Source organism: Durio zibethinus, chromosome 17 (genome assembly GCF_047325235.1).
Source record: "Durio zibethinus cultivar Kanyao isolate XHJ-2024 chromosome 17, ASM4732523v1, whole genome shotgun sequence".
NCBI lineage: Eukaryota > Viridiplantae > Streptophyta > Magnoliopsida > Malvales > Malvaceae > Durio > Durio zibethinus.
The window spans coordinates 10284791-10356879 of NC_143178.1; the positions used below are offsets into that span (position 1 = coordinate 10284791).

At 29.1% G+C, this 72089-nt stretch overlaps 3 protein-coding genes and 1 non-coding gene across 4 annotated transcripts; 1 reads left to right on the plus strand and 3 right to left on the minus strand.

The window, feature by feature from the left end:
• Window positions 1-54: 54 nt before the first annotated feature.
• LOC149514020 (uncharacterized) lies at window positions 55-3624 on the minus strand. Its single transcript, XM_089745739.1, has 5 exons — window positions 3161-3624; window positions 2961-3057; window positions 1844-1943; window positions 1124-1210; window positions 55-1063 (listed from the first exon to the last, which is right to left on the minus strand). Exons 1-5 carry the CDS (start codon window positions 3353-3355, stop codon window positions 880-882), a joined length of 663 nt encoding a protein of 220 aa, XP_089601865.1. The 5' UTR covers window positions 3356-3624; the 3' UTR covers window positions 55-879.
• Window positions 3625-7471: 3847 nt separating this feature from the next.
• Window positions 7472-8051, minus strand: LOC111288561 (uncharacterized). Its single transcript, XM_022879497.2, has 2 exons — window positions 7817-8051; window positions 7472-7739 (listed from the first exon to the last, which is right to left on the minus strand). The coding sequence occupies exons 1-2, from the start codon at window positions 7922-7924 to the stop codon at window positions 7656-7658; spliced, it is 192 nt and encodes a 63-aa protein (XP_022735232.2). The 5' UTR covers window positions 7925-8051; the 3' UTR covers window positions 7472-7655.
• A 33023-nt stretch (window positions 8052-41074) lies between these two features.
• LOC111281710 (uncharacterized) lies at window positions 41075-47823 on the minus strand. The gene is made up of 9 exons (XM_022869362.2): window positions 47550-47823; window positions 46428-46601; window positions 45114-45510; window positions 44700-44971; window positions 44538-44606; window positions 44400-44456; window positions 42866-42918; window positions 42704-42779; window positions 41075-42410 (listed from the first exon to the last, which is right to left on the minus strand). The coding sequence occupies exons 1-9, from the start codon at window positions 47588-47590 to the stop codon at window positions 41480-41482; spliced, it is 2070 nt and encodes a 689-aa protein (XP_022725097.2). The 5' UTR covers window positions 47591-47823; the 3' UTR covers window positions 41075-41479.
• Window positions 47824-52629: 4806 nt separating this feature from the next.
• TRNAD-GUC (transfer RNA aspartic acid (anticodon GUC)) lies at window positions 52630-52701 on the plus strand. Its single transcript has one exon. It is a non-coding gene; the product is annotated as a tRNA-Asp (tRNA).
• The last annotated feature ends 19388 nt before the right edge of the window (window positions 52702-72089 follow it).

Below are 72089 nucleotides of genomic sequence, written 5' to 3' on the forward strand. Positions count from 1 at the left end.
AAGCTTCACAAAATTCTAGAAATTGCAAGGCATACCCAACATCCTCAACAGGTAAGTCAATGTCAGCTATATATTTTAATAATATGCCTTGAGGCAGTACGACCTCAGCATCAGAAGCTTTGCTTCTGACTTTTACATTTTCTTCTTACAATTTGGAGACTTACTAATTGGCTTGTTTACAGAAGCTGCATTATTCAGCACTTTATTTTCTCCACAGTCACACTTTTTAGGGACCTTCCTGTCAATTAGCTTGACAGCATCATTACTGTTGCAAATCACTTCTCCTTTGGAGATCTTAGATTTTTTAGGAATAATCTTTTGGGCTGAGAAATCAGTATCATTGCCTTCAGATGCAATTTCCTCTCTATTCTTGTTCCTTGATCTTTGCATTTTGGTATTTCTGGTTGCAATCCTTTTATCATTGGCTTGTATTGAACCATTTGGGCCTTTGAGACTGTTTTCCTTACGGCCATTGCCACTATTTTTTTACTTCAGATTCCTGCTACAAAAGTTTAATGAACATTCATTTTATAAAGATCATAACCAATAAAGAAACCCATATCTATAGAGTTGTCATGGAAATGTAGGTAAAGGAAAAAGGTGAAACTTTTTATATCTTATTATCATCATTTAAGAATCAACCAAAAAGGACCTTTCTCCCAGCCAAACCTCGTAAACTGCCAGAATAAGTTGAACTGTCTTATTTTCTGGAAATCATAACAAGGATCAAAACAGAATTTCCATTCCTCATCATTGATCATTATCTCAGAAAACAAATAGTCTCTAAACATACCCAAGGATTTTAATGGCAGGTCTTTGAAGTTTGAAGCAATAAAACAGATGACAAATCCCAATCAAACCTTATCCGCAGCTTTGGCGCTATTTGGGAGAGACAGCTGCAACAATAGTCTCTTGAGAACCTGAACTTTCAGAGTCCTTAAGATGCAACATATCCGATACTGAGGCAAACCCATTTGCATTTGCTGCATGTACAAGAATGACAGTAGGCTGGTGACCTGGCTTCTTCTTAAAATTTTCAAAATTTCCCATTTCGAATGATGAGCTGAAAAAACAGATATTTACAATTGGCTATTTATCAATTTGCCAGAAGCATTAGACTTACATGCAGAAACTACAGTTGCAAATTCCTCTACATCTTGGACAAGTCCAATCATTTAACAATGCCACCTCCTCAGCCTCCGCCTCATATCTGATTGACAAAAAAAAAAAAAAAATCAGCTAATCATATTTGGAAGATAAGAAAAAGAAAACAAAAGGAAAATAAAGTGAACAGTCCCTAAAGGAACATTCTAGTTTAACGGGGTGTTTGGTTCACGAAATCAAGGATTTCAGTTAGGAAAGTGATTCCGCCCAAATCACTTTACTTAACAAACTCCAAATAATGAAAGATTCCAGTGTTCGTTTTAGCATAGGGAACATAAGATTTTTATATTTGGTTCGCAAAATCTAGGATTATCGAATAAACTCTTTTTACTATATTACCCTTTATGACAAATAAATAACATGTGAAATTCATAACATAATTAAATAATTTATTTATTTAATATTTTCATAATATATATATTTAAGGTGTAAGCAGTTTATTTAAATTAATTAATATATTTTCATAATATATAGATCAAGTATATACTTAACCATTTGTTTAATGTATGAATAATAATATAGACTTTGTTTGTTTATAAAAACCGTAGTCTATTGCCTAAAAAGACTACATTTGTTTATAACAACCATAGTCTATTGCATAAAAGACCAAGTGCATTTCTAACAATCATAGGGTTATATCAATTATCCAACTTATCTGATGATCTATTATGACCCTTACCTATCTATTTTATAAGTAACTAAAGATAATAGATGATGTTTAAGAAAGTAAACGTTCTCTATTACCATAACAGATGAAACAGTATCTATTCTGTAAGTAACTGAAGATAATAGGCGACGTTTAAGAAAGCCAACATCATCTATTATGATATTATCATAATAAATATCGTAATAGACGATGTTTAATTTCTTCAACGTCATCTATTTGTAACTAAACACCATATTTATTATAGGAAAGTAGTCTATGGAACAATCTTTTTACTAGGGCTAGAAACGAACCGAACGTAAACGAACAAACATATATCTATCATTTGTTTGTTTATTTTTAAAGGTATTCAGGCTCAGTTCATGTTCGGTAAGAAATTGTTTTGTTCGTTGGAGATCAATTCGTTGAAATAGTAGAATGCTCATGTTCAGTTCAGTTCAATTAAATTTAACGAGCTTGTTTGTAAAAATAAACAAATATGTTTACGAACATATATAAACGAACATATTCATAAATAATAAACAAACCATAACCAAATAAATTTAAACAAAAAAACCATAAACGAACCCAAAAGAACATAAACAAATCATAAAATAGGATTAGGGTAAAGAATTTAAATGTAATTTTGTTAGTATTATTATAAACAAACAGCTAACAAACAACAAATAAACAAGCTTTAAACAAAATTTAAACAAGTTTGTTTATGAACATAAATGAACCAAATAAATCTCTGTTCATATTCAATTCATTTAATAAATGAACATAACAGAACATAAATGAACAGAAGCTTCACGAACAATTCGTCGAAAGCTCTGTTCGTTTACATCCTTACTTCTTACCAATTTAAAATAAATATTTATTATAAAAATTTATTTCATTTCAAATAATTAGATATTATTGACATAATATACATATGTTGACAAATTTTATTATTATATCTTTGTTAAATCAAATCAAATTAATTGTAAACAACTCAATTAAAAAATAAATTAAAATAATTGAATTAATTTTTATGTTGTGTGTGATATGTCAATCATTGGGAGTTCAAATGACTATGTGCGAGTCAAATGGGGCCTTGATTTATGATGCAATTTCTAGGATATTGAAGGGAAAGTGAAGAAAAGACCTGCTCAAAGGCATTTGTAACAAAAATGAAAGGTCCATTGCTCCTCATTAATCTTTCTCTTGCATGATGCGGCAAAATCCACCGTTTTTTGTCTACACTGCCACTATTTTACTCCAAAATTTTCAACAAAATGTACACGTAATTTCTCAAGAAAAAGCAACAAACTTAACGAGAAATCCATGAAGTTAAAAAAAAAAAAAAATTACCTGGTGACAAGTCTTCCCATTAAGAGAATCGTAGATTCGGCCTTGGACGACTCGAACTGCAGGCGATTTGTAGCGACGACACTTTGGATTGAGTTGTGTGTGAGTTGAGCAAGCTGAGTCGGTGAACCGACTTGTCTTGGTTTTGGCTTTAGTGAAGCTGCTCTTCTTCTTCTTACATGAAGAAGAAACAGCCATTGCTTAAAGTATTCAATCCAAATTAAAGATCTCTTTAAGTGGATTCTTAAATACTTAAAATAACTCAATTACTGTGTCGATCTTCACTTCATTTGCCTTTTTTAAAATTATTTTTATTGACACTTGTTTTTATTAATATTTATTGTTTTTAGTAATTATTAGAGAAAGAAAATAGAAATGCAATGATTCTTTTCAGCTGTGGCGGGAAGAGAGAGAAAAATATTGGAGGGCACAGGCCGAGTGGGTCTGTTTTCCGATAGCCCATGTTTTTTTTTTTTTTTCTTTTTGTCATTTATAAAAAAGTTAATATTATAGTTCTTATAAAATATTTAATGTAATATTTGAGTTTTAAAAATTTTTAGTGAGATAAATTAATTATAAAATTTTTTTATTATTATAATATTAAAAAAATTTTTGTTTATCATATATCATTATTTAAAATTAAATATATTAATTCATACGTTTATAATTTAAATATTAAATTAAATATTTTTAAAATTTAAATGTTATATTGAATATTTTATTATAATTTAAAAATCATGACAAATTTTTTATAAAAATAATAAAAAAAGTGTTAGTTTTTATACATTTTAGTAGAATTTTTTAATATTGTAAATAAAATTAATTGATTGAAATATATTTTATTTTTATTAATTTTTTATTTTTTTTATAGCTAAAGGTATATGTTACCATACAAATTTTATTTATAAAATTTAAAACTCCACTAAAATGAGATAATTTTTCCACAGAATTTACTTGATTTTACATTACTAAACACTAAATGGGCTTTCCTAAAAGAAATTGAACATTGAATTAACCGATTATTCTTTGTCTTAATATCATACTAATTTTAAACTTAGTTAATGCATGAAAATATATTTATATATCAATAAATTTATATATATTATAAGTTTTTTTAAAATTATAAGATAAACTTTTATATATATGAACAATTTAAATTTTGTATATTTAGAGTTATATAATGTCGAACCTTATATTCAAATTGCACAAAAAAATAATTAATATATATCGGAGGGATAGATCTTAAAACAAAAAATTATAAGTTAGGAGTATAAGAAATATGAAGAAAACAATTAAATTCAAAAATAATTTTGTTGCTTGAGATATATATATATATATATATATATATATATATTTAGAATGGAGATTTGAGAAAACCATTTTCAACTCATATGCTAGCAACAATATGGATAATTCTTGTAGTGAAGCATGACTACCTATTATTGTTTCTTTTGTTCAACACCTTTTATATAATATTTATAGTGTTGAAGAGCAGACAAAAAATAGTTTTTAAAATTAATTAAGAGAGATATATGCTATTAAAAATAAATATAATTAATTTAATCAAAATCTAATTAAATTAAGAATTAAAATTAATTGAGAGATATTTAATCTATTAAAAGTAAATATAATTAATTTAGTTAAAATTAAATCAATTAAAAATTAAAATTAATTAAGAGAGAAATTTAAGCTATTAAACATAAAATGCAATTAATTTGGTCAAAATCAAATCAAATTAATTTAAATTGAAGACATTAAGTAATAGATACTTAGCAATTATTTAAAGCTATCTACAACGTCAAAAAATTACACTATCACATATGATAATTATCTTTGTTTATTGAATGTTTTGGCTTTTATATATTTATATAAAATAATATAATTTAAATATGACAATTAATGTACTCATATTGTATAAAAATATTGATAATTTATATATTCATATCATATTTTATATAAAATTACATGTCACGATTCGTATCCACATGAAAATATAAAATATATATTTTATTTTATTAAACTCATATAGTGATTTTGCTAAACTTTTAAATTGTTTTACCTTTATATATTTTTTGTATCATTTTCATATCATATTTTAAAATTGTTAAGTCAATTATAATTAAAAGGAAGTCTCAAACTTTTAAGCTCAAGAGTTATTTATTCATCATGTAATAATTTATTTTTATTTAACAATTATGACAAAAATTAATAAGTATAAAATATTATTTAAAATGAGAAAATAAAAAATAGAAAAATATTAAAAAATAAGCAAAAAAGTAAAAAATTAACAAAATCAACCAAAAAAGTTATAAAAAAATATTATCCACAACAAAAAAAAAAGGCATTGCATCCACAATATAATTAAATATATTATTATATATAAATTAAATACATGCTTTATTTACTATAATACTTTTATTTTTTTTAATTTTTTGAGTGATTCATGAGAGTTTGATACATGGTTTTGTTTTTTTTTTTTTTTAATTTTGTGAAATGTTGCTAACTTATTTTTTAGTTTGTCTTTAAAGATTTTTTTTTTGTTTAATTTATAAATAAGATTTAAAAAAGAGAGTTTTGGATTTTTTTTTTTTTCAAACAGACGAGACGAGTGAGTTTTCTTTTAAGATGTGGGAATAAGATTATGTGAAAATTTTAAACTGCTTAATTATTTTTTAAGATGTGGTGATGTTCTTGAAAGGTTTTACATTAATTTTGAAAATTGAAGTATCACACATAAAGTTATTAAGGTTTTGTTTGGTTAATATTTTATTTTTCTTTTTTTTTTTAACAAAAATGGATAGAAACAAAAAAAAAAAAGAGCAAAAAGAAAATTATTACAAAAAAATAACAAATCACAAATAACAAAAATATCAATCAAACTAAACTTAAATTATTCAAAAAAAATTAAACATAAAAAGATAAAGTGAAAAATCAAACCACATAAAAATATCAAACATAAAAGAAAGATAAAGTGAAAAAGCAAACCACATCAGTTGAAAGTTGAGCATTCAACAAACAAAAAGCAGAACTGGCAGTGCAAATCACAATTCACAACTGAGCTTTTGTTCATGCTGGTTAATAATATAAATGCAAAATCCATTTACTGTTCCATGGGAGACCACTTCACCTACAAATATCCATTAAGGGGTAAAAAGATAGAATATCCATTATAAGAAAGCCTCAAGCTATTGTTAATGTCTTTCAGATTCAAGGAAAAAGAAAGCTATTTCATAGCATTTATGTTACAAAAAACTTTCAGTTCAGCAATCCTAGGGCATACTAGTTTCATTTCAATTCAACAATGGAGAATGTCCCTGCAGGGCAGCTGCATTGACAAGAAAGTTTAATGAATCTAACTGCTGATTCAAGACCAGCAATGGAGCATCGGAGCACAAGGAGAAGCAAAATCCAAGTAGTTTGCTCTACAACATAATCAATTGTTCAACCACATTATTATATCAATTTGGAACACACAAATGAAAGCAAAATTAGCAGCTCTCCCAACCTATGTTATTTGGACTCGGGATAAGCATCATATATGAGTATGCGTTCAACATGCGTATGCACAATTTTTTCTAAATTATATTTGGAGGTTCGGACCTCCATACCCAAGTCTGTTGGGTATGTCTCGGACATGGGTACTTGATGGAAGATAGAGAGTTGAAGCAACATAGCTCCCAACTCACAAGGAGAAGACGAGTCAAGGCAGGTATGGTCCTAAATGACTGCCAAAACACAAGGACCATAGCCGTAATATTAAAAAGGAAAAAAAATACTACTGAAAGTTATAACTAAGCTAATGCAGACTGTCAAAACTTCTATATATATAAATATATAGAAACTTTCAAGCTTGATTTTGCATCTTTAATATGGCCTATGGGAATATGTTTCAAAATAAGCCATTACAAGGAAAAGGTAAGCACTATAAGCATGTCTAATTATTGTTTGTTTCTCACTGGGATCGCTAATGTCAAGTGACTAAACCCAATTCTATTTATTACTCCTTGTATATTGCTTAACTATATCAATTTAGGACAAAGAAAAAGAAAATGTTCATCCTTCTCTATTCCTCTAAAATCTAAATGCAGTTTTCCTTTTATTCTTCTCTTTCCTTCTTCTGTTCTGTTCAAGCAGAATAGTGATCAATCTCTAACCTGTTCCACCATTTTTGGCATGCTCAAAAAGGATAGAGAAAAATGTTTATGGCATTCCAAAAAAATCCATTTGTTCTGCAAAATCAATTATTAAGCTTTGCATTATGGGCACTATTACCTTAAAATCTTGACAGGAAGAGCACTACTGAAATTCAAAAGATGAAAAAAAAAGCTGATAACATTATATTTCAATTTAATTCACAACTCAATACAAACAGAATCACTAATCATCCATCATGATTTCAAATATCTCCTGCTTATTATGTTCTTATTCTAAAATCTACCTTTAAAAAAAAAAAAAGAAATAAAGAAGTAGTTTGCTTAACTGTTAAAAAAAAAAAAAGTTAGAGGGAATCTTCAAGCTCATTCAGCTTCTCCTTTTTCTTCAATTCAATTTCATACTGCCTCAATCTCTCCTTCATTTTCTCCTGTTCAATAAAATTAAAGTAAAAAATCAAAAGTATACAATCTATATAAAGTATCAAATAAAATAGGAAAAAGAGACCTTGTAGCTGAGTTCGACGCGGTGCATAACGTAGAAGCCGAGGATGCCGCCAAGAATGGTGCCGCTGATGATACGTACATACCCCCATTTCACTGAGTTCATCGCCATTTTTCAATCCCTCTTTTCTTCCTCTATTTTCCAGTTTTTAAGATCGAGAACCGAGTGCTGCATGTGGATTGTGTCCTGGCCCGAGCAGGGGCAACCAAGGCCCCGGCACCTTCAGCTGGATCAGTCCAGAGAGCTCAGGCCCTGGGCTCGCAACAGGCACAAGAGCCGCCCACACAAGCTTCCCAGGCCGAGGAAATCACTTCTAAAAGGCCCCAAATAAGTACTGAAACAACCATCTAAAAAGATACGAGATTGACCCACTTGAGATAGTTTTCTGCAAATTTTGAATTTTTTAATATAATCTCATATAATTTCATTATAATTTTGAATTTTGTAATAGTTATTGGATTGATTCAAGTTACAACATTTCTACTATCTTTTTTGTTTTTAAAGTACTCAGTTATTTTTTCAAAGGGAATTTCATTGTCTTTGAGTGTTTTTTTAGTGCCTTTCAATTGTTCTTTTGAAGAGAATTTCCAAACTAAAATCCCACGAAATGTTGACATAAGTTTCAGCTCCGTGACGCATTGTACGTTGGAGCCCCCTCTTTTTTGAAAGTTTTTGAAAGTTTTATAAATTAACTGCACCGTTGTTATTTTAGACAACAACTTCCGCATTAGTTTATACCCTGTTTTAGGATGTGTAGAATAAAAAATTAAGCCTGACATTGACATTGTACGTTGCAGCCCTCTCTTTTTTCAAGGCTTTGTAGATTAATCTTACCGTTTTAGGACTTACAGGCTTTTAGGCAACTGCTTCTGCTTTAGCTTGTAGACAGTTGAATTTGTAATTTTCGGGATGGGTAGAAAAAAAATTATTATGTAGAAAACTCTGAATATTGAATTGAAATAAAAATATCAATCTTGTGAGTTTTAAACCCGACTCAATTTTGTAGGATTAATTTTTTTTTAAAAGTGAAGTTTTGAATTAAATTTTTTTATAAAGAAAGTAAACTCGATTATAGATATATATATAAAAATATTTTTTTATTATTTATTTAATTTTATATTATATATATTATATTAATAAAATTATTATTTAATATTTTAATTTAAAATATTAACTTAATAAAAATATTATAGTTATGTATAATTAAGATATAATTTATATTAAAAAATATTTTATAATATTATATTAAAGTAAAATTATTACATTAATTTCAAGTTGATTATGATTTTATATATAAATAGATTAGATATAAAAAAATAATATTTTAATATAGAATCGAAATTGAATATATATTTTATGAAGTCAACTCAAAATTGAGACGAGTAAAAACTTATCACAACCCGATGTGTTACTATCACTAAATTGAAAGGCAATTAAATATTTAACCCATACAACTAGTACAAGACCTTATTCAAATAATATAAGTTATAACTATATAAGATATTGAGTTCAAAATATTGTAAAGTTTAATAAGAACATATATATCTAAATAATGTCTAAAAGAAATAATCAAGTCAATAATTCTTTCTTTAAAAAAAAAATACTCATTGGATAATTTTTTTAAAAAAATTACTCAAAAAATAACAAAGAAAAATTCATAAAAAAAATTAAATAAATAGAAACACATAAGAATTTCGTATACACAAAATAAATAATTATTCTATTATTAAAAATTAAATGCTCACCAGAACAATTACTCAAATCATTATACGTATTGTAGCTTTACTTAGTATCAAACAGAATGTTATAAAGTGGTTTCTTTTAAAATTTTAAAAAATATTATACAATTTTTAAAACTTAAAAAAACCACTTTTATAATAAAAAAAGTTTCAAATAGAATAAAAATTAGAACTCAATGTGAAAAAGTAATTCTAAACAAATTAAACCTCTACAAATCTCCATCTTTTGCTTGAATTCAAACTTTTTAAGCTTTTTCAAGCTGTCGCAACCAACAAGTCTCCAATCTTCTACTTTTTCAACATCTTTAAAAACTCTATAAGCACAAAATTCTCCTAACCATTGGCCTTTAAAGTTACCTCGATTACACATAATGAATCAAGAATGATCCAATAGTCAGATTTCATAAACGAGTAATACACGTGTAGCTTTCAAGTCAAAGGCACTAGTCAAACCTCAATGACCCATTAAATTCACAAATATTGGAAATATTTTTCGTATCACAATCATCTACACCATGGGAACTCTTTATTACCTTCTCCGTGAATAAAAGCTGACTGTGGTAACTACCATCCTTTGTACACCATTCCCATTCTTTTAAGGCCTCACCTTTTAAAAAATACAAATCATTATGCAAATTTAATTCCTTACATCAAAACAACATTATCTCATGTGATTTTTGTTAGGAAAGTAGGGTCTAGCCCTATGTAATTGGGTTTGAAACAATCAAAGGCCATAGGCTTTAGTTTTTTTTTTTTCTACACAAAGCCTTAACTATTTAATAAAAAGATGTAAGGGCTGTTTTAAGTTGAAAAAAAAAATGGCGCTACAAACCAAGAAAAGAAAGGGGAAAAAAGAAGCTAGAAAAATAGAGAGAAAATGGAAAAAAAAAGTTGGTTGAACAAAAATCAATCTGTAGTCCGATTAAGCTGAAATTCTATTAACAGGTTTATGATTCAGAGTTTTACATTATAAACGGTAAAGATCTGGTTTGAAGCTCTTTAGAAATAAATCAAGTGTATATTTGTTGAGTTACCTATTTGGTGAGATTTTTTCAATTGTCTCTCTAGTTATTGGTTAACTCTAGTTTTAGCTAGAGAAGAACTTTATATATCCATTATTTGATAGTGGTAATTTTTTTTTTTGTGGTCTGTGGTTTTTTTCCTTTACATTGGAAGGTTTTTCATGTAAATTTTAGTGTGCTTTATTTTTTCTGCATTGTTGATTGTTGTCTATTACTGTTGGTTTATTGCGATATATTGCTTCTACGTCATTGTGTTTATTGCTTTAGGCTCAATAAGTGATATCAGAGCGAGGGTTATTTTGAGATATCGATATAAAAGCAGCCTAAAGCAAAAGTAAATTTTGTTTGAGACTATAAAGGGTGATACAAGTTCCATGATAAAATTAATAGCATTAAATTATTTAATTTGGAAGCTTATGATGGAAGATCATTTATACTGTAAAGATTTATATTTGCAGATATTAGGTGATTCGGTTAAACAGCAGCTATGAAAAATGAAAGCTAAAAAAAGTTAGGAATAAAGATGCTGGCTATAATTAAAAAATGGGTTGATATTAGCGTGTTTCATCATTTAACGCAGGAAACAGATGCCCAAACTGTTTGAGAAAAATTGGTAGCAATGTATGAGAGAAAAATAGGTATGAATAAAATTATACTTGTTAAAAGCTTGTAACTTTACAACGTAGAGATGGATGATCAATTATAGAGTACTTGATCTAATTTTCAAAATATGTTTAATCGAATGACCACTATGGAGCTTTAGATGGATGATAAAATAAAGGCATTATTTTTTTTTGTATTCATTGTCAGATAGATGAAATATTCTAGTTGTGATTTTTCTTAATTCGACTCTTGATTACAATGTGACATTAGAAATAGTAAATGATAGTGTGCTTAATGAAAAACAAGGTGAAAATATTTAGACACTACAAGAATAAAGCTCTAGTTACAGAGAATAGGGGTAAAAATATTGATAGAGGTTAAAACTTAAAAGGTCATAGTAAGTCTAAATATAGATCCAAGTCCAGAGATAAAATAAAGTATTTTCATTATGGTAAACCAGGTCACATAAAACGATACTACCAAATCTTGAAGCAAGAGCAGAAAGATGAGAAAAACAAAAGTTCAGATGATGACAATATTGCAGTAATAAATTCAGACAATAATTCAGTTACTTTGATTTGTACACATGGTGATTATAATCATATTGGCGATCTCGGTAATGAGTGGATAGTTGACATAGAAACAGTATATCATTGTGTTCTTAAGAGAGAGTTGTTTATAACTTATAAAGCAAAAAATTTTGGTTATACCTAGATGAAAAACAAAAGTGTGTCACAGATTGTTAAAATTGATGATATTGTTGTACAAACTAGTATAAGTTACATATTGACTTTGAGGGATGTCAGACACATTCTAGATATGAGAATGAACTTGCTTCCTATTAATATCATTGATAAGGAAGGATATGAAAGTCAACAAAAAAATGGGTAGTGAAAACTTCTCAAATGATTTATAATAGCTGCAAAGGAAAAACTATGCGACACAATGTACAAGACATGGATGCAATTAAATGGTAACTAAATAAATGTCGTTAAGGATGATGCTTTAGCAAACTTGTAGCAAAAAAGGTTGGCACACATGAGCAAGAAGGGGTTATAGGTTTTGACAATGCAGTCTTTCATTCTTTTTACCAAAAATGTGTCTTTTGATTTATGTGATTATTATTTGTTTGGTAAACATTGTAGAGTTTCTTTTCATAAGAGTTTTCAGAGAAAAAATAGATTAAAATTGATTTATTCTAATGTATGTAATGCCATTAAGGTTGAGTCATTAAGTGGTAGCAGGTATTTTATTACTTTTATTGATGACGCTTTACATAAGTCTTGGGTGTATATGTTGAAAAACAAAAGCCAAGTATTGTAATATTTTTAAAAATTTTATGCCATGGTGTAAAGGATGACAAGGCTACCCCTAAAGTATATTTAGACAATAATGATGAAAAATACACATCCAAAGACTTTGAAAAATACTATTCAAAGCATGAAATCAGGCATGATATGACAAAACTTAAAACACCACAACATAATAGTGTAGTTAAAAGAATGAATCGTACTATCGTGAAAAAAGTCAGATGTATGTTGAGGATGGCAAAATTACCAAAGCCATTTTTAGGTGAAGTAGTCAACATAACTTGTTATTTGTTTAATAGATCACCATTAGTTTTTTTTAGCTTTAACATTCCAGAAGAGTGTGAATAGGAAAAAATGCTTCATATTCTCACTTAAAAGTTTTTGGGTGTAAAGCATTTATGCATGTGCCGAAAGAGTAGAAATCAAAGCTTGACAGTAAAATCACACAGTATGTGTTTGTAGGATATGGTGATGAGAAATTTGATTACAAGATATGAGATCCAGTGAAAAAAAAGATAGTTAAAAGCAAAGAGTAGTCTTCTATAAAAAAAAAACTATAATAGACTTCGAGAAAAATGAGAAAACTACAAGAGTTACTGTTAAGTATGATGTTTCAACACCAACAGAGATTTCATAAGAAAAAGCCATAGATGGTAAAAATGAGAAAAAAAACATAATTTAAGGATATGAATGAGGCGGCCACAATTAATGATGAGCTAAATGCAATCAATTTTGAACAAAGGAAGTAATCTTGTCCAGCGAAAAGTGATGAACAAGAAGAGCTACCTTCGACATCAGGTGGTGTAGAGTCTCAATTAGAAGATCTACTAGAAAGCACAGGCCTTCTACCAGGTATCCAAGTTAAGATTTTATTTTAGTTACCAATGAATGAGAGCTAGAGAGCTTTCAAAATGTGAAGGTTACTGCATATAAAGAGAATTGGTTAAAAATAATAAAAGAATAGATGAAATCATTGTAGAAAAATGATACATATGATCTTGTTAAACTTTTGAAAGGAGGAGGTCATTAAAAAATAAATGGGTGTTCAAATTGAAAAAGGATGGTGACAAGCTAGTAAGGTACAAAGCTCAATTAATGGTAAAAGGGTTTTCTTAGAAATTAGGTATTGATTTTGATGAGATCCTCTCTCTAGTTGTGAAAGTGAGTTCCATTCGAGTGGTATTGAGATTAACAGCTAGTTTGAATTTTGAACTTAAAGCAACTTAATGTTAAGACTGCATTCTTGCATGGTTACTTACAGAAAGACATTTATATAAATCAACCTAAAGGTTTTGAAGTGAAAAGAGAAATAGCACTTAATTTATAAACTGAAAAAAATCTTGTATGGCACAATTATAAAAAAATAGTAGTGGATCCTTATGTGTATGTCAAAAAATTTTTTGATGGTAACTTCATTATTCTCTTATTATATGTTGATAATATGTTAATTATGGGATAAAATGCTGGTATGGTTCACAGGTTAAAAAAATAATTGTCTAAGTTCTTTGACATAAAAAATTTAGGTTTAACAAAGCAAATTCTTGGTATAGACATCATCTGGAATAGAAGAGTTAGAAAGTTATGGTTATCACAGAAAAAATATGTTGAACGGGTGCTTAGTAGATTTAACATGCAACATACTAAATTAGTTAGCAATCCATTTGCCAACCATTTTCATTTGAATAAGAAATCTTATTAGGTGATTAAGGAAGAGCAACTAGCTATGTCTAGTATTCCTTATTCTTCTACAATCGATTTTTTAATGTATCTTATAGTTTATACATAGCCTGGCATTGCTCATGCAATTAGTGTAATGAGCAGATTTGTTTCTAATCCGAGAAAGGTTCACTAGGAAACAGTGAAATAAATTTTTAGATATTTGATGGATACTTAAAAAATGTACTTATGTTATGGAGTTTCACAACCAATTCTAAAAGGGTTTACTGATGCTGACATGACAGGTGATCTTGATCGTAAAAAATCTACTTCAGGATATTTATTTACTTTTGTAAAAGGAGCTTTGTCTTGGTAGTTTAAGTTGTAGAAGTGTGTTGCTTTATCAATTATAAAGTAACCAAAGCAGGTAAAGAAATGCTTTGGATGAAATATTTTTTTTTAAATTAAGGTTGAATAAAAAAAAGTATGTGGTGTTCTATGATAACCAGAATATTTTATATTTGAGTAAGAATGTCATGTACCATGTTAGAACAAAGCACATTGATGTTACATATCACTAGTTATGTTCAATGATTGAGGAATAACAGATGTTGTTAAAGAAAGTCTATATTGATGAAAATATAGCAAATACGTTGACTAAGATACTTTCCAATGAGAAGCTTGAGCTCTGCAGTAACTTAGTCAAAATAGGTTTTTTAGCCAAGGTAAATTCTAAATAAAACTACTATGGTGATGAATCTCTTCCTTATAGGGTTGAAGGGAGAGATTGTTAGGAAAGCAGGGTCCAGCCCTATGTAATTGGGTTTGGACCAATCAAAGGCTATAAGCTTTAGTGTTTCTTTTTACATAGAGCCCTAGCTACTTAATAAAAAAAGATGATGGCTGTTTTAAGGTGAAAAAAAGGTGGTATCGCAAATCAAGAAAAGAAAAAAAACTAAAAAAATAAATAAATAAAGAGAAGGGATAGTTGGTTGAACAAAAGTCAATCTGTGATCTGATTGAGTTAAAATTTTATTAGCAGATTTATGATTTAGAGTTTTACATTCTGTACGGTGAAGATCAAGTTTAAAGCTCTCTAGAAATAAATTCAGGATGTATTTATTAAGTCACCTATTTGGTGAGATTTCTCCAATTATTTTTCTAGTTATTGATTAGCTCTTGTTTTAGCTATAGAAGAACTTTGTATATCTACTATTTGATAGTGGAGAATTTTTTTGCTGGTTCATAATTTTTTTTCCTCCACACTAAAGGATTTTCGACATAAATCTTGGTGTGTTTTATTTTTTCTTTGTTATTGATTGTTGCTTGCTGTCTATTATTATAAGTTTATTGCGATATATTGCTTCTTCATTGTTGTATTTATTGCTTCAGGCCCAACAATTTTTATCACTTCACTATTGGCAGAATATTTATACCCCAAGAGTCTATTAAGTTAGATTCTTACATATCTTTGGGACATAGACCATTGTTGGAACATTTTCAAAATAATAAATCTCATAAATTGCATGTGATAATGAAAGGTTATCTTTAAATGACATAATTGTTTACTAAGAGTTATGTTTTATAAAGAGTTGCATCTATATAAATAGTCATCTTTATGGACAGTTATGTTTGTACAAAAAAGTTTTTATTTAATTATAAATAGAACTCTTTTGGTTTTTGAAAGATACATGATAAAATTATCATGTAGAAATATTCTGCATATGAAACAAAAGCCAAAAAAAGTCTCACATGTTTTCTATAGCCAAATCAAATAATTATGTTCTTATGTCGGTGAACTAAATGTAATCAATCATTAGGCTTTAGTTTTATCACCTATAACTCTTTTGCATCCAATTAATTAAGTGGTAGGGGTGATTAAAACCTTAAGAAAAGTGGATCGTTACACGTTTTAAAGCTTTTCCTCAATTTTTCATTTTTTTCAAACCCTAGATTCTAACAATTTTAAGGTTTTATTTTGAAATTTGGTAAACGATTCTTACAAATTTAGAGATCAATATTAGAAGAGACTTAAGGTGTCAAATGATTAATGTTTTTTATGGACCAAAATGTTAATTTTCATAAAGATCTTCATTATAGGTCTGTATTTTATTTTATGCATAAGTGCTAGTAAGAAGATTGACTTAATGAGATAAACACATTAGCAATTAATTCCATTAGTATGTAAAGTCAAAATACAATATCCAAAATATTATTACATTGCATAAGTTTATGCATATACTAAAATTAGCTCCACAGTTGAGTTTAATGGATTATATTATATCTAATTGAAAAATTGATGCATAGAGAGATTGGGATGGGAAATAGCCTAAAAACATAAAAGAAAACATAAATTAATTTACAACCAAAAGAATTATCACTTGTTATCAAGTAGTGAATTAAATTGGGTTATAATAGAATGATTGATTATTTAATTGTCATGTCTTGACAATATATAGAATAGGCAAATTATCCCATGGTGTCTATGAAAACAATCAGAAATGGGTAAAGGAATTTACCATGAAAAATTAGATGTAAGTGGAGAATATATGCAAAAAATAAGATTTGATTGCAAGATTAGTTTTATTTTTAAATCATGGCAACCAAATTGAGATAATAAGTTGAGTCAACCTTTTTATATGGTTTCTATCTTTGTTGGTTGTTTATAAATCAAAGGTTGATTTTTTTAAAAAAATTATTATTGGTTCAAATTTTAACTAGTGTTTAGTTTTCATAAAACCAATTGAAACTAAATTAATGTATGTACATAGATATTATTCATGATTAATTGGTGGATAATAAACCAAATAATGGTTTACTATATACATGAACATATAAGGCAATCTAAAGTTAATATCCAAAACATGAGCAATGTAATAGAAATGACATGTCCTTTGCATACTGGATGTATTACATTAGAAATGATTTAGCAAAATAAAAATTTATTATGGAGAATCACAAAGTGATTGTAAAGGGATTGAAAATTAGATTTTAATAGGAAAAAACTCTAATTACACATAGGTATATTGATCTTATGTGTAAAGTAAAATTTTTATATATTTAAAAATGCTTTTACCAATTAAAAGTGATAAATGATAGAAGATATATACTTCAATGGCACAATGGTGGAGAATTTATAAAGTTTTGATAAAATTTTTGAATTGGTGATTTTCAATATCCATGAACTTGGACTTGGATATTAAATAGTTAATATGTGCCATGGAAAATCATGGATAGCATTTGAAATAGTTGATTTTCATTAAAAGCCACAATATAAATGAGATAGCTTTAATAGTCAAATCAAAATGATTTGTAGGTTTGATGTAGATTATTATGATTGGCGTAGGATAGTCATAAGGCAAAATTGATGCCATAAATGTTATAACCCATCTAGGTGGTGGACATGGTTTCGGTTGAGGCCATAAAAATGGCTCATAATGTCCATGATAAAGGGTGTACATATATATATGTGTGTGACACCTTAATCTCACATTGGGATATTTTATGGATCTATTATGCTATAGAAGTAAAGGCTTAATCCTAAACTTGTAAGGCACCTTTTGTGGGATAAAATCAAAAAACTTTCGGGTCAAAGCAAACGATACCTCATAGATTGGGTGCAAGTTTTCACAAATAGTATCAGAGCGACCAACAGTCATATAGGAGTTAAGTGCTATACTGTGAGAACCACCTATAGAATCCTAACATCTAGTGTGATTTTATGATTTGTGTGTGCTTTGTGTTGGACTTGATGGGGATGTTAAGCTTTAATGGGAGAAGTTTGTGACACCCTAATCCCATATTAGGATATTCTGTGGATTTGCTATGATATATAAGTAGAGACTTAATCCTAAACCTATGAGGTACTTTTTATGGGACAAAATCATGGGACCTTCAGGTCAAAGTGGATAATACCTCGCAGGTTGGGTTTGGGTCTCCACTGTGATGTTATGATCTATGATCTATGTGTGCTTTGTGTTAGGTTTGCCCAATATTTTTATATGCTTTGTATTAGGCTTGCCGAATATTTCTATGTGCTTTATGTTAGGCTTAACAAGGAAATCAAGCTTTAATGGGAGGAGTTTGTGACACTTCAATCCTATATCGGGATAATCTAAGATTTTGCTATGATATATAAGTAGAGGCTTAATCTTAAACTTATGAGGTGTCTTTTGTCAGACCTTCGAGTTATAACAAACAATACCTTACAAGTCGGGTACAGGTTTCCATAATATACATGATATTTTAATGGTCATTTGATAAGTCTATTTATGATCTTCTAAAATAACTATGTTTTAAAAATGATATGTGAAATACCCTTGTGTATATACCTAATTTATTGACGAAAGTAATGCTAAAAAAATATATAGCAAAAAATTATCTTATTTCACTAAGGGATTTGAGTCTTCTTTACAATAATTTATGTAGTGAAAAGACAATAAGATGTATGGTTCACAACTTGGTGGTAAGGACATTGATTTATTAGGATATCAAGAAATATATAAAATTAACAAACGTGAAACCATTATGACAAGAATAATGATAAAGTGATCACTATGAATAAAAAAAATTTATGATAATTGTACAAAGAATATCCATAATAGTTAAATTACTATGAGAAGAGCATTCTTTAAAGAATGGATATACATACATGGTGGGGGTATTAGCTTTATAAATCTTTAAGATAAAATAAGTTAAAATTTTACCATGTAGTATATTAAAAACTAACATAGTTATGTTAGAGATTTAGGGATGAAGTTTAAGCCTATAATATGAATCACATATGATGGAAACTCGACTCAATGCTTGGTAATGTCAAGTCTTGAGTTCAATGAGTTAAAATACATCATCTGTATATGACTGCAAGCACTATACTCTTATCTTTTCATCCTAAGTAAAGTGCTTAGTACCCATAATGATAAAGGAATGATGTTCGTTATACTCTTAATAGACCTGTAACATAAATATATTATAGTATTATAGTTATGGGAACACTCTTAATGGGAGCTCCCTATGTGAATGTAAAGTGTGGTTACTTCTTAGAAGTTCAAGGGCTTGACTCTAACAACATTCATGAAAAGAGCATGCAGACACATGGTCAAAATAATGTCTCAAGATACCAAGTGTTTATTGAGTGTAGAAGTCGCCTATATGAGATAAGTTCGATTAACCAATTGAAATAACTGGTTCAAAGCATAATCTACCATGTAATTTTGATTAACTTTAACTTGTTTTCACTAAGTTAAGGTTCAAATCAAAAGATACCTTTATTTGTACAAAAGATTTCCAGAATTATCAAAGATTTGGTTTATTTTCAAAATGGTGAGGGATTGTTGGAACATTTTCAAAGTAATAAATCACATAAATTGCATCTGATAGTGAAACGTTATATCTCTTTAAATGACTTAATTATTTACTAAGATTATGTTTTATAAAGAGTTGTATCTACACAAATAGGCGTATTTATGGATAGTTATATCTATACAAAAAGACATCTATTTAATTATAAATAAAACTTTTTTGGTTTTTAAAAGATATAAGATAAAATTATCATGTAAAAATATTCTGCATATGAAACAAAAGCCAAAAAAAGTCCCACATGTTTTCTATTACCAAATCAAATAATTATGTTCTTATGCTGATGATCACTCAGTGGATTAATTTAATGCAAAACATAACCAATCACATAAATCAACTTATCACTTAACCGATTAATCAAGTGGTTGGGGTGACTAAAACCTTAAGGAAAGTGGCATTGTTTTACCCATTGAAGCATTTCCTTAATTTCTTATGTTTTTTCAAACCCCAAGTTCTAACAACCAAACCATCTAAAGAGCTCACAATACCATCATGCATTTTGATTTCACAACACCAAAATTCATAATCTTCATAATTAACTTCTCACTTAAATTCAATTTTTTAATCACCTTTTCTTGTAGCAAATCAAAATAATCCTATTGGTAGTACGCGAGTAACACTAATATAATCTAAATATCAACTCTTACTAGAATTTCCATTCATATGTTTAGAAAATTCTGATGACAGTATCATTATAATTATCATCATCAATAATGAAAGATACTTACCTTTGTTACTGTTAACTTCATCCATTTTTGTAAGACAATCCCGTTGAATATGCCTATTTTTATAACGTATAGATCCATTGAACATCATTAGACATAAACTTTAAGAGTTGTTACTATTTTTTTTTGTTTAAGTGCGATTGATCACCTAACCGAATCCATCCCATTTAAAGAGGAGTCCTAAAATTAACTTAAACATCTTTAAATAGTAGATTATAATCCACAAAACCAAATTTTAAGTTTGAGAGTGCAATTACGCGTAAGGAATATTATAACACTCTCACAACGTTCATCCAAATGGCGATACCAATTTGATTTCAAATTATCCAAGCCTTAAAATATTCTTATAATTTACCAAATAATTTAATTATTGAAAATTAATTCTAAATTTATTCGAATAGTTTGGTAGCAATTTAAGATAATTTTTTAACTTTAGGAACATTCATGAAGACTAGTGTTCCACTTTAAAGAGGCTCTGTTGTCAAATTCATTAACATAGTTTCTTCAAAAAAAATAGTTAGTAAAATCCTCTAATAATTGGGTAAGATTTCCTTTGATGCAGATATCTCAATAGTTTAGTGAGATTTCATTATAGATTTATTTTTAGAAAATACATTAAATCTTCTAATAGTTTAGTAAGATTTAATTTAAGATTCAACTCTTTCAATAGTTTTGTACGATTAAAAAATATATTATATATTTTTAAAAAATGATTTATGAAATTCTTCAAAGGTTTGGTAGAATTTTGAAAATTTAAATTTATAAAGAATCATCTAATAATTTGGTAGGAGTCATGAATTTATTTTAGAAATATTTTTTGTTGCTCTTTTTTATGAACAAATAAATAAAATAAAATTCATAATGGCATTAAAAAATAAATAAATAAATTATTCAATTTAAAATAATAAGTTAATTAACAATTAAAGATAATAACAACAACAATAATAATAATAATAATAATAATAAAATGTAAAAATAAAATAAATCAAAACAAAAAATAAAATAAAAAAATAAGTACTTGCAATCGGGTCAGGTCTTACATACGGGTTCACGTAGGTCGTAAATGGGTCGTATGATTCCAAAATGGTGCCATTTAGCATCTGTATAAAAACTAAAACTTTAATTTTTTTTGCTTCAAAATCTTTTTTACTCTCTCTTTCTAGCCCATTTGTTCTTCTGTCTCTCTTTTCATGAATGAAGAATGCAACAGTTATTTCACCAGATTCTGAAAATATTCCCTAAAATCTTCATCTTTTGGCCGAAAAGTTTAGCTGGAAACTTCAAATATTCAATCTTAATTCCAAAATTTTCCATATTTTTTCGAAAAATAAGAAAAATTTTGAAAATTCAAACCACATTCAATCTTCAATAAAAAAAACCAAAAATCATCAAAATCAAAACTTTTAGTATTAACCTAAATCCCAAAAAAACTTTTAACCAAGAATCGATCTCATTCTTACTTATTTTCAAAAAAATAAAATCCTCTTTTTTCGTATCCTTCCCCCTTTTTTTTCTATCTTAGAATAATTTATAGGGTTTTTTAATAAAAAATGTTAGGAATTTTTTCTTGAATGCTGTGAGATGGATTGATTTTCTTGCCAACTGTTTTGCTTTGATTTAGGTCTTTAACTTGATTCCAGTCAATGCTCTCTTTTTTTGATTTGATTTCCTATTTCATGGAAGTTTAAAAATCCCAAAATCCTTTTTTGATTCTTATACGAGATTTCTAAAAAATCTTGTTTGATTTTCTTTTCTTTCCATTTTTTAAATTAATTTTTATTAATAATAAAAAAACAAATATTTGTTGGGCCAAAGCCCATATCAAAGCCTGAACAAGATAAGGCCACTATTGGGCACCAAGCCCAAACCAAAATAAAACTATATGTCAAGCCCAAAGCCTAAACATTGACTAGGATAGATCCATTTGGAGTCTAAAAAACCAATAAACACTTCCAAAGCCTGACAATCCTAACAAAATTGAAATAAAAATTTTTTATGCATGCCCCTAGATGAAATGGGATGTCTATTGCACTTTTCTATGAGATAGGAATGATGGAAAGACATAAACAACCATTGAGTTTGGTTCAACTACAAGCAATTTTAAAAGAATCCTTTAAATAGAGGCATAAGGCTTAAAAACTCCAAATAACTCCTATAACTAGAGGTTCAACAAAATAAACCCCTTTATATAGAGGTAAACAAATTTAAGATAGGAAATTGACTCCTTTATACAGAGGCAAATGACTTTAAAATAGGAAATAGGCTTTTCTATATAAAAGCTAAACAACTTTAAAATAGAAATCTTCTAACCAGAGGCTTAATGAATAGAAAATAGGTTCCTCTAACCAGAGGTTTGGAAAACTTTTTATTTAAATGTTAAAAATCTTACCTCATAGAATTTCCTTTCCATCATTGTATTAGCATTGTCCATGTTGGATCTTGCGATGTCCCTATTTTAGATAAATGGAATGGATGCAATGTATGCCATACAAATAAACTTTCAATTATGGTACAAAGATTCTTAAGACTTTTCTTTTGAATTCCAAGCTTCTCAAGTTTCTAGCAAAGGGGACAAAATCAAACCCATTTTTCATTTGTCAAAGTAAGCACTCACCCTTTTTCTTAAGGGAAAATTTTCTTTTATCAAAATCAATGTCCTTACCAGGCTTTGAAAGTTTCATCTTTTGCCTTTATATCTTTCAAACCGCTCCACAGTAATGCACAATCCATGATTATTCAATTATCAATCAATATCCCAATTTCAAGACATATAAGATACAAATCATACATTTCTTCTATTCATTGCAAAGCATTTAAATAGAAAGAAAATGCAAAGACTGAAAGTAAGATATAAGTAATGAATATCTTTATTTAGAAAAGAAACTGGATTACAAATTATGGCTATTTAGGACAATTTTGTCATCTCGATATGGTAAAGGTAAATAATGATGGCTATTTGGGACAATAATGTCCTACAATAAATAGTCAATAATCATGACAACATATCTCAGATTCTTTCCAAAGACTTAACCATACCATCCATTCAGCACTTCAGAGCTCTTTAAAATATACTAGCTTTCATGTTAGTGCAACCCCAAATGATGTTGTAGTCCCCTTATCTAAGTCTGCTTTTCAGGTTTTCAACTTAGATAAACTCCCATTTAGTTCAAACTTTCTTTATGGGTTTTCAATTTGAACTATCTTTTTTTTTAAAGCAAAATACTTCTTCATAGCATTAGAATTTATAGGATTGGAAAGATCATTTCCATCCATCTCTATTAAGATTAATACTTCACTTGAAATAGCTTTTTTTACTATATATGACCATTCCTAATTTGAAGTCCATTTTTCTATGTTAACATGCTGACTCGGGAAAATTCTTTTCAACATTAACTCTCCTTCTCAAAATTGATGAGGTTGGACCTTCTAGTCATAAGCTCTCATAATCTTTCTTTGATATAATTGACCATGAAATAGTGCTACCATTCTTTTCTTCTCAATAAAGTTCAACTACTCATAGCACTCTTGTATCCATTCAGTCTCTTTTAATCTCACTTTTTTAAAACTCTCAAAGACGGGATATCTATTTCTACTAGCAATACAACCTCCATCCCATAAACCAAGAAAAATGAAGTTGCCCAAGTAGAGGTGTACACTAACGTCCAATAGGCATGCAAAACAAATGTAATTTCTTATGCCAATCTCTTGATGTTTTGATTTGTAGCTTTTACTGCCTTATTCATCTTTGGTGGAAGGATGCCGAATTATGGTGCATAATTTTGAATTAAGCACATATATTTTTCATCCTCTTGCTGTATAAGTTTTCCGCATTATCCAAGGTGATCTTCTCTAAGAGTTCATATTTGTAAATAATTTCTCTTTTTATAAACTTGCAAATCATTGAACGTGTCACATTTACATAAGAAGATTCCTTAACCCATTTAGTGTAGTAATTAATCATCATAAAAATGTCTCTATTCCTATTTAATGCCTTTAGAGTAATAGACCAATGACATCTATGCCCTACATAGAAAATGGCTAGGGTGGTGCTAAAACATGTAAAGTAATGGGTGAAGCATGGATCTTGTCAGCATAAATATGACATTTGTGAGATTTTTGAGTATAGTCAATGCAGTCACTCTTCATTGTTAACCAGTGGTACACAGCTCTCATAATCTGTTTTGTCATCTTATATCTATTGACATGTACCTCACATACCTCATCATGCACATCTTTCATAATCTTCTTTGCCTTAGCTGTATTCACACATCATGATAACACTTGGTCTCTGCTTCTTGTGTAAATGACATCTCCATCTAGAAGAAACCCATAGCTAATCTCCTCAAGACTCTCTTATTATTTTTTGTTACTTGTTCTGAGTATTGCTGACTCCTTAAGTACTGCAGGATATTATATACCAAGGCTTTCCATCTTTTCTTCTTCTACAATAGTGCAATATACCTCCATATCTTTGACATATAACAATGGGCTGAATTTTAATACTATTATTAACTTGAATCATTACGGCTAAAGTAGCTAGGGCATCTGTAATTTGATTCTCTTTACAAGGAAAATGTTCAAATTAGACTACTTTGAACTATTTACATAACATCAAGAAGTACTTATGATATGGGATAAGCTTTGAATCTCTTGTCTCTTATTCTCTCTTCAATTGATAAATAACCAAAGTTAAATCTTCGAACACCTTTAATACCTTAATTTTTCTATCCAAAGCAGCTTGTAAACTCATGACACAAGCATATATTCTCCCACATTATTGATGCAGTTAAAGTTCAACCTTGTTATAACAGGATAATAATGCCTTTCGGGAGATATCAAAATCACCCCAATTCTATGCCCCAAGCCATTAATAGCCCAATCGAAGTATATTTTCTAGGACCTCTCATTATCATCTTCCTCCTCTGACTCAAAAATGATCATTAATTCTTCGTTCAAAAAATCAAGTTTTATTGGCTCATAACTTTCAGTAGTACGATCTATAAGAAACTCTACTATAACCTTTTTTTGGGTTGCTTTTTGGCTTATATACATAATATCATACTTTGAAAACATTACTTGCCATCTTGTAATCCTTTCTAACATGATGATTTTTTAAATATGTACTTGATTGGGTCCAATTTAGCTATAAACCAAGTGGTATGGTAGAGCATATACTACCTAAGTCTTTTAGTTTTTCAATTTAAAGCATAATATATTTTTTTAATGATGAATACTTGGACTTATATTCCATGAATTTCTTGCTCAAGTAGTAAATAGCTTTTCCCTTCCTACCAAACTCGTTTTGCTACCCTAGCACACATCCTATCAACTTTTCATATACAGTTAAATATAGAATTAATGGTCTCCCTAGAATATGTGGCACCAACATTTGGAGGATTTGACAAGTACTGTTTAACCTTATTAAAAGCCTTTTGACATTCTTTATTCCATTCATCAGGATTATTTTTTTGAAGGAGCTTAAAGATCGGATAGCATTTAGAAACAAGTTAAGAGATAAATTAAGAGATGTAGTTCAATCTACCTAGAAAACCTTGAACTTCTTTTGACGTACTTGGAGGAGATAGGTTTTAGATAGCCCGTATCTTATTTGGATCAACTTCAATTCCCTTTTTACTAACCATGAAGACTAGAATTTCTCTGACTTGGTTTTGAATGTGCATTTGGATGGATTTAGCTTGAGTTAAAATTTTTTTAACCTCTCAAATAATTTTTTGAGGTTAGCTATATAATCTTCTCTTTCATAAGATTTTGTGATCATATCATCCACATATACCTTAATCTCCTTATGCATCATATCGTGAAAGAGTATCACCATAACCCTTTGATAAGTTATCCCGGTATTTTTCAATTCAAAAGGCATAATATTATAACAAAAGGTACCATGCATAGTTACGAATGTGATTTTCTCCATGTCATCTTAAGTTATCTTTATCTAATTATAACCTGAATATGCATTTGGATGGATTTAGCTTAAATTAAAATTTTCTTAACCTCTTAAATAATTTTTTGAGGTTAGCTATATAATCTTCTCTTTCATAAGATTTTGTGATCATATCATCCACATATACCTTAATCTCCTTGTGCATCATATCATGAAAGAGTATCACCATAGCCCTTTGATAAGTTATCCTGGCATTTTTCAATTCAAAAGGTGTAACATTGTAACAAAAGGTACCATGCATAGTTACGAATGTGGTTTTCTCCATGTCATCCTAAGTCGTCTTTATCTAATTATAACCTAAAAATCCATCCATAAAAGAGAATACAAAATATCAGGTCGTATTATCTACCAATGTGTTAATATAAGATAGAGAAAAATTATGCTTCAAGCTAACCTTTTCAAATTGGGGTAATCCACACACATTCGTACTTTTTCATCTTTCATAGGAACAAGTACTATATAAGCTACCCACTTAAGATCTTTGGTCACTTGCAGAAAGTCTGCATCAAACTACTTTTTTACCTTTTCTTTGATTTTGGTAGCATTTTAGGTTTCATTTTTTTCAATTTTTGTTGAATGGGCCTACATTCAGGCTTTAAAGGTAGCCTATGTTTCATTATTTTGATGTTAAACACAGGCATATCCTGATAGGACCAAGTAAACACATCTATAAATTTTTAAATTACATCTTCTAACTTTAATCTAGTAGTCGATGTAAGTGATGTGCTAACCTTAACCTCTTTTTTGTTCTTATCATCCTTTAAATTTATCATCTCAGTGATTTTTTGATGAAGTTCAATAGATTTATTCTCATGTTCAATTAATCTCATTAGATTTAAAGGTAAAGTGTATTCTTCAAAGTCATTTTCAGTGTCAAGTTCATTAGCATTAATTAAGTTTTCAAAATTAAATCCTTAATTATTATCATGATTATATTCGCATTTATTTAGGGATTTGAAATTAAGTGAAATGAAAAGTATTGACAAAATGCTTTGATTGAAAAGAAAATGTAAATTTAATAGAAAAAATGAATGAAAATACATACTCTCATTCTTTTATTGAGATAATAACTAATAAGAGGTGCATATATAAAAACTATCCAAATGCTTTTGGACATAAATAATTGGGAATTATAATTACATTGGAAGGGTATCAAGGATAGCTGGCATCTAGATAACATTATAATTTTTTAGTTCAAAGCCTGGTAAACATGATTGGACCAACACCTCTTCCTTCTGGGCTTCTTCTCCTATCATCTAGATGGACATCTTAATGAAAGCTTCTTTCATGCTTAATTTATCTTTAGCATCTCCCTCTGACCTTGGTTACATATATCTTCCTGGCTTAAAAGTCTTATACAGATGTAGTAGATTGTTGGCATATTTTTTGCTGTTCTTTTTCTTTTCCTATTGTCTCGCATCCTTTTCATTTCCCATTCTTCAAATTCATACCATAGGCCTAATATCTCATTATTGTTTATTCTCATTAGAGGCTCTTTAATTCGTTGAAGATTTTTACCTAGCCTAGCTTCTGGATACCAACATTTGTTGACAATGTGGTTGATCACAATTCTATTAAAATCTGGTTGTTGTAGTTTAGATCATTCACCCACAGTATTGATAAGTTCAAATGATCGATAAGAACACTCTAACGATTCTTTTACAGCTTCTACATAAGGAACATTCATGGGCTGAGTTACTAATAGGTCTTTTTCTTTAGTCATAATCACAAGTCGATCCTCTACATTAAACTTGACTTTTTAGTGTAAGGAGAAAGGAATAGCACCCGTCATGTGAATCCATGGCCTACCTAGCAAACAGTTGTAAGGTGGTGAAATGTTCATAACTTGAAACTTTACATTAAAGGTGTAAGACCCAATCTATAAAGACATTTCAATGTTTTTCAACACTTCACACATAAAAGGCTTAGACAACTATATGGCTATTTTTTATATGAGACACATTAATGGGCAACCTCGCTAAAGTGGACATAGGCATGACATTAATAGCAAAGTTATTGTCAATGAACACCTTAGCTATAACATGACTCTTACATTTGATAATAATGTATAGGCCTTTGTACTTCTTTTTCCCTTCAAGGTGATCTCATCATCACTAAAGGCTATATAATATGGTAACACCAAATTTCTTACCAAATAGTTTACGTACTCCATAAACATATTACGTGCCACATAAGCCTAATTTAACACCTTTAACAAGGCATTGCCGTATAGTTCTAAGTTTAGTAGTAGTGATAACAAAGAGATCCTAACTGGCATCTTGTTAACTACTCAACCACATAATACTTGCTATGTTTTACCAGCTTTAAAAACTTGCAAGCTTTTTTCTCAGACATGGGCTATAAACCATTTTTTTCTAGAGTTATCTCTAGTTTAGGTTACTTTTTCATCACTGTCACCTTCTTTTTTTTTACATTCTCTAGCATTTCCCAGGTGTAATACCTTTCACTTTTGGTTATGTCTCATATACCAATTATGTTGGCAGCATCTAGTTTGGGTGCGATCTTTTTATACCCTTGAACTGTTACTTCACAGTTACACCTTCATGGTACAGCCTTCTAATCCTTGTAAGGGAAATGGCTTGGGACTTTGAAAGTTATTGGCTTAGGAATAATCTTGTTTATGGTTGATTTTGGCTTGTCACCATAATATCTACTTTGGCACCCATTTAGACTTATTAGTCATAAACACTTCAACATCTTTCGAGGCTTCTACTTCTTCATACAATTCAATCTAGTACAAATCCATTAGCTTTTATACTTCTTCATAGAACTATTTACAAGTTTCAATAGAATGATCCAAAACTTCGCTATGGTACTTACACCTTAATTTAGGATGCATCTCTCATGATAGGTGTGTGGGTCCATTAGTTGTACCATCCCAACCCTATATAGAGCATCATACAATTGATTGAATGGCATATTGATCTCTTTTACTCTCTATTTCATACATCCCTTATTCTAATTCAAAGCATTGACTGTATGATTAGGCAGTGAATTACCACTAACGTTGGGTGTTACTTTTCCACCAGTATCAAAATTAATTAGCTTGTCTTTAATTAGACTTTGCATCTTATATTTCACAATGGTGTAATTTTCAGTGGAATAGCTCACGATTCCATAATGGTAATCACAATGAACAACAAGATAATAACACTTAGGACAAGATGGTTAAGTGGTTTTATATGAAGAAAAGTAATCAAATGATTATTATAGAGTTATTGGTACAACTTCGTATAAGTCATAAGAATAAAAATAAAAAGTGGGCTTCTATTGATTATTTATGGTTATCTTAGACCACTTATTATGTTAGATGGGTGTATAAAAAACCTCACAATATGAAGGTTATTATGGTGGTAAGTATTGGTAGGTGGTCAGAATGATGGTTGATAAGTGGGTGGATAAATAAATTATGAAACTGGTTGGCCTGGGAAAGCTGAGGTATTGTTTTTGGTGGATAGTATGTAGGGTAAATAGGTTGTGGGTAAAGAGTGTAGTTTCTGAATTGCTACCTCTTGAAACTCACAGTTTGAGTTTCACTCTCTTTTTTCTTGAACGTTCACTTAGCTAATAAGGATTCTTTTCCTTTGAGCTTGCCATTCTTAATGGCATTTTCAATGATCTCACCAAAAATCACCATATTAGTAAAATTTTTAATATGTCTCCTATCATCTTTTTTATAATAAGGGGAATTCAAAGTGCTCACAAAGAGAACTATTGTTTCTTTTTCGATCAAAGGTGGTTAGACTTGATCTACTATATCCTGCCACCTCTTGGCATATTTATTGAATGATTTCATCATTTTTTTCATACTCTGTAAAAAAAGGTGATTAGAAACCAAATTATAATATGATGATATTGATTGATAAAAGAACGAGTCAAATTCTTCCATGATTGGATGTGAGTCCTATCTAATTGAACATATCATCTTATAGCAGACTCAGTTAAATTGTCTTAGAATACATGAATGAGTAACTTTTTATTACTGGCATAGGCTACCATCTTATACTAATATATCGTAACATGTATGATAGGACATTTGGTATCATCATATTTCTCAAACTCTAGTACCTTAAACTTTGAAGGTATCACCACATCTAGTACCAAACAAAGCTCTGTAGTATTCATAAAACCATAAAAATAGATAATTTCCATAGCTTACAGTCTTTTCTCGAGCATGTTCACCATGTGATCAGCTTTAAAATCCTCTAAAAACCCAGCCACCTTTGCTTTCAAATTTTCTTTTGAATGGTTCAAATTGGGCACTTAGACTAGTTCAACTACCTTTTCAATGAAGGCAGGATTGATGTAGTTTTGAATATTCTTTTAACTAGGCACATGTGGTATCCCCAAATAAGTATAGCTTGGAAATGTAGGCTGTTGTGACAGAAAGCTTTGAGTAGATTAGGTTTAATATAGGCCATAACACAAAGGATACAATAGATTAATCACTTCATGCGAAACATCTTCCTCTACTATTTTTCCCTTATTCAGCTTACCCAAAGCATTAAGGATCTTGTTTAGTTCTCCTTTAATTTTTTCTTAAGCTTTTTCCAATTTCTAAACATGGCTCACATTACCTTGTTCCATTCTTCTAGCTTGAGTCCAAGTCTTGTACTGGTGTTGATCTATCCTTGAACCTTGTGTATCACAACTTTAAATTAGTGAAATTATTATAGACTAACATGATTAAAAATTTAATTATGAATGATTGCAATGCATGAAAAAAATAAAAAAAAATTTTGCCCTTTCAAAGATTTTCAATAAAAGTGAACTTTCATTTATTCCATAAGATTCTATTTTACATCAATTCTATTATTCTCCATTTGTTAAAGTATTTAATTTGCTCATATTGATCCTTGGCTTCCTCAATGAAGTTTAACAATTGTTACTCATGCTCTCTGATCAGCGTGACCAATGTTTTCAATGTTTTAACCTTTTCTGCCATTTTTTTTACCTTGATCACTGCTATGCTTATCTGGGTTGCAAAATGCTTTATGTACCTTTATCTTCCCAATCCTTCTCTTTTGCCAAACCAAACATGGTAAGATAACCCCTTATACTCTTTTGTGAATACAATGATATGGTCCTCTTATGCATTCAATTTCCGCTTCAGTGTCTGGATATACTTTATTAGCATCTCATTCTCCTTTTGGGCTTTAACATAATCCTCTTCCATTTAGAAACATTCTTTTTTCAACATTTCCTTCTCACAAGTCAAATCAACAATATTTATTTCCTTGGCTTTCACCTAAATATGTAGCCTCTTTTGATATTGACGCAACTCTATCAACTCTTTAAATGAATTATCCCATTCCCTACTAACCTTTTGGGCTTTACTCTTAGCTTTCAACTTCCTATGTTATTGACTTAGTTCAACCACATCATTTACTATTGTATCATGTTCCTTAAAAATTTTACGGACTCTGACCTTTAACTTTTTTGCTTTATCTTTTCATTGCTCTTTTTTTTCTTAAAGCCTTTGAATCTTTTGCTTCATCTTATCTATCTCAGCTTCAAATTCTTTCTTTACAAATTCCAATTTTGAGAGTATCTCATCCAACTCCTAGTTCACAAGTTGGTAATAATCTTTAGGAGTAAACATAACCTTTTTGCCCCTTTTAACTCTCCACACCAAAAACCCATAAGTGACTTTATTAGTAAATGACCTAGGACTCACTTGCTTAAACTTCTTCTAGGATTTAATCATGTTGTCAATCTTTTAAAATGTTTTAGGCTCCTCATAAAAATAGTCAAATTGGTTAAGCTTGTATGTCATGAGAACAAACAATTCAACTCCATACTGTTTTCTAACCATCAATGGTGCACAGCTTGTTAACCTCTATAAGCCTAAAAGTGGAACCTCCATTTTATCTCGACATTGATATAACATAGGTTCTTAATTCATCCATAGAACTAATCATTTCATTTAACAAGTTGTGAGTTTCTGCAACAAGTACTCATATTTTTTCTTGGACTTCACTTTTGGCCTTCGTTATCCTAAACCTCCTTTGACTGGATTTTGATTGCAAAGATAGAGTTTGGAGAAATCACTCTTCTTGCATTGAAAATGGCACTTCACCCATAAACACAATAGTGGTGTGCAACCCAGAAAACATGCTTTATCATTCTATCTATAAAAATTCAACGATTTGATGGTTTCTACCAATATCACCAGTGAAAGATTACATCTTCTTTCAATCTACTCAAACAAATTCACCACTTCTATCTCAATATGGCCTAAGACTTTGGGGAAGATCACCATCCAATATATTGCTAAGGCAAACACATTTATTTCTTGGTCATCATTAGGATGTTTAACAATGAAATCTCAAAAAAATTTTCATGGAATACCTTTAAGCTATCATTTTTCTTGAACATGTAAATCTATGAGCTTTTTTTCTATCCCTAAAATATGGGCTAACTTTTTGTGATATCCTGGTTTTTTTTTCTTTACATAAACCCTATCTAGATTTGGAGATGCATACCCACCAGAATCGAATACTCTTCTATGGTTGGCATTAAATCAACTTTTTAAAAATAAAAACGATGATAGGAAGGGTCTTAAAACTATACCATTACCTTAATGAGTGAATTTTCAACCTTGGCCGACAAGAGATGTGCAATGTCTAAACTTCGGATAAATAGCTTGTTGTCTTGAAAGAACCATGTTATTCCATATGTTTAATAGGTTTTTCAAATAATTTTATTTAAGGAACAATCAAACTTCTTTAAGCAAAGTAGAGACATACCTAGATGGTAAACAATCTCTTTCCTCTTGCTGCCTTTTTTGTTACTCTACTTTCACATCAATAGGTGACTCACACTTGAAGAACATATATAAGGCACAAACTAGAAGTTTCATGGGTTCCATGAAAACTTTTGTTGAAGATATCTTTAGGGCAAAAATGATATGCAATATGTATACATGTTTATGAGTATGCAAGAAAAGAAAAAAAAAAAGAAATTGGTTAATTATCTCAATATAAATAAAAGATAAACACATATTAATGAAACAAATACAATATACGACAACATCACTTTAAATTTTGAATTAACTCTAAATGGTAGAGAGAACATGGCTCTACCTATAAATTAAGCTCATAAGGTTAACTATATGTAGTTTGGGTCACTTTAAAAAAGTTTTTAAATTGTTCCTTACATTATTATCCATCATAGACTAGTAAGATACCTTAATCCTCGTTCATTATAGGCAACAAGCAAAAAGGGTTCAATTTGAGTAAGAGTATTTCACTAGCCTATGTAGAGACACAAAATCTCATAAAGGTGTAGGTACTTTTTTTCCTTATAAAGGACAAAACCTGAGTATAGAGTTCATATTATGCACATGCAAGTGAATAACAAGTATGATAAAAAAATATAAAAAACTTATGAGGGAAACTTCTTAAATTTATTAAGTAGGCTTGAATAATAAGAAGTTATTTACTGGCTTAACTTTTTTATCCCTAGTGGAGTCACCAAACTATCATAACGTATAAATCTATGGACTTATCACAAGACATAAACTTTAGGAGTCACCACCAAAATTTTTTGGTTTAGGTGCAATTGACCACCTAATCGACTTTGTCTGATTTAAATAAGAGTCTCAAGATTAACTTAGGTATCTTTAAATAGTATGTTATAATCCATGAAACTCGATTGTAAGTTCGAGAGTACAATTACGTGTGAGAAAGATTATAACACCCTTACAATGCTCATCTAAAGGATGATACTAGTTTGATTTCAAAATATTCAAGCCTTAAAATATTCTTATCATTTTACCAAATAATTTAATTATTGAAAATTAATCATAAATTTACTCCAATAGTTTGGCAGTAATTTAAGAAAATTTTCTCACCTCAGGAGCATTCATGAAAACTCGTATCCCACTCTGAAGAGGCTCTGTCATCAGATTCATTAATATAATTTATTCAAAAAAATAATTAGTAAAATCCTCTAATAGTTTTGTAAGATTTATTTTGATGTAAATCTCCTAATAGTTTAGTGAGATTTCATTGTAGTTTATTTTTAAAAAATACATTAAATCTTTCAATAGTTTGACAATATTTAATTTAATATTCAAATCCTCCAATAGTGTGGTAGAATTCATAAAAATTTAAATCTATGAAAAATTTTTCAATAGTTTGGTAGGATTGATAAATTTATTTTAGAAACATTTTTTGGTTGCCCTTTTTTATAGATAAATAAATAAAATAAAATTCATAATGGCATTAAAAAAATAAATAGTTTAATTTATAATAATAATAATAATAATAATAAATCTAAAAATCAAAATCAAAAATCAAAAATCAAAAAAATGGAAAAAGAAAAGCAAATACCTACAATTAGTTCAGGTCCTACACGCGGGTGGTGCATTGGTTCACGTAGGTCATAGACAGGTTTTATGCTTCCAAAACGGTGCCATTTAGCACCTATATAAAAACTAAAACTTTATTTTTTTTTCTTTGCCTTAGAATCCTTTTTGCTCTCTTTCTAGCCCATTTGTTCCTCTGTCTCTTCCTCTTCACGATTTAAGAACACAGCAACTATTTCACCAGATTCTAAAAATTTTTGTCATAATCTGGGTTGTTCATTGGAATCTTTAACTGTTGGCTAAGAAGTTCAACTGGAAACTTCAAACATTCAACCCCAATACTAGATTTTTCCAAATTTTTTAAAAAAAGAGGGAAAATTTTAAAAATTCAAACCACTTTCAATCCTTGATCAAAAAAACAAAAAATCATCAAAATTAAAACTTTTAGTATTAACCTAAATCCTAGAAAAACTTCTAACCAAGAACATATCTCTTTCTTACTTATTTAAAAAAAAAAAAAAAACTCATTTTTTTTTCGTATCCTCCCTATTTTTTGTATGCTTTAGAACAATTTATAGGGTTTTTTAATAAAAAATTTTAGGGATTTGTTCTTGAATGCCATGAGATGGATTGATTTTCTTACCAACTGTTTTGCTTTGATTTAAGGTTTTAGCTTGATTTCGATCAATGCTCTCATTTTTTTATTTAATTTCCTATTTCATGCAAGTTTAAAAATCCCAAAAATCCCTCTTTGATTCTTGTATGGGATTTTCTTTTCTTTCTTTCTTTTTTTAAATTAGTTTTTATTAAAGAATAAACAAACAAATATTTGTTGGGCCAAAGCCCACATCAAAGCCTGAACAAGATAAAACCACTACTGGGCACCAAGCCTAAACAAAAATAAAACTATATGTCAAGCTCAAAGCCTAAACATTAACTAGGATAGATCCAATTGAAGCCCAAAAAACCAATAAACACTTCCAAAGCATGACAATCAATGCCAGTGGGTGGTGGCAACAGTGAGCGATTACCATTCTCTGGGTTGCTTGAAGAATTATGGTGGTTGTTCATCTTTTTAGCGAGAAAGGCAAATAAAGTATTTTAGAGAAAGGAAACAAAGTCTGAAATGAAGAAAAAAGCAAAAAAGTAAACTTTTATAGCAAACCAAAACTATGCCATTTATGGGAAGTAGAGGCAGTTGGGTTATTTGACTCGATTTGAAAATCACAACTTGCATCGCTCTAACTGATCCAACTTACAAGCTATTTCTGACTTGGCCTATAGGCTGGTGTGCCCAATTATTTGGTGTAGAACTTGAGATAAGCCCACTTTGGAAATAAAGACTAAGTCCAGTGCCAAACTTAAGCCCTTTTTGAAGAAAGTAGTAGCCCAAATTTTTAGGTACTTTTCTTTTTTATTTTTACTTATTTGTTTAGATTAGAAAATATTAAATTATTGGATTATAGAAGTATAAAAATATGATTTAATAAGATAAGTTAGCAATAATTAAAATAATTTGTAATTCAATTATAAAAATAAATCATAATTATTCGAAGATAAAAACTTTTTAAAAATTACAAATGATTAATTTTTTTATGAAATTTCTAAGAGAGAAAATTTTTTTTCTAAATTTGACCCAAATGGAGAAAAAATTTAGATAAAGTTTCAATAACAATAATTAATATTTATTTTCAATTTACAAATTAAAAAATATAAATAAATTTAATAAAATTTTGGGAATGAATTAATAATTATCCTATAATGAGATTCTTAAAAATTTCAAATGGTAAATTTTTTAAGAAATCTTTAGGTGAGAAATTTCTCTAAATTCATATCCAAATGGTGAAATAATTTAGACATAATTTCATTAAAAGTAATTTACTTCTTTTCCAAATTAAAAAGTAAAAATATGACTTGTAAATTTATGTGAAAATATATGACAATTATCCAAGGATAAAATCTCAAAAAAAAAAATCACAAATGGCTAAATTTCTATGAGATTTCTAGGTGAAAAGTTTTTCTTAATTCAACCCAAATGGTAGAAGAATTTAGATAAGACTTTAAAAAAAATGTCATTTTATTTTCATTCTAAAAATTTGAAAATAAAAAAAATAAAAAATAATATTCAATAATAAGAGTCTGAATTCTAGGAAAGATATTTCTAAATTTGGCCCGAATTGTGAAAATTTTAGAAATCTCTAGTTGAGGAAATATTTCTAATTTAGGTCCAAATAGTGAAAAAAATTAGATATATTTTTCGTAAAACAAAATTAAAAAAAAAAATGATTAAGCTTTTTTTTTTATGACGGAGCCTTTTTCAGAAAACATATGAGATTCTTGAATACTCTTAAGGTGATAAATTATTTTTTAAAGAATTTTGTTAAATAGATGGAGAAATTTTAGAAATTATTTCTAATATTTAGATGTTAAAATTTAAAAGACCATTAGAACCAAAACCTTTAGGATATTTTTAAGATTAAATGGCATTATCTTTTTGGATAGGCGTGTGGAGGTATTATAACCTTTCTTATACGTAACTGAACTCTCAAACCCTATTGTAATTAGTAGATCAGAAGTTATTTTTGAGGAACTTAGGTCAAGCTTAGGATTTCTTCAAATAATAAATTCCTTAGGTGACCAATCATACCTTTAACAAAAAAAATTGATAGTGACTTCTTAAGTTTTACCTACAATAGGTCTACAAATTTATACATTATAACATTTTTCCTAGCAAAAGGAGCATCAAGTCGTTATGACATTTTCCCTAGCAAAAGGAGCATCGAGTATTATTGCTTAAGGAAATCTTTCACCTTTTTTTGCTAGGGCATGAAACTAGTCTTCCCATCTCAATTGTGAAAGTTGTAGAATTAGTAAGTTTCAACATCTTATGGTAAATCTTGATCTAACAGAACTAAAGCTTTGATATCATTTATTAAAAAATTATCCAAGAAATGACAAATAAAAAACTATAGAGAAATTAAACAAACGAAAATAGGAATTTATGTGGTTCGAGCACTTGCCTACATCTACGAAGTAAATATAGTTCTTCTACTATTGAGCAATTCAAGACAATAAGATCTCTCTCAATGGTTACCAAACCAACCCAAAGGCCCTTTGTGCACCTTATCTTAATATCATCATAAGAACAATTGGCCCAACTCACTTCAAGTTTAGCTTCTTCTAGAGTCAAAGACTGAGTTAGAAGTTTTTTCTCGCTAAAACTTCCCAAAAAACTATACAATTTCTAAAGTTTAGAGAATAACTTTATAATATAAAAATCCCAAGTAGAATAAGATTCGAACTCGATGTGAGATAAGCAATAAGATCTTAAATTCTAAACAAATTCAAATTCTACAATTCTTCTTATTAAAAAACATACACCATAAATATTATTTTGTGAATCAACTCGAAGATGCATTTGCCACAATATTTCAAGTTATTGTCAGTCGTAAACTTTTTTCAGCTGCTTGAAAAGATCTTGTTGCGGTTGTTATTGATAAAGATCATTTGTCAAGAATAACATGTTGAATTCTGAGGGGGAATTTTGGCATATAATCTAGTACAATAGTAGTAAAAAAGATGTTGTTCAATTAACTAAAATTTAACAAATTCCACGCCTTCTTGATAAGAATTTACAAATTGTGGAGTGATTCATAGCTAACTTGTTGTACATGTTATCACTTTCCAAGATTGCCATAATGAATTCGAAAGAGTGGAATTTGTTTTTATCATTGGCATAAGCGGTTGAGAGATAAACAAAAGATAGAATTTTTATTTTTGACATATTGATGCGGTTAGATTCTCGTTTGTGTTTCGTTGGATTACCCCAAACTCTAACAACATCACACTCCCAACCCCTTGGAAGCCAACCTCAACATGTCTAGATTTAAAATTGTTATTATAACCATGCTTGTCAAATACGGATACATGACTCCCATGAGCTTTCGCAATGTTTGTTGATCAATTCCATAATATATACTGTTTTATCTACCCAAACCTTACTGAATACTAGTTTACCTATCCAGCTCCCCTAAATAGTCGGAAATTTTCCTCCACAATGATAGAGTTAAAATATCTATTGCTTTAATTCTTCTTACAAAAATATATAATGTTGTATCTAATTATATGAAAATTGGCGCTAGTTTATGAATAGGGGTTGCTTTGCTAGTATCTATGGGATCTAAATTATCAACACTCCCCAAGCACGTTAAAAATTCATTTTAGGGTTCCTCCATCGACTATAGAACAATTAGAGGAGCTCCCACGTCGATCACTTTCATTCATCTCATTAGACCATTTATAACGCTCAAAGCTGCAACTCTAACTAGATTACTTGCTAATAATTGTTGTATCTCACGTTACATTAATTTGTTGACAAATAATATCTCAACCCTTAACTATCAAAGTGTTGTAAATATTAGGCATCTTACCCGTAGGAAAGGATACGTCAAATACTGAGCCAATGATTGGAGAAATATGTTCCATATCTTCTTTTACAGGTGTGGAAACTCCAAAAACAAAAGTAGTAACATTTATTCTAATAATATAATAAAATGAAATATGTTAATTTTTTAAAATTATGTAATACAAAATAAATCTTCAACGTCAAATTGATCGATTCATTCAATAAGAAATGTGTCAACGCTTGATTTCGTTGGTACCATTTATAATTCAATTGGATTGTTTCGTTATTCAATAAAGGAGCTTTTAAGTTCAATCAACCTATATTCAAATTGTGAGGTGAATAAATAAAAATTTGGGACTTTCATAGGCAATACCATCCTTCCATATTTTCTAAGACAATTAAACATGAACTCATTTACAATGCCTTATTTCTATCTCATTTGCCCTTATTTTATTTTGTATTTTGTTTTAGCATATTGATTTTTTTCTTTTTACATCCAACTTATCCCTCTTTTCATTTATATTCTTTTTTTTTTTTTCATTTCATGAGCGAACTACACTTATTTTCACATCTAGGATTTACTTCGTCACCATATATTATTGTGAGTTTCTTATTTTTTATTATTGGATTTATATTATTTATTATTTAATTTATAATATATAATTTATATTAGTAGATATTATAATTTAATAATTTGTTAATATATTTATATATTATATTATTTGTATATAATTTTAAATATAACTTTATATCATATTAATTATATTAATATTATTGTTATATACTATTTACATATTTCTAATATTTTATATTCCATTTTGAATTTCAGTGAAAAAAAGTAAGGAATATCGAACTAAAAGTAAAGAATTATAAACTTGAAACACACTTACTGAGTTACACCATACATATGAAAGAATATTTAATAATAATGAATTTGGCGAATTAAATGGCATGGTCTAATAAAGAACATTTTGTTTAGTGGATAATTTTAAAAAAATTTCTTCTTCTAGAAATATCCTTTAAAATACGTTTTGATAATAATTCGCCCAACGTCATTGCGACAACCTAAAATTGGCAAGGAAAAAGAAATAGAGGAATAGACAATAAAGCTAAACGCCTATGATAAAGCAAATATAGCAACAAAGAGAGAAAATAGCTAATTTTCTTTTTCTTTTTTTTTTTACACTTGGAAAGTAATATTTTAAAATAAATGAGTCATCAACAATAAGTGAAAACACCAACATTTTAATCAAAACAAATTTAGAAGCAAAACAACATTAATAGATCAATTAAAAAAAGGGAAAAGTTCCCTTCCAAAAAAAAAAAAAAAAAAAGAAGTTTAAAGGACGGATCACGAGTGTATGATAGGGCACATAAACGTGAAAAATAAGAGCAAGTTGGTGGGAAGCAAACTGAAATGTGATAGTTAATTACTTACAAAGTAAACAATAGAAGGCAAAGCTTGAGACATTTACTTCAATTAAGAGCATCACTTCTCGAAAAGACATGGCACCTCCCGAGTAACTAAGGGGTACCTTCTTTTTTTTGTTTTGTTTTTTTTTTTTTTTTTTTTTTTCAACATTCCACTTAGAGATTATTTAAGAAACAATTTTCATTTCCAAGCAAGCGTGAACTGTCCATAGGACATCATCATTCCGAAGCAACCTAAGCACTCTCCAAAGTCAATAGCATTCAAGGATAGAATCACTTTTTCATAAGCAAATTCTCTCTCTCTCTCTCTCTCTCTCTCTCTCTCTTCTCTCTCTCTCTCCAAGCAGCCAAGGTTATCCGCACGTTAGATTATGAAACTTACAGACAAAATAAAACTTAAACTCTTTAGCTAACTATGCACCCTCTCATAGGGAATTTGGTCACTCTCTTCCTCCAATAGGATCACAATTACGCATTGACCTACTACTTTTATTGATTATATTGAAAGTTTACTTGCTATGATAAATCTGCCCAGTTGTTGAAGAAAATGTTGTTTGATAGATGAGTGAATTCATTTTCTAAACAATTGGAAATCTATCTAGAACCGAGATACCTTCTGGTCACCTTCAATATTTTCAAACTACAGGCACCCTAAATCTTTTTACGTTATGATGAAATCAAAAGCCAATATCATTTGAGCCAAGCCAGGAATCCAATAAAAGAAAAGGTATTCTGATAATCATCAAACAATTGACAGAACTAGAACAACGAAAAAGTAGTACAAGATGATGGTAAATTTTTTAAAAGAGCTATTATCTACAGTACAATACAGCAAACAAATTAACATATAATTTATCAAACCAACTAATTCCTAATAAGCAGCCACTTTCTCTGACTTTAACTTCAATTGAATTGTCTCGGAATATATATAATGGAAGCTTACTTGGGCATGTATGCAATGACTATCAATAATTACAATGATGTAAAGGATACATATTGATCCATTCACTCACATACAACAACATGCATCTATCTATCAAATATTCAATGGAACAAAACACATGCCAAATCCAAAAGCAAAAAAACAAACCAAGGAAGTGCATGGTTTTGTAGTCATCGGACATTAAGAGCTTGCCTGTCCTTTCTTTTTCAACTTTAGAGCCTTCTCACTAGACTGGCGCTTTGGAGCAGGCTCCACAAGCAGCAGGCGTGACATCACGTATGCTAAGAGTTCTTCATGGTGTGAAAATGTGAAATCTAAGTGTGCATACTCAAATTCCTTGTACGATACATCTACACCTCCATCCTTCATCAACTTATAGTGCTTTGTGATCATTGATGAGTTGATTATTTGGTCCTTCTGGCCAGCCACCAAATCAACAGGAATATCAATAAGTGAATAATATTCACCCAAGTCTATTGGCTCCGGAGATCCATACACCTCCATATTGGCTGATGTACTCCCATAATCATACATTCTAAATTTTCTCGTGCTTTTTATTTGTGCAAGGTGGTGAGTCACACGAAATGAGAGGCCCGGCATGTCATTCATATTAAAATGAGGTAATCCCAACACCCCAACCCAATTTGAGCTATCTCCACCAAAGCCATAACTCAATAGGGTTTGAACCAGTCCCCCGACAGCAGGGTAGTTATGTAGGTCCCTAGCCAACTTGTTAAACAGCATACGAAAGAATCTGGTTGGTATATAAAAGGCAGGCACAAATGGTGCCAGAATAGGAGCCAAAAGAAGAAATAGATAATGCGCCACTGTAAAGAGAAAATTAGTATCATCGTGGAAGCCTGCAGGTGAAAGTAAAACTAATCTCGAGAGCCTGTGAGGCTTCTCTTTGAGCCGGCGTGTTACAACATACATCAGCATACCAGCTCCACCCAGGCTATGAGAGATTGCACAAAGTTTGTATGGCTGCTCATCATTTGTTTCTTCATCAGGTTTGCTAATTTTCAATTCAGCAGTTTTAATTTCATGAATCTTCTCTATCATAGCCGGAATATCCTGTGTCCCATGCTCATTTATGGAGTATCGCCAATATCTAAGTCAAAATAGATCATTTTAGTTTTTTTTTTTTTTTCCAAGGAAAAGAGGGGGGTATAAACAATAAATATTTTGAAAACCAACAAGATGAAGTGCTACTCTCTTGAATAGAACTTCCAAATTTTTGTGGTTGGCAATTTTGACCATTTAAAGACAGATAACCAATTGTTAAAAGGAATGGATCTGCTCCAACCTAGTGATCGCATTGAAATATTTCATTCTTCAATTTCCAATTTCAATGTCTGAGAAAAATGAATCGATGCTATTGACAGAGAAATCATATACACTTACTGTCGCGAGGAGATATTTTTATCCACATGCTCCCTAGAGACTAAACCACGAAAATTCCCAAGGAAGACATCGTAACCTGTAATTAAAGCAATAAAACATTACACTGCAATTGTATAATAATGTGCTATGAATAAGGTAAATACTCTCGAGAATAAGACAAACCTTGATCAAAGGCTGCAAAAGCTGGAGAACCAACAACGCCATTAGAAACCCACCTGCACAAACAAATCAACTCATAAGAACATAACCAAGTGAAGTATTTTAGTAAATAAGGAAAAGGAATAAATTGCAATTAGTTGGGAAAATAAATAATATGGTTTCGACAATATAAGAGGAGGAAGAAGAAAAGAACAATGCTTAACACAACACAATGCAGAGAGGGATCTATGTTCATAGGCATCCCGCACAAATATTCAAGTCTTCGATAGATGTGTATATTTCCAGACAAATGCTGACCCAAATCAATCAATTCTACTTTAATTTAGGAATTGTTGACACATATGTACATGGATCTTCTTCCTCAACTCATTCCAGTCTAAAGTGACAGAATCAGACACAAGAACTCAGAAGTAATAATATTTATTAAATAGTATCCACAGTATAATGACCGAAATTATTCCTTCAATGCATAAAATAGCAGAACTATTAAATATGGACATCATTTTCTAAAAGAAACCATCACACAAAAATGTGGATGTGAGAAACAACGGCACTTAAAATAATCCCTAAGAAAATATTGGTATTAAATTCGCTTGCAAACTGAAGTTTGCATTATCTTTTCAAATTTCACATGTGAAATGCAAAAGTCATAATTCATGAAGCATCTTCATTTTTAAACTTATGGTATGAGTGCTGGCTGTAAGCCGGTAAACTATTTTACAATTTACTGTGACATGAGAATCATAATCATTCTCTTTTCTATGCTTCAACTATACTACAGATTCAAGCAAGAGTTTCACCAGTATGATTGAGTGGATTGTCTTCCATGAGGAAAAGAGAACTTCATGCTCATCCAGTTCACTACACCTAGCATGCTCAAAGAGCTAGGTTCAAGGCCCCCCTTCCCCCAAAATTATAAAAAAAAAAACTTCATAATTACTGTGTACTATTCTCATATCATTCTTGATAGAGAATGAAGCAAAAATTCACATAGCTAATAGCTAGGTTCAAAGCCCCCCTTCCCCCAAAATTATAAAAAAAAAAAAAAAAGTCTTCATAATTAATATGTCCTATTCTCATATCATTCTTGATAGAGGGGAATGAAGCCAAAATTCGCATAGTCAATTCCATTTACTAGGGGCTAAGACTCGATATTCTTTAGCAAATGTTGGCCCTTTAATTAAACAACCAGAACAAGTAAGTTCATCAATTTGAAATATAATTTTATCTGAGAAACCAGATTTTCAAAATGCAGATAATGTTTTCATCCAAAACACCAGTAACAACAAAACAGTCTAATAATGCTAACCAACATTAAGAATTGATGCTTCAGGGTTATCAATTAACTACTCTTAGAAGTTTGCTCATTGGGAAAACACTAATATCAACATAATACCAGTTGCAGGCAAATGATAACTGAAAAATCAAAACCCGAATAAAAACCCCTTTAAAAGGGTCAAGCATGTAGCTCAATGTAATACATAACCAGCAAAGAAATCACAGCAGAGTGGTAGGCAGACTGTGGCTTGTTACTTACCCCATAGATGAATCCAAAATACCATGCTGTAGATAGACAGCCTTCTGTGCATCACGTCTGCAATATCAGCCTATATGTATCAAGAACAATAGCATTCAAGCAAAAGTGATAATCTGAAAAGAAAACAAACTATTATACCTAGGTATTCTTTCTAAAAGGAGAACATATCCATCAGCAGTGATAACATGAATAGCTTCATATGGGTACCTAAAACAGCAAGATGAGGTAAGAAACCAACAAAAGACATGCAAAATTCCCGGGAAAAAGAACAGAAAATAAAAAAAATAACACTGCACTTACCCTAGCTCTGCTATGACATCCTGACATGTTCGCGCATCAGTGTTAAGAGCTTGGTGAAGAGTAAGATTCCTTTCTGTAGGAGCTGGATTATTATCTCCAAGAGTAGCTGTGGGAACTGAAGCATTCAAGACATCATGATCAATGCAGATGAGAGATGAGAACCATCTTACAAAGATTCTAAAAACTGCAGATGGGGAGAGCACCCAATGCACAGCCTTGTGAAACATATCAAATATAGCTTCTATGAAAATCTCAATTGCTAGATGAAGATCCTGATTGACATAGCATCACGATGAGTAAGTAAAAGCTATGAAAAAATAATTGCAAAATATGAGGCTATGCAAAACAGAAAATAATGAGGCAATGAAAACAGAAAACTTCAAGAGGCAGTAAGATGTTAATCCATGTAGAAACCTCAATGACTCCACGCCTCCTGTCAGTGGTACGGTGAACAACATGATCCTTGGAGGAATGCACTTTCCTAAAGGAATGAAAATTCCTAGGACGGGGGCTTCCTGGATCTGAAGAAACCTTTGATCTCCGAATATTTAACAAACGGAAAAGAAGAAACAGTACCCCCAGCAGAAACCTAGCAGGTAACAAAATCCATGAGAATATGTAGGCCATCCAGTCTGTCCAGTGCCAATCATGACTGATGCGAGTGCTTGTTCTGGAGGTTTTTGACACATGAGATGATGGTGATGCAGGGTATATTCCATCAAGATCGTCTTCTCCGGAAGAATAGTCTGTACTTGAAGTATCAGAATCCACAGAAAGCTCATGGATGAAATGGTTGAATGAGGAAACACCACTATGGTCAACAAGAAAAGTCAAAATGTCAACCACTAATTGGTATTACAATTACTTAATATGGTAAAGAAGCTGTTATAGAGTTGAAATTGCTTATCATAAATTCATCAACAATACATCTTCTGTGTTTTTTTTTACTTGCCACAGGCGGGATTGAGAAAAAAGAAAGAGCAATTCCAGATTTTAGACCCTAGAACAAAATTAATTTTGGCTTCTTTTTGCAGGTAGTTGTATCAAGGAAACAAAGTTTCTCAAAGACAAAAAAAGCTCGAATGAAAACCATTTAGTGGCTACTCAAGAAAGAAAGCATGGCAAAAATCCCCCTCCTATCTGTAGTCCTCTTTGGTTTTTAAGATGACAACTTCAAGCAAGAGAGAAGTAAGGAATCTAATAAATTTCTGATGACACCACTTCCTATTTAAACCATTGTGCTTCTGCAGTTATGCAACAAATCTGTCTTCATGACTACCAAATCAAAGGTGCTCATAAGCAATAACATTTAATAATCATATTCTTAAAAGGATGATTACAAATTGATATCCGAAAACAATTCTATTTCGCATTTAATAAGTCAATTAGGAGAGACTCTAAGGAAGTACATTGAACCAATGATGTAAGAACACATTAGTGTCAGCAAGCATCACTAAACTTCTCCAGCAATGCATCTTGGCAAGAAAAATCAGCAGAACTCTGTTTTATCTTTTCATTTAATCTTTTACTACTCCAATAAATAATTGAGGTCAAGCAAAGACAAAGTCAAAATTAAGAAGCAAAGTATGAACTTAAATGATAATGATTTAAACCCCTCTGGCAAGGTTTTACTTAAGCACACAAGTGGCTAATACCCAAAAAAAAAAAAAAGGTCCAAGATACTTAAAGACATTTTTTCTCATCAAAATTAAAAAAAAAAAAACATACTTTTCCATCCAGCGTGGAAATCGAGGTCCGTGAAAAGTTGGCCTAAGCTCCCATCCTTGAACACCTTCAAGAATATTTGCCTTTCCAGGAAGAATGGTCAATAAAAGTGCTGAGAGTCCATTTATCGACCTTGCAATATTGTTCAAAGACTCGTATGTAAAAGTCTTCACCGACCTGCATTAAAATAAAAACAAATTGGCTACTCTTTTCCTAACCTAATGAAAAAAAAGGCTCTGATAAAACGGTGCTTTAGGAAACTAATTACAGTTACTAGCTCTTACTAAAAAGGTGGAAATATACATGCATTATAATTGAATGAAGAGTTCACCAAAAAGTGAAGCGGTAAAATTACCACAACAATTACAGGGAGCTGTACCATGCATGCAATAACACTATGGCAAAAGCTAAAAGTGGTTTAATTATATTTAGACAGGATCATCAACGTGAAATTGGGAAGAACAAATTGGTTCAAATGCAGTTCAAAATGTTAAATGATACCAAGCTGCAAAGGGGTAAGCCTCAATTGCAGTGATCATATAAATACAAAAGACTGTTGGCTAAGCTTCCGCTATTCATCTATATCAAGAAAGCTCTAAAACGGAGTAAAAAGAAACAAGCTAATTAGGTCATGAATAGCTCATCGAACTAAAGATGTTTTCAACTATTCTTTTTTCCATTATTCAACCACCCCCAGTATCATCTATCCATCTCTAATTCCTTAACAAAAAATGAAATTCTTGATAGAATAAATCTTTAATTATTTTATTTCTTTATATATAAAGATTCACCCCATAATAATAATAATAATAATTGAATGGTTCAATTTGATAAAATTCTCATCTAAATAATACCCAGAAAATGCTATTAATTAATTCCTTTTCTCGAACTTGATTCAGCTAATAAAAGCTCCCAACTACTTCTCCCAAAAATAATGCTAATAAAATTTTAAGTAGGATCCCTCAAAAATCCCTTATCAATCAGAGAATATCCAAAAATCCAAAAAATCCATGAGCAGCTGAAATGATCGTATAAGAAAGAAGCTGATGCAGAAAACCAATCCGACACAAGCATATACGAATATACGTATAAATATACGGAGAGAGAAAAAGAGAGACAACTCACTCTTTGGTAACAGCGAGGGCGTTGTCAACGAGTCGCTGCATAATACTAATAACAATAATTTTGTTCTTCCAATATTCGAAATTTTCGATCTCTCGATTTCCGCAACGAAAAAAAACAGCAAAACCAGAATTAAAAGAAAATCGACATCGAAGATTTTGGAATCCGTGAAACGGAGACAGAGAAAGAGATTGAAGGAAAGCTAAATCGGGATTATTTTTACAGCGGCGATTCTTGCCGTACGAACGAAGCAAGTCAGTTATAACAATCACGCCTTGTATTTGCGGTTGTTTTTCCAAATTTTTAAAAGGTGGAGGGGAGATCCCACGTGGAGGATTGTTATTGGGTGACTTCATAAGAGTCGTATTCCTGGTTCTACATGTGGATCAGTTTGGCAAGGTCAGTGACTCGGTGTCGACGCTAAATTGCGTCGGCAATGCAGTCATGTGGTGAATCAGGACCGTTGATGGGTGTCAGGTTCAGGGCTCAGATAGGGTACGGGATCTTTGATTGGATAATGATTGGCGCTGCTCATGGGACCATCGCGAAAGGGCCAGATTTTAGACACGAAAATGCGGGGTCTCGACGTGGAGGTACAAACAGGATACACAATACAGCCGTAACATAAGCCAAATAAACTGTTTTTCTTTTAAATATTATTTTGATGAAAATTTTTTACTTTATACATTATTTTCATGAAATTCAAAAGAAATAATTTATTAATTATATTTTTATAAATATCATTTTAATATTTTTTAAAAATTTCGTAAATGATATGTAAATCAATTATTAAATATAAAAAGTTATAAGATTATATTTTTTAAAACATCAACAACTGTTGGACAAAAAAAAAAAACAACTTGCATAAAAAATATATGAAAATATTTATTTCTTTTGTATATGATACTTTTATTTCTTTTTTTATTTTTTAATTCGTTAAATCTTGAATTTGAGATAAAAGTAAGATATCTAAAAAAAATATGATATTCAAAATTTTATTTAATTTTTAAAATATTTTATTTTCAGATTCAATTATTTAATTAAAAAAATATTTATTTATTAAATAATATATATTTACTATAATTTCATTGACAATTTATAAGTAACTTTTTATTTTATTTTAAAAAAGTCAATCGACAAATGAAACTTTTATCATTAACTGAAATATAAAGATTTATTATTTTTTAAAATTAAATATATTCAATTACAATATTTAATTACAAATTATATCATAATTGAGTTTATAAAAATATATAAATTGTATGGTTGGAGTTTATATAAAAATACAAAAAATCAAACTTTTAATTACGGTATAATGTGAAAGAAAAGCAGCCTAACAAAAATGTTATTCCTCTCAATTACAGCGTTTCATTTTTAAAAAATACATCAATTAACTTGTTTTAAAATTAATTACGGCGTTTGTTTTATAGACACGCCATAATTGACAGAATACCTGAGAGTTCTCTTGCCATTCTCTCTAATTCTTCAATTGCCTCATAAAAGCCTTTACTCATTTCGTCTTCATCATCACTCATTAAATATTGATCCAATTGCACCAACTTGAACAGCCTAGATGCTCTTGTTTTTGGTTATCTTTTCCTAAGAACAAAGTTTGGATTTTGGTGGTTGCAGATCCACGTTGAATTCTAAAGCTATGTTTCGAAATGAAAGTTCGATAAAATCGAGGAGCCAGAAAGCAGTGTCGTTGAAAAGTCAAAGATAATTTAGTCAACAAAGTCAACCAATAAGCAAAGACCATTTGGTGGGTATGTGAAGCGTTTCGTTGCCTCGACGTAGAAACTTTCAACAAGTGAGCTCTAGTTCCCGTAAAATAAAGAAAAACCCAGAGATAGAGTGCAATTTTTATTTAGGTTAAATTTAAAAATCATTTCATTCGAAATCTTAAAATATTATAAAAAAAAATATATTTTAGGTTTTAGGATTTTGTATATCGTTAAAAATTTGATATTTTATTTAAGAATAAGATAATTTTAAATCAAACGTAAAAATGAAATTTATTTAATCAAGATTCTCAATAAAAATTTTTGAATTCTTTTAAACCAAACACCCTTTAATGTAATATTTAGTATTTGATTTTTTTTAATATTTTAACAATTACGTTATACCATGATATTAAAATATGATTGTTATTTAAATTAATTTGAACATAAGAAAAAAATTGATTGAAGTGAGAAAAATATCTTAGTGCATTCTTATGCTCCGTGCCAATGCTTATTATGTCTTCAAGTGGGATTCAAATTTTATTCTTTGTTGAGGTATGAAATATAGATATGAATTTGTTTATCTATTTAAGATTTGATGCAAGTTATTTTTAGATACCTATATATAAGTGATCAAGTAGCTTTTTCCCTAATTCAGTGTTTTTTCTCTCTATATTTGATTACATTTATTTTACATGACCTACAACTGAATTCATTTGTCAAAGTTTTTGATTGCCTAAATATGCTCAATATATATATATATATATTTGTTTATTTTATTTATGATGTCAAATTGAGTTTATGGAAAGTCTAGGATATGAAATATGGAAAACTACTTCATTCTTAAAAGTTATGGATTCTTTTGATTTGAAAGAGAAAGTTAGCTATTGTTTTAATATGATTTCATCATCACTTTCTACTTTCATTACTTGTTTGGACAAAGTTGCCAAGAATGAATCAACCACCTCGCAAAAGCACATGACAAGTTGACAACATTGCAAAATCATACACGATACTTGTCACTTATTGTATAGAAAAAATGAAAGTTTTGTTTCTATGTGTTATCACTATAATTGTTTGAATTTATGCGCAACTGACGTTATTTTCATATAATATTAATATGAATTTATATGCAAGTGACAATATTTAAATTAAGCTCAAACTAAATAAATTTATATTATGCTATTGATATATAACATATATATATATTTACAATCTAACGTGCTATTATTTTTCCTCGGTACCTAAAATGATGACATATGGCAACTTTTGAAATTTTCAACCTTATTTTTTCTTAGCTTTTTCTTTTCCATTTTTGTTTCATGTCAATAACTATTTGTACAAGGAAACGTTTTTTTTTTTTTTTTTTTTTAAATAAAACATTAATAGGTGTTCTCAACTTTTTGTGAAAAAAAAAAATGAAATTCTGTTGTGTTTTGAAAAGAATTTTAGTGGGTGTTCTTCTAATTATTCTGCCTCATTCTTCTCAACTTCTTTATCATCAATTAAATCTTTTCGTTTTTTAAGTTCTTTGAATACTAACAATGTCTCACATTTGGTTGTTAAATTAAAAAAAAAAAAACGAAATACCACAACGTTTCTAATCGATTCAATCCCCAATTCCCTTCTACAAGCATTTATCAAACATTTATAGGCCCCAATACATGGTTGTTGAATTCTCCCAAATTTTCAACAAAATCAAGTAGCTAACCGTGCAGTGTTGTTCATATCATTGTGATCCATCCCCTATAATCTAAGGTAAAAAAAGAAAAAAAAAAGATTTTCAAAATCTTATTCTTTTACTTTAATACCCAAACCATCTTCTCTGTCTTAAATTTATCGTTTAAATTTTTTTAATATTATGAGGTATTATTCTAAATTTTCAAATAGCATATCTGGGATTTGTCATATTCATAGTTTCTTTCATTCAAACACAATGGTATCGAAGCATAATTTACAGTTCAAAGCAAATAATTGGACGTCTTTTAATTTCAAAACTTTTTGCCTTTGTATTTAATACAGGTGAGTTGCAAGAAATTGGAATTAAGACCTTCATTTGTTTCTATAAGTTTTAAACAAATTTTATTTACTGTTCTTGCAATTGCACTTTCAAACCTTACACGTTCAAACCTCACATGTTCGAACCTTACATATTTCTTTATTTATATTATCTTTTCTCCCTTTTTGGAAGCTAAAATGGAAAGCTTATTTGTTCTTTTTGCTAGCTTAACCCAAAGAAGCTCTGTTCATATAATTTTATCTTTTACTTTCCCTATATATCTCTCTTGAAATATCTATCCCTTCCTATATGTATATGATCACTAAAAGATGACAATAAGTATTTGCAAATGTTTTAATACATGGATTAATGATATATTTATTATAGTTATTTATAACTCCTATATATGTGAAATTCTTTAGTGCGTTGGGGGTAAACAATATATATTCTTTAGTGTGTTGGGAGTAAGCAATAAGATAGTAATAAATAAAATAAGATCATGACATTGGGATCATGAATTCTGAGCCATATATCCAATTAGGATTAAAAACAATACAAGCTTTATATTCTGCCTTAATGCAAGACCTTTAAAAAGTTTGTCAAAAATTTTATTACGAAAAATATATATATATATATATATATATATATATATCAAATCGTAACAACGCACGAAAATCTATCTAGCATATATTAATTTATTTGCTTCAATAAAGATATGGGAAGATGGATTTGAGTTTGACTTCTCATCTCTATGCATAAATACCCGAAGCGACCGGTGAAATTCTAGGTAGCAAAATCCATATATATATATATATATATTATCAATCCTGATCCAGAGAAAACTTTTACGTTATATGTATTCGGATGTCACATAAAGAAAAAAAACGTGAGGAAAAGAGAGAACTTGAACGTGGATATGGGTAACAGTCCAAAAATTTAATGTCACTGCCTTTCTTGAAAACAATTAAGATGTACATCCAATCAAAGCCATTACCCAAGGCCTTTACTTTTGGTTTTATTGTGAAATGAACAAATGCTTACATTTCCTATCAAAATTAAGACAATTTGCATATATACATAAAGCTGGCTTTATCTATGAAGGCCATGAAATCTATATTAAATTATAAACATCTAAGCCAAGAGGCTTATAATCCAAAAAAGACTAAGTCAAAAGTATTAAATATTAAACAAGTAATATTGGAAAAGATGTTCCTCAATTTATTAAGATATTAAAAAGCTTCTTAAACTTTAACATGTTCCAATAGGTGAGATTTGAGTGTTTTTTTTTTTTTTTTTTGGTTTATGTTTATCAAAAAAACAAAATAAACGTCATGTTATAATATTTTTGACCTTTCATCATCCAGTCGTTGTAGTATAGTGGTAAGTATTCCCGCCTGTCACGCGGGTGACCCGGGTTCGATCCCCGGCAACGGCGTTTACATTTTATCTTTTCCCTTCGGTTTTCATAAAAGTTTTTTGGTTTTTTAGCTAACATGTCAGGAAGATTAAATAAGAGCAATCGAAAGTTTGGCCTCTGACTCCTTCAGCGGAAAGGCAAATCGAGGAGAAAATAATAATAAATAAATAAAGGAAATTTGAAGAGAGGCTGTCCCTCATCTTCTTCCCTTAACCTTCCTAAGCCCTTCAACCCAATCTATCAACAAAGAAAATCATGAAATTAAGTTCATCAATCTCCAGCATTCGCTTTCTAAATTTTAATTTCCCTTTCATTAAATCTTGTCCTTACTTCAAAATTTCTTCCACACCCAAAAACAATGACTCAATTCCCTAATTTTTTTCTGTCAAAAGTACAAATTCTTCTCCCGCCAATACGGCCGACTCCCAGGTGCGCCGCCCCAGCCCATGACACAGCTTCCGCCTTAGAAACCGCGGCTCTTCTTTGCTCGAATAAATTTCTTTGGGTCTTCATCAAGTACCATTGGACATCACTTTTGATTTTGGACTAGTACAGTATTTTATTTTAAAGATTGAATCAGCCACTACCTTTGCTAGCTGGAATGTTTATGATTGAATATAGAGTTTACACCGGGTTGGATAGAGATAGATTTTTATTTGTCTCAAATTTAATTTTATTTTATTTTCATAAATTTTAGATTTTATTCAATCTGAAAGTTTTTTTATTTTTTTCATATTCAAATTTGATCCGATTTGATATTATATAAATCATATTCAATTTGATCTGATTCGAAATTAATAAAATATTATTTTTTAAATATAAATATATAATTATATAAATATATATATAAATAAAGAATTAAAAAATAATTTTTATATAATATCAAGTCAAGTCAGATCGGGTTTACCTAAAATTTGATCTTGATTTTTTCTCACAATTATTCGATCTAACTTGACCCGACCCGAAACTTGATTTAAAAAAAAATCGATTTTATGAGGTTGAATCGAGTCGAAATCCGTCAGGAGCCGATTGACTGTTAACCTTAATTGAATCAACCACTAAAATAAAAAAAGTAATTTTTTTATTAATTTTAAAATTTATAATTTTTTTAATAATAATTTCACTAATTTATAAATAATTTTAGAATTATTTTTTTAATTTTTTATAAAATTTCTCTTTCATTTTAAAAAATGCATTTTTGGAGAAATGTTATCACTTTGAAAACTATACTTTGAAAAATCTTATAATTTTAAAGTCTTATATTTTTCAAAAAATGTGAAGATCTAAAATTTTGTAGGAAGAATATATCAATAATTTTATTGACAAAAATTTTTTTAAAAAAATAAAGATGTAAAGAGATAAAATGTGAGGCGCATTTATAAGTCATCTAATGCAATGCTTAAACGTTTTGAATCTAACTTTGCCTTGATCTTTTTTTTTAATAATAATAATAAAAAAAAATAATTTTGAAAGTTTTTTTTAAAGTATTAATTTTTTAATAAAATATGATAATTCACATATTTATATTTTTATTATATTAAATATATATAAAATATAAAAATTATCATATATAATTTATATTGACACATTAAATATAATATTTTTATTAAAATTTTAAATTATCTTACTTTTATATCTTCCTTTATATAAACTTTTATTAAAATTTTAAATAATATCATTTTTATTTTTTTTCATATATCATATTTAAAATTATTATATCTAATTTATAATATCGGCTACGCATATTCACCTTGTCCTTTATACTTCAGTCAATGAACATCGCTTGAGCTGTTTAGGCTATCATTGAAATTGAAAGAGAGGAAGAAAAGCGAAAACTACAGCCTTTTCCATTGTGGACTATTAACTATTTCGAACATGACATCATTCCGTTACAAGTACATTTTATAAAATTTCTATACATAATTTCAAGGGCCATATTCCTCTCACAATAACAAAATAAATGAAAACATGGCGAGAAAAGTAAATGAAAGTAAAGTCCACGTAGGAGGTTTAGGTTTTTTTCTCCAAGTGAGGCTTCCTCAGAGCCATTGCTGCATTTAGCAGAATACTTGTTGTTGAGTCAGATAACTAGAAAGGGAACCATTGAGATATCCAAAGATTAGGGCAGAGATTATCACCTGAGGTAGCTTAGAGTTAACATTCGGTATAGACAAGTAAAGACTAGGATGTGCAAAGCAATTGTGTAAAAAAATGCAAATGTTTGAGCATATCTGCTATGGACACCCAATTTGATCCAGGTTCAGATTAATCGGACCTGATCCAATGAGGTCAGTTAAGCCTAAGGATTAGGTTTAAGTAATTAATTAATTAATTACTTAATTATTTTATTTTATTTTATCTATTTTTGATTAATTTTTTATTGATATCAGGGGATAATGATAAATATTAGAATAATTAAAAAATAATAAGAAGTAAAGGAAAATGAATCCTGTCGAGAATGGGCCTAATAGAATCATAGTTGGACTTAATCCTTATAGGATAGGTCTAATGATTAATCTGATAATCTAAAAACCTAATCAAGAAAGGAGTTCGAATTATTCAGGAACTTTGAAGCTTGATTCCTATAAATACCTACTGATCAGAAGCAAAGAACAGACAAAAAGTAGAGAGATAAAAAACAAAAAAAAAGTTTAGAAGAGCAGAAGTAGTTCTAAAATTTTTAGGATTTTTTTTGAATTTTTGAATTTTTTTTAAAAATTTTTTTGAAAATTTTCTTAGATTTCGATCAATTTTTCAGCGCCGTTTAAATTTTTCGATGAAATTCTTACGAACTTTCTAGTTTCTGGCTATTTCCCTAATTTTCGACATCACACTTCAGAAGCCTTTGAACTTTTCGATGAACTTTAGACAACCCTACCCAGATTTCGAGGACAATCTCAGAATCCAATGAAGGACTCAACCGGTGTTCTTGAATCCTAGAAAAAGAGAGAGAGAAAAGAAAGGGAAAAGAGAGAAAGAAGAGGAGAAATCTACTAAAAAAAGACCAAATTTAGCCTTATATACCCTATAACATGACGTCATTTTGAAGTTAAGAAAACCCTAGGATCCGTCCGTTTCTATTCGGACCGATCCGACCTGAAACGTTGACCCACTTTTGACCCGTCTCCAACATTTGACTCAAGTTAAGCTGAGTCACGAGGCGACCCCTAAGCTGTGTCATTCCAGCCTTTTTCTGTGTCTGTAGTCGAGCCATCCTTAGCCACTCCAACTGGGCCGGGCCAAAAGTTTTTTTTTTCATTTAGTTTTATTATTTATTTATTGAATAAATTGAAATAATTTATTTAATTAAACATCTTTAAATTTTCAATGATTCTTTGAATAAAAATTAAAACTTCAATTAGCTGTGAGCTTTGATAAACAACAATTCAGGGGCTATCAACCCTACCCATAAGGTTTCACTCCATATTACCCTACTGTGAATAATGCTTTTATTTACCCATATTAACCAATCCCACAGCCATCATACCCCTAAACATATCAACCTTCCTTCAAGCTTCAGAATACCACATACAGTCCTAACTCTCAACCTCCTTCGAGACCTCAGACTCATCTGATTAGCCCAATGGATGGTTCACGAGAGTAACAAATTACTTGTGAAAAGCTTGTATTTGATCCAATTCTCATGATCTATACAAAGTTATATCATGAGCTTTACAACAATCATCTGATTGTTCCTAGCTGACTAGAGCCTTTCAAGCCATCATATCCTAAATGGTATGATTCTACAGCCAATTGTGACTATCATTATGAAATTACAAGTTATTTCATCAAGAATTACACTGCATTGAAACACAAAGTGCAATGGTTGATCAAGGATAGAATGATTAACTTTGATACAGAAGGGGTAACTACATCAAACGTTAGTGGTAATCCTTTGCCTAATCACAACATGAATGCCCTGAGTGAAAAAAATGAGCATCATCTGAAAAAAAGTGTCAGATATTAAAACACCTCTCAATCAACTATTTGATGTTTTATGAAAAGCTAACATGATACAGCCAATAGGTCCCCATAATTATCATAGAGCACATGTAGTAGGTACAAGCTGTAAATATCATAGTGAGGTAACTGGCCACTTTATTAAAAATTGTGAGCAATTTTGTCAAAAGGTACAAAAACTCATGGATTCATATCAGATAGAACTCTATGAAAAAAAAAGAGGTCTCAAAGAATGCTGAAGTATCTATGATCGACAGGCCAGCAAAACTATTTCCAAAGTCAAAAATAATTCACTGCGGAAACAAGTCAAAGTCAGTCATAGACAAGCTTATTCCTAGGCTAATAACTTTTAAAGTCCTAGCTCTATTCTCATATAGGGATAACAAATTGTACCCTAGAAATATGATTGTGATACAGTAGTTCAAGGGCAAAAAGAGAATACCTCTAAGTCCAATGTCATCAATATAACTAGTGTAAGAGGTATCACTCAAAGTGAAGATGCTGCACTCCTAAAATTTTAGAGAAAGCTAAAAGAGAGAAAGCCAAATGGGTGACTAGCAAAATAATCCAAATGTGATACCTGAAAAAGAAACCCAAAAGTCGGTGTCAGAAAAATAGGCTTATGAATTCTTAAAGCTGGTAAAACATAGTGAATATTCAGTGGTTGAATAATTGAACAAGATGCCAGCATGAATCTCATTATTATCACTACTATTAAATTCAGAATCATACTGAAATACCTTGCTAAAAGTATTGAACCAGGCATATGTAGTACATAATGTATCTGTTGAGTATGTGAACCATTTAGCCAAAAACCTTATTATGCCAAATTATATATCATTCAGTGATAATGAGATTCTTCTAAAATAAAGAGGTAGCACCAATGCTCTACATATCACGATTAAGTGTAAGAGCCATATCATAACCAAGGTCTTTATTGATAATGGCTCCGCTATCAATGTCATGCCTATGTCAACTTTGGCAAGGTTACCTATCGATTATTCTCATATGAAAGATAGTCAACTGATCATGCGAGCTTTTGATGGGACCAAACTGAAAGTCCTGAAAAATATCGAGATGTCTTTGTAAATTAGATTGTGCACTTTTAATGTAAAATTTCAAGTGATGGATATTTCTCTATTTTATAACTGTCTGTTAGGAAGGCTATGGATTCATATGGTAGGTACTGTACCCTCTATCCTACACCAAAAGATCAAGTTTAATATAAAAGGTTGATTGGTAGTGGTATTTGAAAAAAAAGACATGCTAGTGACCTAACCCTTGAATGTCCTATATGTGAAAGCTGCTAAAAAAGCAATGGAGTGTTCCTACTGATCTTTTAAACTAGTCAATTATGTTAGGGCAAGACCTAAAAATTGATAATTTTCAAAGATAGTATTAAGTCAAGTTGTCAATAAAGGTTGGTATCCTAGAGTGGGATTGGACAAAAACTTACAAAAAATAAGAGAGCCCCAAATAGTGGTGAAAAACAGTGAAAGGCTAGGCCTAGGCTATGAAGCAGAAGAATGGGAAGGCAAAAGAAGATAAGTAGGTAAAACAACAAGACTAATGATCATCCCACATTTGTACGAGACTTTTAAGCCTGGAAAATTCATGTACCCAAATGCAGAAAAAAGTTTTGAACAAAGTATGAAAGAGGCATTCGCTTAGTTGACCATCCATGTAATTGAATATAAAAAGGGGTTTGAAGGAGAAGGATGGGTCCACCTTTGTCTGTCAGATTATGAGCTGAATAATTTAAGTATCATTGAAATACCTTTTACCTTTGAGACTAATTCAATGTAATTGTACATTCCAATAGCTATTACCCAAGGCATTTGGGTGATTTTTCTTGTTTAAGCCATATATCTTTTATTATTTTAATAAAGATTAAGAAGAATGCATTTTCATTCATTTCTTCTTATGCTTTCATTTTTGTCATTTTTTTATTTTTTTCTAAACACACCTCGTTCACCATATCCTCTATATGGTGTTTGCCTTTCACACTATAGGGTCATTAATACTGCTCTGTCTTCTTGTGGAGGATCATGCTAGGTGACCTTGCTCAGACACTTATAAGCATCTTATAAAGAAAATGGATTTCTGCCTACTAACATTTAAGTACTAGCACTGGCATACTCTTTTTTCAATCTTGCTAAGAAAAACACTACAGCTAGGGTCTCTCGTTGCTCTTGGTTTATCTTCAAATCAGTAGACAAGGGCATGAGTTCATTAAACTCATCATTTACCTCCTTGAATGCAACAAAATATTCCCTTAGGCTTTTATTAGACTACTCCATTCTAATGCATCCCTTGGTAACAACTGAGATCCTCTACCAATTCTTAGAATTTTTATAAACAATTTTTTAAGCATCCCAAAGTTCTTTACTTGTGAGGTATTGATTGAACATCACCTTGACTCGTTGTTCCATCAAGTTGAACAAGTGTTCAAGTACTCAATTGTCCTTTTATTTCCATATTGTATTCTCTGAGCTTTTCTTTGTTAAAGGCTCACTTGTAAAAAACTGAGCATTTCCAAGACCTTGCAAGGTCACCAACATAGTCATACTCCATTACAAGTAGTTGAAGTGGTTAATTTTTTTATTCGACAATCGTGAGCCCATGATAATCTCTTAAGTTAATACCTTCGATATGGTTGCCTCTTCCTTGGCCATGACCACAAAACATTTTCCCTCAATAACATAATTGGTAATCTTTCAATTAGGGAACACAACCCCCAATCAACAACCAGGACTCTATCCCTAGTTCTGCAGCTACGAAGAACTTATCTCCCTTAATTTATCATTCATGAAGAGGTTGTAACCTTTTTTTCTTGCCACTTTCAAGAATAAGGGGTGACCCCTTTTCAATTAATGATGGACTACTACAGAAGAAGGAAATACTTTAAGTACGCTACTTTAGGGTTGCAAGATTAAAATTTGTAAAAATGATGGCTTGGGTGACAACATAAGGGCCATCGCAAATGGGTTTGGGGAAAAAGAAATAGAAAAGTGTGGCAGTGGCTAGGGTTGCATCATTAGCTTTGATATCATGTTAGAATTAAGACTTAAGAGAACAACATGTTAATATCTTGGATTGCTTTTCATTATATAGACAATACTATGAAAAGAGAATCAATTACAAATTACAAATTACAAATTACATATTAATGCTCTCAATTAATCCCTTCTAAATTGTCTCTTATGGAATATTTCCATAATATTTCGGCTCACACATGCATACACTAACAAGTTTGACAAAGGCATTTCTCTATATAGATTAAACTATTAAAACAAGGAAATATACAAGCATGGAGAATATGAAAAAAAAAAAGGGACATTTTTAACTAGTCTAATTTTCATAGTAATAAAAAAATAACCAATATATGGTTTTCCTCCATAGAGAAATTATTCTCTCAAACTTTTTTTCTTACTTTTGCCCCAGTAATTGAACAAAATAGAAATCTTAGCAGTTTTGCCTCTTATAGACATGTCATTGAATTAAAAAAAAAAAAAGATCGGACACTTGAGGTTTTGACATTCATGCTTACTTGTGACCAGAATGTGCCTAGAAAGTAGTAGGTTAACTCATTTTTATTTAAGTTTAGAAACATATAGCATCATGAGGCTACCCTACATCCTTGTTAAAAAACATGAACTTATGATTGCTACACACACATACACATACTTGTATGAGCAAGCAATACCTCATGTACTCTCAACAAGCTTTTGTCTATTTTTCTAGCTGTTTTCCTGGTTTTTAGCTATTTTGAGATCTTGTTCATCAAGTACACTTTTCTCCTTTTCCAAATCAAATTCCACAAAAATTAGAAAAGAATAATTAGTTTCCTACTTGATTATACTAGCACATAATCATGTACGCTGTACATGAATAAATGTTATTAGTAATATATTATTTTTAAGTTATACCTTTGAAGTATAAATAAGTAACTTTTTTTACATTTTTAAGTGATTTAATAGTAACAAAGCATGGCAACAAACATAAAGTGAAACTAAAAATACCATAAATTGTAATATTCAATAAGATTAAAATCCCACCAATTACTGATTAGGTGTTAATAATTCTATTTATATTTCTATTTATAAAAAAAATGATGAAATGACAATTTAATGATATAAAATAGGATAAACCAACTAAAATCCTTTCACTTAAAAGTCATCTCCAATGCAGATGAAGAATACATTATTTTAGGCTTGAAGGATGAAAGAGACTTAAAATAGAAAGTTAGAGGAAAAGAAAAGTGGAAGGATAGAGAACATTATTTCTTTCCATCGAGATGCTTGGTAGAGTTGAAAGTTGGATAAAGAAACTAAAAAATTATAATTTTTCCATTAAACTTTTCCAATTTTTGTCAATATAGATAGAAAATGGCAATTTCTCCGATTTTCTTTTCTCTCCTACCCTCAGAAAATGAGTAACAAATCAAAATAAAATCGACTAATAATTTCAACAAAAGAAAAAAATGCAGTCTTAATTAGTTATCACTCCAACGAAAATTATAGAACAAACAAACTGATCTCGAGCAACTTTTTAAATCGATGATACCTTTTCAGAAATTAGAAATGATGGAAATGAGAGAAAAGAAAGGACTAGACTTGTGACGGTTGGATCCACCTTGTGGAGCATCCATTTTGGGGACTTCGGATCCCGTCAAATGCGTTTTGCGTTTCATTAAAAATGGATAATTGTGATTTGAAATTTCTTTTTCTTTTTTTTTTTTTAAATTTTATAGTGCTAAAGATAAGAATAAGATTGAGAAAGATTTATGGGATTTTGGATTATTGGTTAAATTGAATGGGTTTTTAAGGTTTATTTCTTTCTTGAAAATATATAGATTTCTATTTTGCGTTCCAAGACTTCAAGTAGTTTTTAAGCTTTACTCAATATTTAGGTAGGGCTTAGGTTTAGTCTATTTTAGAATTACTGAAATTAAGGATAACTAAGTTATAATTAGAGAATTGCATGAATTAGATGTATAAATGTGTATGTAAATACATAAATTAACTAGAAAACTTGCCTTGCTTCGCTATGAGATAATTTATATCATTAAAGCCAATCACTATTTCAAGATTAATATGTTGGGCCGCAAGCATCCAAAGTTCTAAACCAAATTCTAATCCTTACACCTTTCACCGTTAATTATAGTAAGGCAATAATAGGTCACATGTACATCATTTTTTTTTTTTTTAAATTGAATCCTTAAAATATGACAGACAATATGCTCATGTTGATGTAGGTTCAAAATTTTTTATTTATAATTAATAATATTTATAATGAATTTAATAAATAGATATAATTTCATTCATAATTTTTAATAAAAATAATTATTAAGAAAATTTTATCAATTAATTTTTAATTAATATATGCATTTTATTTTCATAACTTATATAATAAATTAAATTCTTAACCACTCTTTTAAATTTATCTTTATAAACATAATTAAAAATATTAAAATAAATAAATAAAAATAAAAAAGTGAACACTAAAAAAAAGAAAAAAAGAAAGAGTCAAATAAGGATACTAAGTGCACATTTCTATTTAAAAATGGTAAAGAGTAGGTTAAGGATAGGTTTTTACTTATCCTAACTTTTATTCAACATTGAGTTATTATTTTTTACGCTTGACCTGACCCAACATATATATAGATATATAACTTGCATCCTACCCGATTTGACAAAAAAATAAATTCAACAGTATAACATTCATTAAAATATTTTTTAATATAAATTAAATTTTAATTATATAAATATAGTATTTTCTTAAATTAAGATATAAATAATAACTATTAATACAATACCTTTATAAATATAAAATTATATAAATAATAAAATATATATTTTTATATTTACTCATCTCCCATTCGACTTTGACTTTGATTTTAAAAGAATCACCCATGTTGGATTAGCTAGTTGAAACTTGCTGAATATGGGTTATTTTGCCATTATAACCTAATTGACCCCATCTTTTATAAAATTGATCTCATAAAAAAAAAGACAAAAAAAAAAGGCTAAAAAAGGGAAAAAATGAATCAAAATGTAAGTACCACGGTGACACTTCAATTATCCATTTATCTTTTTAAATATAGATGAGAAATATTAAAATAAACAATTAAAAAAAAAAGAAACCTAAACCAAAAAAGAATAAAAAAAACAAAGCTCAATGGGATACCACATGGATACTTCTATTTAAAGGTGGCAAAGGGTCAGGTTTGGGGTGCCACATGAACATCTTAATTAGGGCTGAATAAACGGTCGCTTCGGTTAATTCGATTGTAAAAACTATAAAACCTATTTAATCGATTTAGTCTCAAAATAAAACAAAATCAATCGAAGTATAAGACGAAACTGAAAAAACCAAACCAACTTAAGCCAATTAGTTTGGGTCGATTTTCTTGGTTTCTTGCTAAGGTTTTCATTATAAAAAATCTCTTCATATTGAAAAGAAAAGCACTTGAAATGTTGGAATTTCATAATATAGCAGCAAGAGAAAGTTTCTATCTTCTTGGATTATACTTTGGATAAGATATAGAGTATTGCCTTGCAAAGATAGAATTTGGTACAAATAAGCTAATAATTGATGGTTAAGGTGATACCTATATCGACCATTCTAGTTTTTGAGATTGAAAAAAGCAATTGGAAGTTGATGCTTGAAAACATTTCTCAATTGAAATCAATTCTACAATAAAGAAACAGAGAGTTACAGGAAAGCTATGGATTTCATTTCATACCTAGTAAAATAAAAGTAAAATATGTTAGATTGTTGTTGCAATGGAAGATATAAAAGCCAAAAAAAGAAGAATTACAAAAAGCAAGTATAAGTAGAGATCTAATAAGAGAACCTAGAAAAATAAACACCAAGTACAAAAAGAGGAACCAGCAAAGAATTATACAAAAAATTCAATGAATTAGAAATAAAATAGGAAGACAATATGTCAAAGCTCTTACCTAGAATTCATGCACTAGATTGTACAATATTCAAGATTAAGCCTGAAGATTCAAGATCACACATGTGACTCTGTGACTTGAAAGATTAGAAAGAGCGAGAGATTCAGTGAGTGTCAATGAAAGATTTAAATGAGAGCTTAATAGATTGACAGATTGCAACTTATGTAAGGAGTGAGGATAGCACAGGTATACAGAGTCAAAAGAGGTGGATGGAAATGTTTTGAGAGAGAGTAAGGTTTATTAAAAAAAATGTTGAAAAATAAAAAGAAAATATTAATATTATTTTAAAATTATTTTACCATTTAAATAAGTTTTTTTCAATTGGTTCAATTGTTAGAATCTAAAACAAAAAACTGACCATTTAAATTGCACGATAAACCAACTTACCCATATACCTTGAATTAACCAACCAGATTTAACAATTTCCTTCAATTTCGATCTGGTATTTCGGTTATATTCAACCTTTTCTCAACCCTAACTTTAATTGACCTCATTTCTTACAAAATTTAATGTATAGATTTGAAAAATAAAAAATCAAAAAGCAAAAAATAAAAAAAAAACAAATTTGGATGCCACATCAACACCTTTATTTGTATCTTTTTTTTTTTTTTTACAAAAGTATCCAATTTTAAAAAAATTAAAAAAGTTTTTTAATAAAAAATTAAATGGCCTCACACATAATTTTTAAAAAAATAAAAAAACATTATTTATTTAATATGAAAAAATAAATAAAAAAAGAAATAACTAAAAAATATAAAATAAAATAAAAAAACTTATTGGGTGCCATATGACACCCAAATGAGTAAAATTAATATATTTTTAATGTACATATTTAAAAAATTAAAAATTAAAAAAAGTAGAAAGCCAAAAAATAAATTTGGATGCCACGTCGACAACTTTATTTGTATTTTTTTTTTACAAAAGTATCTAATTTTAAAAAAATTAAAAAAGAAAAAAATTTTTAATAAAAAATAAATAACCCCATATATAATTTTTAAAAAATAAAAAATAACATTATTTATTAAATATGAAAAAAATAAAAAAAATAAAGAATATATAAAAAATAAAAAATAAAAGAATGCCATGGCTCCCAAATAAGTAAAATTAATATATTAGATGATCTTTCAATAGATATTTTAACAAACATCTTTCAACCATGAGCTTAGAAGTTCAAAAAATGTGTATAAGGAATAAAACCATTTCAAGATTACAAAAACAAACGAAATTCTTTATGTTGGCATGGATATTCTGCTTAAGCTAGATTAACCAATAACAAGAAGGTTTTTTAATGTATTTTTTATCTGGAAGACTAAATCCCATTATTGGCATGGATTCTTGTCATCTAGGTTGTTTCTTCTTGAGCTTATAGTTTTTGGGCTTTCTTTGTTCTCCCATGCCTTTAATACTTCTAGGTTTAAGATAATGGCTAAGAGAACTTTGCCTTTGATTAATGTGATCAATAGTGTAGTTCAGGATAGAGAATAAGATTTCAAGATATTATTTTTTGCATTTTTAAATTTGTTGAGTTTCCTAATAAATGTTGGTAATAAACTATTAAGTTGTTATATAATTGTGTTAGTAAAGATATGAGGAAAAATACTCTAATATCTTGTAAAAAAGTATATTATTAGATTCATTGATTTCTTCATTTATGTTCATAAATATGTTAATCTATTAGGCCATTTTTGGACACCTTACTTAGCTTTTTTCACCAAAATTTTTCTCCTATTATTTTCCAAGAATGGTTTCACTTTCTTTTATTGTAACTAAGAGAGAAGAATCCTTGAATAACCCTAAAGCTTTCTTTTAAAGATATTTCCTCTTTTTCTAAGCATTAGATCAATGTTAATTCAAGAGAGACATGTGTTTGACATTTTCCTCTAATACTTAATGAAAAAGGTTTTAAATGTAGACCATTAGATTAAGGTACTTTAATCTAAGGGTTGAAAATACTCCTTACATTTCTCTTACTTTATGCACTTTTCTTATTAGCCCTTAGATTAACATTCATCAAGGTAAGAGATTAATTTATCTTCATGTACCAAACTTGATGAGTGAAGCTATGGATATAGACCTTTGGATGAATGTTCCTTTAGTCTAATGGCCTAAATCATTCCCTCTATTTTTTTCTTTTTATGTGGGGCCGTCTAAATTTACATGTGAAGAGATAATTTTGCCCATCTTAAGCAGTTTAGGCCATTTCGCTTCTCCCTTCCGGATTTCTCACTCTCATGCTAATTTTATGACTTTATCATGTCAAGAAATGATAATGGATATCTTTAAACCTAAATTTGAGCCACATTCAAATCCAATCAAGTTTACAAAAACATTTTTAAAGCTCATTTTTTAGACTTTTGTAGTGTTTTTGAAGTCAAAATTTGATTTTTGAAATCCCGAATCAAAATTTTATTAATTCTAAGCCTTAATGGTCCTAATCAATACAATTTTTGAAAGTTGGCCTAGGTTTGACCAAGTTTAACTTGAGTTTAACTGAAAGGCATTTTCGTCTAAAATTCAAGTTTTTATCAAATTTAACGTTTTTCGTTTAAATTTCCTCAAAATTTTTTGTTTTGACCAAGTTTTGGACATTTTGAGCCTAATATTGATTTATATAACCTATGTTTGATTGAGGGGTATTTTGGTAAAAAAATATAAGTTTTGATTAAACTTGAGGTTTTGTAGTTAAGGTCTTTCAAAATCCTATGGTTTTGATAAATTTGACCAAATTGACATGGGTTTAATCAAATTTGATCAAAATCGGCTTTAGTTTGACTTTTTGGCTTGCATTTGATCAAAATTTTGACTAGAAGTTTTTTCCAAGCCTTTTCATATTTATTAATTATCTATCTTAGTTTTAACAATTTCAAAACTTTCCCTTCGATTTTTTTTCTCAAAAGTATAAGTCTAATCAAGATTGATTAAGCTGACTTTAGACATGACGTTTCACTTTACTTTGACTTTCACCTTTTTTTTTTATTATCAAGCCTAAAACCAACTTATTCAAAAGACTCAGACTATCCATGAAGTTTAAAACTTTAGGAAAAGAATTCTAAATCTTGACTTTTAGGCATCAAATATGATTGAGACATGTTTGAATAAAATTAGATATTTACACTAGCCATTGGCAGTCAATTACCTTAGGATAAGGAATCAACTAAATTGATTTCTATCTACAACAATTGGTTGCCCTCAGTTGGGCAGCCAATTGCTCCTTTGTTTCTTTATCTTAGATTTGCACCTGAAAGTTTGATATAATTTTGTCATACATGATAGTCGACTGTTCCTTATGACAATCAATTGCCCCTTACGGCAATCTAAGGTAGCTAACTATCTACATAAACCGTCTTCTTACTTTGATTTTTTATGTCTTGAATCAAACTTTTAACTATATGGAACTTTAACTTAAACTTATTAGAACTTAACATAATTTCGTTTTGATTAAATCTTTTACTTAATCATATACTTTTCATATTTTGAAAATCATTCTAACATGTCACCAATTTAATCAAATGATCAATAAGTTAGTTAAAATTATTCAAGAAATTTCATATGTGTTTGATACACAGGATCATGATAAAATATGATAAAATAATATTATAAATAGGATTATATTAAATAATATTATCCTATCTTGATAGTATTATAAATAGGATTAGATTAAATAATATTATTCTATCTTGTATTTAATATATGTAAGGATAAGGATAAAATTATTTATTTATTGATCAAAATTATATTTTTTTTAAATTTATACAATTTAAATTATTAATGTAAATTTTAAAAGTATAATAGAATTTGTAAATTTAATCTTATAAATTAAAAATAATCATTTTCATTTTGAAAGGATCGAATCATCTTATATCTAGAGAATAATTAATTTTCTTATAATTTTATCCCTTTCTTTATATACAAATTAAATATAATATAAAATGGTTATTATTTTATCTTATCTATTATCCATATACCAAACATGACCTTAATTGTAAAATAATAAAATGGAAAATAAGAGCATGATGTAAAAAAGGTAAGCCCTTACAGTTGGAAAAATCGTCAAAACAACTACAAAGGCCGATGGACCATTGAGTTGGTTTGTTCACAATCGGAACCGAAGGAGCAAAAGGCATAGGTTGAGGGGCATATGTTGGTGGGGCAGCCGCAGCTGGTGGTGCTGTTGGTGGAGCTGATATTGAGATTACAGTATCATTTGAATATAAGATTCTGGTGGAAAGAATTAATCACCAGAAGTTGGAATGAAAAAGTAGAAGCAATATATATAAATAGTCCCACAAACAAAAAATGGCGTATAAATGAAAGAGTTTCCAAGATTGATAAGTTCAGGTTTTTTTTTGTGTTGTTGGAGTTTTCCAGGCTGACATCATACGAAATGTATTTTGAGCAAAATGAGTGCATCATTGTGGGTTTTTTTTTTTAATCAGGGTTGAGGGATTTATTTTGACCATATATACATTTTTAATTTGCAAATAAAATCAGATAAACTTAGTTATTATCGCTGGAACTGCCCATGAATTTTCGCAATAGAGAACTTTAAATTTTTGAGGTTAAGTTCAAATTGAAAAATGTACTACACTCTACTGATATAACCCCAGTGTAATTGTTTACTTATTTGTTTATACTAGGCTGTCAGCGTCATGTAGAGATGGGACAACATGTTCTTTGTTCTTTTTGGTATTCTAAACATTCGTGTTTCACGAGAAATGATTTTTAAAAAAATATTTTTTATATTTTTTTAATATTTATTTGATAAAAATTAATTGGTTTATAAACAATAATTTATTAATTTTTAAAAGCCTAAGATAATTTTAAAAAAAAGAATTGCCTATAAATAAAATTATTTACAAAGTTTGCAGATATAGTTATACTCAAGTCTAATTTTGGATATAAATTTGTTAGTTCATATTTAATGTAATTTGATCTAAAATATTATTATATTAATAAAAATTTATTTATTTTATTTTATTTAAAAATTTAAAAATATTAATTTTAAAAATTTTCTAATATTTTAATTTTAAACATTTTTTTAATTATATTTAAACTAAGCTTTAGATATTATATTTTAAATTCAAACTTGATTTGATCTGATCTAAAGTAACCAAACAATAAAAAATATTTTTCATTAATTCATCCAAACAACAAAAAAATTTTACTTTTTAAGGAAATAAAAACATTTTTTTTTTAAATTTCTTAAAACTAATTTTTGTAAAACAAATGAAGCCTAATTAAAGATTTTTAAAGCTATCAATAAACATAATTCCAAGTTCGCTTTAAGTATACAAATACTAATTAATTTCTTTTCATTTTTTTAAATATATATTTGGACAAAATTGAAAATAGGGTTAGATAAAGACAAAAATTTTGAATATTGAATCTAAATTATATTCTTAAATATAGATAATAACCATTAGACCAATACCTACTAATAAATTTTTATTTTCTAATGAAGCTAAGAAATTATTATAATTATAATTAGGTCAAAGTCTAAAACTTTTTTGGTTAATGCTTAAAGTTTGAATTGAATTTAATCCCCTTATTGTTTCGTTACATGGTTTTGGTCTATATAATCTAATTTTAGTGAATTTAATCTTTATACTTTTATAAAAGTATACTCTACCAATAATTAATAACAATTGGGTGAAGCGATTGTACGTTGCTACGTGTCAAAATTTTTTGTTTTGTCATCCTTACATATTATTTTTTTATTACAAAATTTATTTAATTAAAAAAAGAGAAATGTAAAAAAAAAAAAAAAAATGGGACTGGCACAGATATTTCAATTCGTCTTGTATTTTTATAAAATTTATTTAATAGAAAAATTTTTAAAATAGAAGTTATAAAAAAGTAAAAAGGAAAAAAAGTAAAAATAAAAATTAAAAAAAAAACTCATAAAAAAACACCACATGACTCTCCAATGGAGTTTAAAATATTAATTTATTAAATTGAGTTTAAAATATAAATAAATATATATATAATAGTATCAAATTAAATTAATAATAAAATACATACTTTTTCATATATTTTGAAATAAATCAAGTCAAATCATTCTAAATACATTTCTGTTTTGACCTTTTTAATTAATACCAAAAAATATGTTTTTATTAAATAATATCAAATAGACCCCACATGATTTTTTTTAAATAAAATAAATTATTAAATATGTAAAAAAATTAAAAATATTTTAAAAAATAAAAAAGCAAAAAGCAAAAAAAATCAAAGGCGCTTAGGTGGTTGGTCAAAGTGACCAAAATTAATGTATAGGATGTTAAACTTTTGTAACTAAATTCGATTGCATGATTTTTTTTTTTTTATATCTTTCAACTTTTTGACGAAATGACACACATTAGTATGGAAAAAACTTAATTATAATAAGTAATTCTTAGAATTATATAGTAATTAAGTTCTGTTCATTTCTTTTTATATTTGGACAAGATTGAAATAGGAGTAAATAAAGATAGAGAAATCTTGAATCTTAATTATATTTTTTTATTTATAAATATAAAATATATAATTACCACTAGATGAATACATACAAATAAATTTTTATTTTCAAATGAAGTTGAGAAATTAAGGTCAAACGTCTGAATTTAATCTCTCTACCTTATTTATATGGTTTTGGTCTTTATACTTTAATTTTAATGTATTTAATCTCTATATTTTATAAATAGTATATTTAACGATTATATATACCTTAATATAAAAATTGTACCTTATTTGTATTAAAGGGATAGCTCAGCAAAATAAAAACAAAAGATTAAGGTGGTAATTTTTAACTTGAAGAAACCTTCCAGAAGCTTCATTTGTTTTTATTCTCATAATTCCATCACAAACTTTGGGTGATTTTTGTTGCTTCAATCTCGATACTTCTTCCATTTCTCTACAATTTTCTCTCTCATGAAACCTCAACCGATCATCAAATCTTGGTCTTTCTTGATGATTGCAAAGCTATTCTTTCTCTCTTTCATTTTAGGCTTTTGTAAAGTCAAAATCCAATCCCTTTCACTAGCAAAGTCGCCATGTCAATATGATTAAACCCATCAAGTTCTATTACAGTAGAGCTGTTTTGACATTATTTTTTGTAGGTATGAGTGCTGTTTGATTTATTATTTTTATTTTTTATACATTATATATATTGTTGTTTTTGTGTTTAGATTTTTTTTTGTGCATGATATTATTTTTTGTTAAGCTATGAACTTGACGTAGTTTAACTTATAATTTTAGTTATTTTGATGTTACTGTTTGTGTGCATGCGTGTTATTTGTTTTATTGTTTTTGTTTTTCATGTATTTATAAATTATTCCTTTCTATGATTTATGAGTTTTGGTTTTATGTTTGGATTGTTTTTTTTTTTTTTTCATGCATGGTATATTTTTTGTTAAACAATATATATATATATATAAATTTTTGTTTTGGGTCAATAATTAAGGGTAGTTTTATATTTGATTATTTTGCTTTCATTGCAATTCAATAATCGAATTATACAAGCCTTTCTCTGTTCTCCTTACAATTTCTTCATTATTTATTCGTTGCAAGCTTGAATCATTTTCTCCATTCGAACAACCGCATTTGATTCACCTCTACTCCTCATGTTTTTACGAATTTAAGGTTCTTTAATTTTTTTTTATTCAAAACTTTAATTACTTTTTTAGTGTTTTAATATAATTAATTATTTTTTACTGTGGTTTCTTCAAATGGCTATGATTTTGGTTAGATGAGAAGGTTCACTTAGTGGCAATGTCGAGTAAAGAAAGAGTAATTTAAGACTTAATAGGTAATGAAGAAATTTAAGACTTTACAATTCCTATTTAGGATTTATGCAATTCAATTGGATTTGTGTAATTCCACTACCCGTTTGTGTAATTCATGCTATTTCTATGGATTGTGCAATTCCTATAGATTTCTATGAACCTTAAATAGTACAAACCCTAAATGGATAATAAGGAAATCATTTGTGCAATTCATATGGTTTGTGTAATTCAACTGGATTTGTGTACAATTCCTGCTTAACACAAATCCAGTTAATGCTTAGTGAAATTATACAAACACTAAACATCCAATTGAAATGACATCTTAAATTAAGCATTCTTAAACAGGAATTGTTCCTTACTGAATTTGTGCCATAATTTAAGACTTAAAACTTAAAATGTGTTATGTGGAATTTATTGAGCTGACTATCATCATGTGGTGTAGGCATTATGATAAGTATTATGATAAGTACTTAATGTAACACATTTTTATAGAACATGGGATGAATAGATGAAATCTATTTGGAATATGAATCTGTGTATGTTATCTAATTTATGAATAGTTTGCTTTGTTCATATTCGTGATACCAATGTGCTTGTGAGGTTACATCCTACATGGAAGGGATTGATAAGTTATTTGACTATGAAATGACAAAAAAACTTTAAAGTATATGTTTGTATTATGGCACACCTGATAGGTTTAAAACAATTACTAGATCGAGTT

Coding starts and splice junctions, on each gene's coding strand:
- LOC149514020 (XM_089745739.1), bottom strand. CDS start 3,355: ATGGCTGTTTCTTCTTCATGTAAGAAGAAGAAGAGCAGCTTCACTAAA. Junction 1,211..1,843: donor GTTACTTATAAAATAGATAG/GTAAGGGTCATA, acceptor TTTGTCAATCAG/ATATGAGGCGGAGGCTGAGG. Junction 1,064..1,123: donor TGCAACTGTAGTTTCTGCAT/GTAAGTCTAATG, acceptor CTGTTTTTTCAG/CTCATCATTCGAAATGGGAA.
- LOC111288561 (XM_022879497.2), bottom strand. CDS start 7,924: ATGGCGATGAACTCAGTGAAATGGGGGTATGTACGTATCATCAGCGGC. Junction 7,740..7,816: donor GCGTCGAACTCAGCTACAAG/GTCTCTTTTTCC, acceptor TTTATTGAACAG/GAGAAAATGAAGGAGAGATT.
- LOC111281710 (XM_022869362.2), bottom strand. CDS start 47,590: ATGCAGCGACTCGTTGACAACGCCCTCGCTGTTACCAAAGA. Junction 44,972..45,113: donor GGAGGCGTGGAGTCATTGAG/GTTTCTACATGG, acceptor TATGTCAATCAG/GATCTTCATCTAGCAATTGA. Junction 44,457..44,537: donor CTTTTAGAAAGAATACCTAG/GTATAATAGTTT, acceptor CTGATATTGCAG/ACGTGATGCACAGAAGGCTG.